General features: G+C 40.0%; 1 long non-coding RNA gene across 1 annotated transcript; it reads right to left on the bottom strand.

Moving 5' to 3' along the window:
- Positions 1 to 39,787: 39,787 nt before the first annotated feature.
- Positions 39,788 to 42,817, bottom strand: LOC120518560. Its single transcript, XR_005631256.1, has 3 exons — positions 42,648 to 42,817; positions 42,083 to 42,217; positions 39,788 to 39,825 (listed from the first exon to the last, which is right to left on the bottom strand). It is a non-coding gene; the product is annotated as an uncharacterized LOC120518560 (long non-coding RNA).
- Positions 42,818 to 72,089: the final 29,272 nt, after the last annotated feature.

The following is a 72,089-nucleotide window of genomic DNA, read 5'->3' as shown; positions in this document are numbered from 1 at the left end:
CTTGGACTTTTACCTGGTGTTTGGAGTCATCCCTGAGGGTTCAAGGGAGCACTAGCGCCCCCTACTGCCACACTCACAAAACATTTTTAAATTTGCTTAATGGGGTTCATTTAATTGTACATTAAACATAAGATATCTGCAGTAGATGGCACTGCTGCTTATGCAGGATGTATTACAAATACTTTTTCATCTGAGTTTTTGAAAAGATGGACTAGAACCAGTAACTTATTAACCAGCGAGTCTTCCCACCACAAGAAAATGAATAATGTTTGATTTTTTCAGTAGTATAGGGAAATTCAAAAAGAATTTAAATTTATTTCAACGGTACAATTTACCCAGAGGCTTAAGCAGACTTAACACACACGTCATTGACTTGATTATGAAGATTTCTGGCTCCCGACTCCTGCTCCTGAATGTGTCATCTGCTGTTTAAAGATTCCTGAGAGAAAAGTGAGTCCAAATGAGCTAAATTATCAAAAGTAGAGCCAGATTTCATGCTTCCCTATGGGCTACCTTATTTATGTTGATGTTTATCCACAGGTTACAACTGCAATTCACAAGTTGGCCTTCACTACAATACATGAAACTATTGGGAACCATCTCATTAATTGACATTAATGGTGTTTTTGATACACTGAGCTGATACTACTGAGATTCCAGAAAGGACTTAAGAATAATGGAAAGATCCCAAACCAATCTCCATCATGATCATTTCCATTAAATAATATCAATGAGGCAAGCAGGAATGTGTGTGTGGGCACACCAGGAACTCTCAGATTATTCTTAATCTGGTCAGTGAAACAAGTCAATGATTCCCTGCAGATTGTTAGGACTGATCTTTACCTAATGGGTTTAAAATTTTTAAGAATAAGAAATATTATTGATGTAAATAAAACACATAACCCTGCAATGTTGTATCTGAATTGTTCAGTTCTGAAAGTGAATATAACAAATTAAATTAATCACATAATATTAATCTGAAAGTCTTTCAGTTCCCATCCTGGATATTTGCAAATGCTTTATTATTAAAGCTTATAGAAAATCAAACACACCAAAACATAACATTGTCAAAACTATGTAATCCAACTCTGGATTGCTTAAAATGTAAGGGCTCAGAGGGGATGTGGGGATGCATAGTAGCAAGGCGGAGAGTCCGATGGGGAGATGATCATGCATTTATGTGCAGACATGTTAGATTCTGTCGATTGCCTCATTAGGCTCCAAGGTCTGTAATCAGCACCTGCACCTCTCCATCCCTAGTAGAATAAAAAGGGAGGGGAATAGAGAAATTGAGAGAGAGATTGGAGGTTAGAGGGCAAAGGAAATGAAGGAGATGGCAGACTTGCAGAAGCAGTCGGTACACTGAAGAGTGGAGACAGGCAGTCAGGATGGTGAGGCCCAGGAAAAGAGATTCAGATAGCAGAGGGCTCCCTCCTGCTCCTTGGAGTGTTCAACAAGTGCTCTGATGCTCTACTTTTTAGCATCACTGCTACTTACTGGGGTTCTCAGAGAAGACCCCAACCATTTTACACAGTAGTATATATTATATTCTTACACTGCAGTACCCATAAAAAAGTATTCAGTTCCATGGAAGTGTTTCCATTTTATTGTTTATTGTGTTTTTTTATTTGTACTTCAAGGAAGTAACATAATTTACAATCAAGCAGAGAAAATTTCCAATATAACAAACATACACATTTACAATTTATCAAATGTACAAATTATACAACAAATTTCTTTGCAACCAATCTAGAAAGAACACCAGAGGAATTAAAAAAACACACAAAAAACAAAACCTAACAAAACAAGAATTCAATCTCCACCTGAGAGAAAGACAAAGAGAGAAAAGCCAAAATCCAAAAAAAAACCAACAATGTTAATGTCTAGGAATAGCTGAGTCTTATCATGTGTATTTATCAGAAGTCTCAGAATTACTGCTAAGAATTGCACTAAAAGTCTGACGAGGATAAGCATTTGTCCTATCTCAGAGTAAGACATGAGAAGTATCTATGAAGCGTCCTGTACCCACTCCCAGCAAGGAATAGAAGTTCACATTTGAGGATGAATGATGTTACGATTTAACGGCATCCTGAGTCGCAAATGGCACTAATGATGACGTTTCATAGTTTTCTGATACTAACACCACAAAGATAATAATAATAATAATAATAATATTCAAAGTAGTAGTAGAAGAAGAAGAAAACATAGTAACATAGGAGATTGCGCTAAGCTGAATATAATTCTTGCCACTTGACAATATCAAGAAAAATATTGTAATGAGCACCAAGATGGGCAGAATGAGACACACACACTAAATGAGAGTTAAGCCCAATAACTGACATATTTATTTAACAATGAATGATCAACAGCAATATTTTCAGAAGTATTTCTACCCTGTTGTTACCGGGCTGTGCTGTTACTGAAGTCATATTCACTCTTCCAGTGTTCCCAATCATCTTTCAGTATCATGTGCTGTGTCGCACTCCATGATCGATTTGCATGAATGTAGCTTGTTTTAATATTACCTCATATGGAGTATTGCAATGTACAGATATACAAATTACCTCATGCTTTGTAAGGTGTTTCAAAGTTTGGTGCGGAATTTGAAAAATGGTTATTTGTGACCAGGGCCAGCTCAAGGGTATATGGCACCCCTAGGCAGTGTTGGTTGCAAGCACCCACAATTCATAAATTACATTGAAGAGTGGGCCCCTCTTGGAGATTGATATGATTGTGATATTGACAGACAGATTCCCCCTCTGCGGTGGAGGGGTGTGGGAGGTAGTTGGATGAGTGTTTGCACTTTGAGTCATGGCAACCCAAGGCTGGTGCTTACTTGGCCTTTACCTAGAGCTGGTACTGACATCACATTGTTTCTCTGCGCAGATGGAGCAATCATGTGAAGTTCAAGATTTGTTATGAATATCATTCCATCCCTGTCAAATCAATATGTTTTAAAAGTTCATTCTTGTCCTATTGAGTTAGGACAGCTTACAAGGTCTCCTAAAACGTGGTGAAATTAGAAGTAGTTTCCTAAATTAGGAAAACTGATAAAATGCTCTTATTCCTGTACCTAAGAGTAGGACCCAATTTGGTTGATTCTGAGATTTTTAAGCCAGTTAGGATCATTTTACTAGTCTGAGATGCTTGATAAATACATACACAGCTCCCAGTCCAACTCAGAATTTGAATCTGGACTTGGAAAACAGATCTTCACTCACAATCCACATGCAACATGACAGAACTTATGCATTTTTGCAAAGAAGAATGAGGAAAAATGGCAGTGTCCAGATGCACAAAGCTGGTAGAATCCTGTACACACAAAGACTCAAGGTTGTAATGGCTGCCAAAGGCTACTAAATACTGACTTGAAGGAAGTGAATACTTAAGGGATCAACTGTTTACTTTTTTATATTTGTATTTAATTTTGATCCTTTTCATAGCCAAAGCTATCTATCTATCTATCTATCTATCTATCTATCTATCTATCTATCTATCTATCTATCTATCTATCTATCTATCTATCTATCTATCTATCTATCTATCTATCTAATATAGTAAATCTGTTCTGAATGAACATTCTGCTTTTCATGTTGGTGGAATTTGATGAATATGATTGTTTGTCTGCTTTATATTGGTGTTGTCAGACACATTTGAGTAAGGAGCAGTCTCAGGTCTTGTGCATCAAATGTAATACCACCCCTGTCATTTACAAATTTTCCATTTTTATTTGCAGACCAGGGTATCCAAGACTTGACAACAACTGAAGACACACCCACTTCTGCATCAAGCACCTCCCTTTCTGGGGCAGAACAGATATAATGGTCACCACTTTCTGAAGAAGCTAGTCTGGTTCATGGACTAGCGTCTGCAAAGATGGTTCTATTTTCTTGCCAATTTTTTTTTTTATTTGTGCATATTATTTCGCAGTATGCCAGGATCACTGGCTGATGCCCCAACTCTTCATCTGAGTGGTACCTTATCTGTAACAAGGTTTTATTTGAATGTGTTTTACCAAATCAAACACCTTACACCTGATTATATAAAAGGTAAGATAAAGTGGCATGTTAGGCTCAGTTCAATCTGTCCTTTTAGTTACTATACCAGCAGCATTTAAGTGTTGCAGATAATGTTCGAGGGCTCATGGAAAGTTAAACAGTTGAATACAGACTTTGAAGTTAGATATAATAATGCCTAATTTAGCTGATGCCCCCATGGACAAAGATAAACAGCTTTACAAGAAATGAGGCTGTCAGCTGTCACCTTGGGACTCCATGAGTCTGCAGAGATGGTGACTGAGGATTCATAGACAAGATGACGGAGGACACACTAGATTAAATAGCATTTGCATGATTGGAGGTTGTCCTTCCTACTGAATCATTTTCATTGCTTAACGGAGTTCAGGGATGCAGATGCACATCACCCATCCCAGGAGCACCAGGAGCAAACCTTAAAATGGCACCAATCTATCACGAAACACACATATACTGCAAGATATGTCTATCTATCTATCTGTCTACGGATACAGCCCCACTAGTTTACTCCGGGCCATTTTATAGTCACAAATCAAAACATTAGAATAATTTTGATGAGAACAGGCTATCCAGCCCAACACATTCAATAATATTCAAGTATATTTGAGTTGAGATTTAAAGGTCACTAAATTACTATGATTCTTTGTGTGATGATAAGCTTGCTAACATTTGCACAAAAGCTGCCCCAAACAAGTTTCCATCTGTGTCCCTGTGTTCTTGTTGAAGAATTCATTTTAAAGTAGCAGTCAGGATCTACTGTACTACAGCCTTTCAGAATTTCAAACACTACAGTCATGTATCCTGTTCAACTCCTTCCAATCTTTCCGCATAGCTCATACCTTTCACTTCTCGAATCAGCCCAGTTTCTTTTCTCTGGATTTGTTACAGTGTTGTTATGTCTATTTTGTAATATGGAGACCGAAATTGTACACTGTATTCCAGACTTCATTAGTAAGTTTTATAACTTAAGTAAAACCTTCCGTGACTTGCACTCTACACATAGTCATATAACCTACAATCTTATTAGCCTTCCTAACTTTTATGTCTTTTGGGAAGTAGGAAAACAACCCATGCAGAACCCTAAGAGAACATACAAACTCCATGCAATCAGTGACCGAGATGGGATTCAAGCCCAGTCCCTAACAGTGATAGCCACTGTGACACTGTGCTTTTTAGTCTCCGGAGAGAGAAGGGAAATTAAGGCTTCTGCTGGCTGTTAAAATGCTAAACTAAATTCACTTTTTTAGGCTTCTCTTAAAGCTTAGATAGATGGAACTGCTTCATGCAAATTATTAGAGTCTCTGTAGGAATACATGGATTTTTTAAACTGTTTTTGGTCATTTAATGTGCTCAACATCCTGTTACCTAAGGAACCTATGCAACATAAAAGGAATTAAATATCCTCACAAGTATCCTGGGTTTCCATTAGAAACTAGCAAGCTTCTCATCTTAGCCAAAGGAAAATTCTGTCACCGTTCGTGGGCAATTATTTTTGAATGAATTGACTCAAAATTTGGGCTGACTATTTAGATGGAGTGTATTCCTAATACAATCAGACTTGTTTTATGCTTTAGGCAAAACAGCTTCAGGCCTGCTTGGTATTTAAAATTTTTTCATATACCTAATAAAAAACACACTAATAAGTGTCACCATTGTGACATTGGCAGCTCTAAATACAGCAATCCTGTTAGCTTCTTTGCAGAATACTTTACACAATAAAATGATTTTCTCAACTAGAACAAAGGGACACAGAAGGAAACTGGATAAGAATAGATTTTGCAACAAAGCAACAAAGTCACAATGACAAGCAGAGTTAAACTGAATAAGTTACTAAGCAGTCTGGTAGATAGATAGTAGAATTTTAAAGGCTCTCAGATCTCAATTTAAGTTAATAGAGTTTAACACGTTGGCATGAACTGCCTCTTCTCATTAACGCTGTTCTAATGTTCTAGTAAAGCTCTCACAAATCAAAGCCAATATTTCATAAAATGTTTGAAAATTGATTGTGCTGACGATTTTTTATACTAGGATTTAATACTGAAGTACTAGATACCCATATTGAGAGGAAAAGGATAATGTTTCATAAAACAGCATTATTCAAAGAGACTTGTATATGATCAGACTAGGCAATTAATGAAGCACAAATGTAGGAAATCTCAAATGATGAAATACATGAAATATGAGATGACAGCACTTGTTATGTAAAACTAAACTGGTGATTGCTCTTTCTTAAGGCTTTACAGGAAATGAATAGCATAAACTCAAAAAAATATTATATGGAGTTCAACACTGGGCATTCTGTTCATAGATTTTTTTACCCCTTTTATAATCCCAGAAGCTGTATTTCAGGTTCGTTGAAAGAAGGATTCAGGTAGTAGTCAATGTTGTATTTTATGACTCAAGGAGAATGTACAGTATTTAAAACCAAGTCTGATCTCCATGTTTAGTTTTAGAATTTTCCCTGTGTTTTCTTTGCATATCCCAAAACTAAGCCTAATTGTTAAATTTTTATTGACATGATATGTAGAAATATCGGTGTGCTCTATGATGTGTACATAATGTTTTCATAGATTCTAGCTTCTTGCAACCAAGAAGTTATAAAATAATAGTTAAGTCAATTAATGGTACAGTAACCCACCACAGTAGCTGTTCATGTGACAAAAATGTTTGAAATTGAATAAATGTTTCAAAGGTGATGTAAAAGATTTGAGCTTACTAAAGGTACTCTCAGTTATCTAGTTATCTAATATAATTGCTTGCTTTTTTAATTTTAACCCAATAATTAAGTGTTTTACTTGCACAAAACACAATAAAAAACTTACTTCAGAAGCACCCAAAAACTGCAGAAGGGTAATAGATCCTCTTTTAAAAAGACTCAAACTTACAGAGGATGACAGATGTGATTTTTGTGGGCAAAGGGAAACTGTTTTTTATCTGTTTGCATCATGTATAAGATTAGGAGCTTTTTTCACGTTTTTAACTAATTTGTGTAGAAAACTAAGATAAGATTTTATTATTGTGATGTTTATTTATGGTACCACTTATAATAAGAACAACAGGCACAGGACACAGTTGATGAACTTTTTGTTGGGTGAAGCAAAACTAGCAATTTTAAAAAGGATGAAAAATAAACAATGTGGGAAAGGACCTGTGGACATCCACTTACTGTTTAGGCTGAATATTCATTACTATAAACTAATGTACAAAATGGACATTTTTGAGGATGTGTGGTGTACGAAAGAGGTACTGTGTGCTTTAGAGGAGGGAGCACTGAAAATCAATTTATAACTCGTTGTAAAAATTTGTATTTGTAGCAAGTGATACTTTGTGAACAACACAGGGAATCGGGCTGACTGGGGCTTAATTTTATTTATTATGAACATAAATGATGAGGACACTGGGGAGGAGATGAGAAAATATAAAATATTTATATGATAACTGTGTGTGTGTGTTACACGGGGTTAATAGGTATTGAATATGTGGTATTTGTTTTCTACTTTTCATTTTTTGGTATTGGTTATTTATAATACTTTTTCTTGTAAGTGTACTTTTAATATATTGATTTTTGTTCTTGTTATTTGTTTTGGTTCAAAAAAGTACTTTAAAAAAAAAAAGATCCTTTGAGTCCATAGACACTGTTAGGTTTTTATATCATCGATCTAACAGTGGAGCTTTACATTATTTCCATAGATAATCACACAGAGGAACATTTGAATCTGATGATGAATCATAGATCTATAAAATGGGCCATATGCTGTCACACACATGAACATGGGGTTCGTCTCGCTGGTTATTCTCAGGGAAATAAGGAGGGATGATTTAAAAGGTGACACCATCACTAGACTCTCTTCTGTTTCCTGTCATAAAATGGAGGAGTTCCACAGGAGAACCCTGATGTCACTTCTGGAGGAATGTCAGTAGCCCCGCCTCCAGCCCTATGCAGTCAGCATTCCTTAGAGAACTAGCTATCATTGAGGTTTGACCTCATCTCAGGAGCTAAAATATTTGGGCTGCAAAGCAATATTCATCGATTGTGTTATTTTCTTTCTTTTTTTTTCTTTACATTCTCGAACATTAAATGGGCCATAACAACCCTTTCTGATATATTGTTCTTATTATTTTAACAATACTCTTGATTGAAGAGCAAACAAAGTTACATTATTGAAGTTCAGTTCCATTTATTCTATGAACTTTCATAGTAGTGAGGGCAGAAAGAGCTGGTTGGTGTTGTTATTTACTCAGAGGACATTGAACCTGATTTTATATATATAGGGAAGCTTTAGCAGGGGCTAACTGTCTGGAAGTGGTTGTGATGAGAAGTCAGTATCGCAGTGCAGTTTTTAAATAAATAATCATGTCCTGGGAAGTACGGGCTCCAATTGGGTGTAGGTGTGCTTCACTCTGGGGGTGATTGGGGTGATTACACGTGCAAAGTCAAGCGGATTAATCAGGTTCCTCATTCACACCTCGGAAGCAGTGGCATATCACTCCTGTGCCCAATCAGACCATATAAAGAGGAGCCTGCACGGGTCAAGGGTTATGAACAGAGAGTGAAATTGGAGGATCTAGAAAAAGGAATAGAAGTTAAAGAAAAGGACTGAGAGAAAAGATTCAGGAACTGATAAGAGCCAGTGCAAGACATAGAGGAAGCAGGTGGACAGGAAAGTGAACCCCGGGGAAGGAGCATGTGGCTGGCACTCAAGAGGGGGCTGTAGGTCACTCCTGTTGAGCATCCTACCGAGGAGGAGCAACCATTTCCTCTGTGAGGGCTCCTGCAGACGTCTAGGGTACGGTGGTGGGAGTAGGAGCAGGCTCAGAGTGATGCCCCGTGGAATGTCAAAGGACTAGTGCTGGGAACACGGACCAGGATTAAGAGTTATCTGAGCGTGTTGGTTGACATCTCCTCATGCTGAGGAGGGTAAGCCAGGGAGATGCTGGATTTTAGAGGGGACACACTGTAGCTTAGATTGTGTTTTAAAAACATGGTTTTACTACCCCGGATTTTTAACCTTGTTTTAAAGAATTATTTATTCTCTTGTTTTTAACCTCCACATTCCCTTGTTTAATGGATTATTTATTTACTGAAGACTTTGATCTGAATCGCTGCACATTAATAAAAAGGCTTGATACCTTTTGCAACAACCTCTTACTTTCCATCCATCCATCCATGCATCATCTTCCGCTTATCTGAGGTCGGGTCGCGGGGGGCAGCAGCTTGAGCAGGGATGTCCAGACTTCCCTCTCCCCAGCCACTTCTTCTAGCTCTTCCGCGGGAATCCCGAGGTGTTCCCAGGCCAGCCGGGAGACATAGTCCCTCCAGCGTGTCTTGGGTCTTCCCCGGGGCCTCCTCCCAGTTGGATGTGCCCGGAACACCTCACCAGGGAGGCGTCCAGGAGGCATCCTGATCAGATGCCCGAGCCACGTTATCTGACTCCTCTCGATGCGGAGGAGCAGCGGCATTACTCTGAGCCCCTCCTGGACGAATGAGCTTCTCACCCTATCTTGAAGGGAAAGCCCAGACACCCTGCGGAGGACACTCATTTCAGCCGGTTGTATTCTCAATCTCGTTCTTTCGTTCACTACCCATAGCTCATGACCATAGGTGAGGGTAGGAACATAGATCGACTGGTAAATTGACAGCTTTGCCTTATGGCTCAGCTCCTTTTTCACCACGACAGACCGATGCAGAGCCCGCATCACTGCGGACGCCGCAGTGATCTGCCTGTCGATCTCACGCTCCATTCTTCCTTCACTCGTGAACAAGACCTGGAGATAATTGAACTCCTCCACTTGGGGCAGGATCTCACTCCCAACCCTGAGAGGGCACACCACCCTTTTCCGGCTGAGGACCATGGTCTTGGATTTGGAGGTGCTGATTCCCATTCTAGCCACTTCACGCTCAGCTGCGAACAGAGAGAGCTGAACATCACAGCCTGATGAAGCAAACAGGACAACATCATCTGCAAAAAGCAGTGACCCAATCCTGGGTCCATCAAACCAGAACCCCTCGACACCCTGACTGCTCCTAGAAATTCTGTCCATAAAAACAGAAAACAGAATCGGTGACAAAGGGCAGCCCTTGCGGTGTCCAACTCTCACTGGAAATGGGTTTGACTTACTGCCGGCAATGCGGACCAAGCTCTGACACTGGTTGTACAAGGACCGAACAGCCCTTATCAGGGGGTCCAGTACCCCATACTCCCGGAGCACCCCACATAAAATTCCCCGAGGGATACGGTCGAACGCCTTTTCCAAGTCCACAAAACACATGTAGACTGGTTGGGCAAACTCCCATGCACCCTCCGGGACCCTGCTAAGGGTGTAGAGCTAGTCCACTGTTCCGCAACCAGGACGAAAACCACACTGTTCCTCATAAATCTGAGGTTTGACTATCTGACGGACCCTCCTCTCCAGAACCCCCGAATAGACTTTTCCAGGGAGGTTGAGGAGTGTGATCCCTTTGTAGTTGGAACACACCCTCCGGTCCCCCTTCTTAAAGAGGGGGACCACCACCCCGGTCTGCCAGTCTAGAGGCACTGTCCCCAATGTCCATGCGATGTTGCAGAGATGTGTCAACCAAGACAGTCCTACAACATGTAGTACTGTGTGCAGTTTTGGTCTCCAGGCTACAAAAAGGACATAGCACCACTAGAAATGGTCCAGAGAAGAGCGACTAGGCTGATTCCAGGTCTACAGGGGTTGAATTATGAGGAAAGATTAAAAGAGTTGAGCCTATACAGTTTAGGCAAAAGAAGATTAAGAGGTGACATGATTGAAGTGTTTAAAATTATGAAGGGAATTAGTACAGTGGATCGAGACTTGTATTTTAAATTGAGCTCATCAAGAACACGGGGACACAGTTGGAAACTTGTTAAGGGTAAATTTCACACAAACATTAGGAAGTTTTTCTTTATACAAGCAACGATAGACACTTGGAATAAGCTACCAAGTAGTGTGGTAGACAGTAAGACGTTAGGGACTTTCAAAACTCGACTTGATGTTTTCTTGGAGGAAACAAGTGGATAGGACTGGCGAGCTTTGTTGGGCTGAATGGCCTGTTCTCTTCTAGATTGTTCTAATGTTCTAACATCCAGAGTCCCCAGGCTCTGCTTCCTCATTGGAAGGCATGTTAGTGGGATTGAAGAGGTCTTCGAAGTACCCCCCCCATTGACCCACAACATCCTGAGTCGAGGTCAGCAGCGCACCATCCCCACCATATACAGTGTTGACACTGTACTGCTTCCCCCTCCTGAGACGGCGGATGGTGGACCAGAATCTCCTCGAAGTTGTCCGAAAGTCATTCTCCATGGCCTCCCAAACTCCTCCCACAGCCGAATTTTTGCCTCAGCAACCACCAAAGCCACATTCCGCTTGGCCTGCAGGTACCTATTAGCTGCCTCTAGAGTCCCACAGCACAAAAGGGTCTGGTAGGACTCCTTCTTCAGCTTGATGGCATCCCTTACCGCTGGTGTCCACCAACTGGATTGGGGATTGCCGCCACGACACGCACCGACCACCTTACGGCCACAGCTCCGGTAAGTCGCCTCAACAGTAGAGGCACGGAACATGGTCCATTTGGACTCGATGTCCCCCACCTTCCTTGGGACATGGTCGAAATTCTGCCGGAGGTGTGAGTTGAAGCTACTTCTGACAGGGGACTCTGCCAGACGTTCCCAGCAGACCATCACAACATGTTTGGGCCTACCAGACCTTACCGCCATCCTCCTCCGCCATCGAAGCCTACTCACCACCAGGTAGTGATCAGTTGACAGCTCTGCCCCTCTCTTCACCTGAGTGTCCAAGACATGTGGCTGCAAGTCCGATGACACAACCACAAAGTTGATCATCGAACTGAGGCCTAGGGTGTTCTGGTGCCAAGTGCACATATGAACACCCCTATACTTGAACATGGTGTTCGTTATGGACAATCTGTGATGAGAACAGAAGTCCAATAACAAAACACAGCTTGGGTTCAGATCGGGGGGGCCATTCCTCCCAATCATGCCCTTCCAGGTTTCACTGTCATTGCCCACGTGAGCTTTGAAGTCTCCCAGCAGTACGAGGGAGTCCCCAGAAGGTATGCCCTCTAGCACCCCCTCCCGGGATTCCAAAAAGGGTGGGTACTCAAAATTGCTGTTCTGCGCATACGCACAAACAACAGTTAGGACCTGTCCCTCTACCTGAAGGCGGAGGGAGGCCACTCTCTCGTCCACCGGGGTAAACCAAAATGAACAGGCTCCAAGTCGGGGGGCAATAAGTATGCCCACACCCGCTCGGTGCCTCACCAGGGGCAACTCCAGAGTGTTAGAGAGTCCAGCCCCTCTCAAGGAGATTGGTTCCAGAGTCCAAGCTGTGCGTCGAGTTGAACCCAAATATATCTAGCCGGAACCTCTCGACCTCACAGACTAGCTCAGGCTCCTTCCCCTTCAGAGAGGTGACATTCCACATCCCAAGAGCCAGCTTCTGTAGCTGAGGATCGGACTGCCAGGTCCTGAACGTCTTGGCTCCTCCTACAGGTGGTGAGGCCATGGGAAGGGGGACCCACGGGCTGTGCCTGGCCACCAGACACTCACCATCGAGCCCCAACTATAGGCCTGGCTCCAGAGGGGGACCCCGGTGACCCGTGTCTGGGCAAGGGAAAACGTCGTCCAAGGTTTTTGTTCTTCATAGGAGGTTTGGTTGAACCACTCTTTGTGTCATCCCTCACCAAGGACCAGTTTGCCTTGGGTGACCCTAGCAGGGGCATATACGTAGCCCTGGACAACAGATCTCCTAGGATCCTTGGGACACTCAAACCCCTCCACCACAATAAGGTGGCGGTTAGAGTAGAAGACCCCTTACTAATGTTGCCTCATTTGCCTGGTTCATCTTGGATCTTGACTGTTGACGATTCCGGGTTGAAGAGGCTCCCAGACATGACATGGGAGAGTAGAGGTAACCCGGACAGTCACAGTGGTCAAACAGGAAGTCCTTGTCCATTACTGATCCATGGTTACTGTCATGTACCTTCAGTCGGCAGTATTACACAACAGCATGAATTAAGTTTAGGTTATTGCCTTGCTGCAGCACCTCACTATTATGTAGTTTGGTACCATATTTCATGGCATCTAAGTCCACTTGCAATGATTTTACTTTCTCTGTGACTTGTAAACTATTAATAACTAGCTACATGAGGTCTTTGGAACAAACAACATCCCAAAGACTCCCTAGCAATTTTACTACAGTATATATCTGTGAACTTGGAGAGGAGTCAGCTAACTCTTAAGAATTAGCCAGTGCAAAGGATGTGGACCCACCTGTGCTTTCTGCCACACTGACTTTTGTAAGAAGACATTGGCGATATCATATCTTAGCCGAGTCGCTGGCATATGAGTCCTATTAATCTTTGTCTCGAGAAAATACCTCCAGATAGACAATGTTTTAGTTCAAACTTCAAGCCTTTCCTTCTGTTTCTGAGGTGATTCACTTACACGATGTTGAATGTAGCATTTGCTTACTTTTGACATTGTGTCTCTTCATTTGTGTCATTAGCACTTCATTGTTGCTGTGTGGTGATGTTTGCTGCACACAGGTCTTTTGTAGTGAGGTGTATACAAGTGGCGAAAAAAATTAAAAGTTCATGCATGTGCCATCTAGTGGTTGTGGCTGAGCATGAGCAGAGCGGACTGCTCCATACACACACACACATGTCTTTCGTTTATATATGTCAAATAAGGAGTGTTAGCTACAATAAAAAGGCAAGCTACCTTTTCCTCAGCCTACTTATTTTAAAGTATCTGGGTGAGAATCCCTCCATAAACTTATTTTCTATATTTATATGGTCTGACTCATCTCAATTTTTTACTGATCTCTTTTAGAGTGGCTGTCAGCTTGCAGCCAGGGGGCGATGTTACTCTAAATGACTCTGTGTTGCCCACCCTTGATGTTTCAAATGCTTTTATTGATGTGCATTACCTGGTCTTCTGAACCAGGAACAATATTCTGGCACACTTTTTAAATTCCATTTCTGTTTGAAAATGGGCCCCAAATAAGGAAAATTCCATAAGTGTGCTTACTTGTTTTATTTGTAATTCTTCAAAATATCACAATCTGGATGTAATAAGCTGCTGCAAAGAAAAACATCTTTCATAAACACCTTTCCCAATCAGATGAGATCCCATCTGGGATGTGTTTCTGTATCTTTCATAAACACCTTTGTCAATCAGATGAGATCCCATCTGGCTGCTAACCTGTAGTCCGTTTTGTGCTAGGCAGATCAAAGAGGCTCTGCTTGGACTTCTTTATGTGTTTTCCCTGCTAGATAGAGTTCATATTGTGATCCATTCCATCAGAGGGCCGAAGGTTCCGATAAAACAACAAAGCGCTCAATGGAAACAATCAGGGTAAAGCAAGGCCAGCATCCCAGGAATAGCTCACCCTATACCTCAAAGCTCCCACAACGACATCTGATCTCCTTTGAAGTGCTTAGTTTGCCAGTGACCTTAGCCACAGACAAGCTGGGCATCAATATTGGTTTTACTCACTCAACGTCAATCACAGGAGATGCCGGGGCGAGGCGACACAAGAATTTAGCTATGTCATAACCTTCCCAGGGAATTGAGCCAAAAAAGTTCTTTCTGCGGGGGCTTTAAAAAACAACTAAAAGAGAAGAAAAGAGTTACTAAAATGTGTAGGAATTAAAAGACTAGAGAAGAATGATACAGAAATGAAAACCTGGGAAGTGGTGACCAGCAGTAATGCTTGGGATATCGTCCCACTGAAAGTCGACTCCATGACAGTGCAAGAGACAGCCATATGATGGATGTGATCTTTTGAAGCTTGCTTCCCAAAGCTGTCCATTCAGTGGTTCCCCCCATTCCATACTTCTTTCATTACCAGTTCACAAGGCGCCCTTGGTCTTTACAATCTTCTATACTGGATTCGAGAGCAAATGTTTTTTACATCCCATTTGTTTCATTCTCTCTCTGTCTTGCACTGATAGGAACGTGTAAACAATCCTGCAAATGTAACAACAATAAAAGAAGGGGCCTGCAGACAGAGTGCCGCCTGCCCTCAGCATCTCAACATGTGAGTTCTCTTCAGTGTTTTTGTCAGGAGTCGAGGGCAGCCTCCTCTCAGCAGCAGCAGCAGGCTCTCCCATGACTGTGTAAAGGAAGACGGCTTCTGAAGTGCCTGCAAGTAGAACCACACATCATTTTTCCACTTACAGGATATCTGGCTGTTTTGTCAAGCTTAGCAGTGTCACATGAGCCAGCTGTCACAAGGAAAAAGGCTAAAATCTCTGAGGCTCAAATATCACAAATAGCTTTTAGATCATGCAGAAAAAAGAAAAAGTCAGTAATTTGCACAAAATATTAAATGTAATTAAACAGTGGAGCAATTGGAGCTAGAAAGTATGACATAAAGAAAGAGTTTGAATATTTAACAATTTTTGTTCATTCCAAAGGGTACCTAAGACACAGACACAGAGGTCCTTCCCTCTATATATTTATTAGGACACTGCCCTATCATCTGAGCCTGTCTGCTGCAAATATCTTATGTGTTGTCATTAGCCTGTTTTAGATAGATAGATAGATAGATAGATAGATAGATAGATAGATAGATAGATAGATAGATAGATAGATAGATGGCAGTATGCATGCATTTGGATAAAAGAATTCAAGGAGAACCTCCTAGCATAATTGAATAATCCGATGACTCTTAATGCTTCAGGACAATGAGTCGTGGAGTGGATGGGTGTCATTAACCCTTTAATTTTGTCATTGTCCTCTTTTCAGCTACTCTATTTTCTAAGTTCAAGGTGAGTCCTCTAATACAGTTAACCTTCCTGATCTGTTTAATCAGGCACTTCCTTGCCCTGATTCGGGGTTTCTCTCTCAGGAGACCACAGCGGTACATTAACTACTATAAACAAGTCGAACGGCCCCAGAAGCTTATCACAAACACTGAAATGAAACTTTTTACTTTAAGAATTCTTGAAGTAATCTGTCTACCACAATGTTCATCTTTGCTAACAAAGATTATGGAAAGTTACGGTTTATCATGAACTGAATTATCTTGTACTTTTATTTGTAACTTGTAATTGCATTTACGTTTACCTGTCATAAGGTAGACTGGTGGCTCTGTAGCTAAGGATCTGCATTGGTAACTGGAAGGTTGGCAGTTCAAATGCTGTCACCACCAGAAGGCAGCCTACTCTGTTGGGCTCTTCAGCAGGGCCCTTAACCTGAAAATTGCACCAGGGTGCTGTACAATAGGTGACCCTGTGCTCTAACCACCAAAGGGCATGAAAAAAGACAATTTCCCCTTGGGGATTAATAAGGTATATCACATCTTGTGATGAATTTTATAAAATAAGGATTGACTGATGGAGGAACCACTAGTACATGCAGTAAATGTTATCAAGTCATGTACCTCTGCCTTCATGTTAACACTGCATGTGGTAGGTATGGATCCCATTTCCGCAGTCCTGTGGCAGCCTACCCCCCAATTTTATTTGCACATTAAACACTTCCACAAACAACATTCCACACAAATGCACACTTAGGGCCTTGGGAGTGGGCACACTCAACGGCATCCGGTGGGGGAAATTTCAGCCTCACTCCAGTGCGGTGCCCACTTCCAATTTTAAACTGCACCTAGTCATGGACAGTTTTGGGGGGGAAGTGGGGCTGTGTGTTGGCATCAGCTGGTGTAGGCCACATGGTGCCGGCACTGCCCGCGCCCCAACCACAAAATGTACCTTATCAACACACATTAACATTACATTAGAGCAGGTGGAGGGAGACTAGAGGTCTTATTACACCTCTGTTCTCAGTTATCTGCCTGGGGCTGGAGGCTAGGAGTGGGAGCTGGCCGTCTGCCTGTGGTCTGGAGTGGTGGGTTGCTTTGCTCTGCATTGGACGGGGGTGCCTGCTCACTATTACCCCTGCGGAACGGGCTAACTCTGGCGTCCAGGAATGGTTGTACCTCAGGTGCGGCAGCACGGGACCAGAGTTAGTAGGGTGTGTATGGGGAGTGTGAATGGGTGTCTGGCGTACATCCTTGTAAGTCTTGGGTTGTATGTGTATGTGAGAGCATGAGGGAGGGAGTGTATGACTGTGTTTGTGTGTGACTGTATATGTCAGGTGGGGTTTTGGACTCCTCCCCTCTCCTGGGACATCTGGCAATACTACAACATCTTTGCCTACCCTCCCCCTGCCTTAAGCATCTGTCTGGTCGCTCCCGGTGGCTGCCTGGTGGGATCTGGTTCCCTGGGCTCTGTTGGGTCCTCGGCGGGTGGGTCGCCCTTGGGTCCCGGCTGCTGGGTTCCGGGCCCGGCCACTCGGGGTGGCGGCTGCGGGTGGGCCTGAGGGCTTGCCGTTGATATCTCCCCGGACTCTGCCGGCTGCTGGTTGTGGCCCCCCGGGGGGATCCTCTGCGCTCTCGGTGGGGTTGGGGCTTCTCTGGTGACGGCCTCCCTGGGGTCTCCGCTCTGGGGTGACCTCTGGATCTCTGGGCTTGGAACTCCCTCCATCTTCCGCACGTTTTTGGGGGCAGGTCTGTGGCCCTTCACACTCACTATTGGATGCTCCTATAGAGAAACCTTACACATACAAGCATGCGTACGCACACAGGTGCTCACATGGTGATTTCATAAGTATGACTTGGACATCTTCAGCACATGATCTAAGGTTGTGGTGGCCCTAAATGCCTTAGTAATAATTACTGTATGATTGTCAGCAAACATTTTTACTTTTATATATCTTCATGTAGCTGATGCAGCAATGTTTTTGTCTTGTGTTTTTTTTTTCCCCCCCTCTCTTTCTGCAGGTCTAGAAGCGGATTCTGGTTCATTTATTGTTTATTCTATACGAAAACCCCCCCTTCCCCCTTTACCTCCATCTCTTCCTTTCTCTCTTCTTTTCTTTCACTTTTGTCTCCATGTCCGGTTCGAATCTTAAAAACATCTGAAAATATTTTTAATAAAGTTTTGGTATCAGGCGTGACTTCAGCAGAAGCTGTAACGCTCCACCTGAGAGAAAAACTGTAAGGCTAGTCACCAGCATTCAGACATCAATTCTGATTGCTTCACAGCCGAAAAGGACACAGTAAAAAAAAAAAACCACTGCATGTGGTATACTGATAATGAAATTATTAAAATTTGATTTGAATGCATAATGAAAAGTCCAAAATGTTACTATAGCTTGTGTTGAAGAAAAGGGAACTTCGTCACAATAGCTAGCCTCTCTTCAAATATCCCTGAGGACAATACTCTCTTCTGACAAGATCAATGTTCCAGTGAATCCTGAGAAATTACGGTAGCAGGAAAGGAATAGTTTGACCTAAGTTCCTTAGATGCTTTTCCCTTTCTTTCTGCCTGCATTTCATTCTTTACTCATTCGTTGGCTAAGTCCCCACGTGTGTGACACAATCAAAAAATAGCGGGCTGTGTTTCAGTAAAAATCATGATCTTTGACCTTTGAGATATGAAACATAATGTTTGCATTTTGTCTTCTTTTTTTAGGTGGGACAGAGCTTGTTTTGATTATTGCTCAGCTTTCAGTTACAGGCCCGGGTCATATCCTCACCTCTAACATGCCTTGGCTGGAAGAACAAAGACTTACCCACATGTAGGTAGTCCAAGTCTGCTGAAGGTTTTAGTCTGAGGGTATTAAATCAAATACACAGTACATACCATACTTGGTGTTCAAGCCCCCTTCTCTTTTTAAGGCAAAAAGTTTCTGTTTTGCCTTTTGGACTTATTGTCTCTTGATAAGAATATGTTTACGAGCATTACCTCTAGAAAATATTCTGGTGTAATTGTTATATGGGGTTTTGGGGAAGAGGCCACCTATGCTATGAACAACATCAGCTCAAGGATGTTCAGCAGAAACTGTTAGCCTTTTATATTAAAACAGCATGAATCAATCAATCAACCCACCATCAGCCAATTCATCAATTTTTTGATCCAACTTACAGGACCTTGGGGAGAAGGAGACTGTCCTGCCAGTCCTGGGCATAATGCATGAACCAGCCCTGAATATATCATGGTGTGAAAAAACGTTTTGTTACTTTCATTAATTAAATTGTTTGTGTTAATTTATCTCTGTAAATATCTGATTATCCTTCATTGATTATCAACTTTTTAAATACCATTTCTTGGTTCTTGAGTGTCTTTTTTTCTTCTCTTCCTGCCTTTCCAACTTTATGTTGAATCCAAGGCGTGTACAGGGCTGGTGCCACCATTAATGTGAATAAGGCATTCACCTTGGTGTAGATTATGACAGCGGGATTGCACCCAGCTACCGAACAGTCAGTTGGCCCACTAATAAGCTTGGCCTAGGGTGCAAAATAACCTAGCATCGACACTAGGTGTGTGTTATATTTCAGTCAGGTTCTTGCCCTGGCTGGCGTTTAACTCCCTGTTCCATGCACTTTTTGTTCATTTATATGGTATTTATGTATGTTAATATTACTTTTGTTAATAATATGCTTTGTTTTCTATGTCTGTCTTATGTGCCCAGTGTCTTGTGGGTGATCTCATCACTGCAAGGGAATGTTGTTAGCCCAGTGAAGGCAAGGCTTTCCAACAGCTCCTGGGGGATCATTCAGATGCATTACAGAGTCAGTGAGTTTACTTGTGTTTCTACTGTGTTTTTGTGAATTTGGAATTTTTGACTTTACCCTCTGTTTTTGACATTTCTGCATTTTGTATTGTTCATTTTGGTTTGTCTTTGTGTTTTTCTTTTGCCTTTTGTGCTCCACAGAGTGTTCTTTTGTGTATCAGAGCATTTGTGACAATAACCCTTTTATTTTATATCGGTCCTGTGTTTGCTCTTAAAGCTAGCCAGGATTTGATGATAATCCCACTCTAGTGGGCATTTTGTAAAATTGCAGGACTCTCTTTGTGCTTTGGAACTCCATGTTCATTACAGTGTGCTGCTGTTATTGCACTGCCATTTGAATACCAATTTAGGGGTTTTTCAGGCTCCATGCAAATCTGTGGCACATCTCATGGTCTTTGTAGTTGGCCTCCCTTTTCTCACTTCACTAAATATTTGGATTTTATTAGTTAAGGTTAGCTTGCAATTCTTTGATTTTGTATGACTTGGCCTTTTCCATTGCCTGGCCTATTTTGTATTTTGGACTTTTGTATTACTTGGTCTTTTTTGTTTATTATATTTTTTTTTCTTAGCTTTTGTGTTGCTTAGTTGTTGTTAAGAACACCTAATGCACCCAAAAATTATTGTGAACAGAATGAATGACCAGGGGATGATACAGGAGGTCAAAAAACAGGCCGGAGATAAAATCCAGGTAGATAATAGATCAAAGCAAAGAAAACCAAAAGGCAATGACAAAGACAAGGGCCACAAGTAGAACTGAAATGAGAGCCAGCAAGAAACCTAATGCTAGAGCCTACCTGGAAAAGAAGTTAACTATCGGTATGAATTTTGGTTGTTAAGAGCATCCACCAAGGGATACTAAACCTGCTGCATGGTGCCATACTTAAAATGGAAATACCAGTGAACTTACTGAACCAGGTCCAGAGATAACATGAACAGGAATATGAAGATGTGTGGACAAAATGCTGGCAAGTAAATTAAAACCAAAAAAGAATACGTAAGGCAGGGACAAACCCATTACTCCTAAAAAAACACTTAAAGTGAAAACTTAGGTCATAAATGAAGTCACCATACCTAAAATACTGAAAGAAGACAAAAACACACCTACAAAATTGGCTAATACACTACAGCCCTTATATTTAGAGTGTTTTCACTTCTTAGCCTATTTCTTTAATTACTTGGTTTGGACTTTAAGTAATTCGTCAGTAAACCAAATAAGCTATTATCTAGTTGTTTTGGGGGTTTCAGCTTTCATTACCAAAATCATAACAAACAGTTCATACTTGCTTAAACCAAGTGTGAATGTTACAAGTGAAAGAAATGCAATTTCTTTTTCAGAAAAAAGGATATGGAAACACAAAATCCATAGCGACAGTTATCAGGACTATGGTGGCATTGCCACTAAATGTATATTAAATACACATTCTGCATATTTTAAAATAGGACAAATGTGCTGTTTATTCAAGCGTTGTAGCTGTCAACATGTACTGCATGATTTCTGACTTATTCCTTCTGGTTAATTTGTATTCATTGTAATGTGTTTATTGTTTATTGTGAAATGAGTTGTTGTTATTTTTGTTTACTTCTTGTTGCCACCATTTTGAGTTGCAGCAGCCATTTCAAGTCTTTGGTTGCCACAGAAAGAAGTGTCAGAAGGTAAGCAAATTATGTAATTGACAAGATGGTATACAAGATCAATGCAACAGGACCTTACAGATTCTGACAAACCCCTTTGACAAAAAAAGTTTGCTTTTGTATTTTAATTATGGGTTTTAGGTTATGATTTGTGTTTGAGGCTCTTTCTATTAGTCTTCTGGTTCAGATCACTTGCTTATTTAAATGACTCTTCTATTGTTCATCGCATTAATTCTGGTTGCATTCCATGCTATTCTTAAAACTTTTTTAATTAACATTGTCATTGTTATATACCTGGAGTTAGAAAACACTTTCAAATATGCAGACTTGGTGGGATTTTTAATCAAACCCCAGTGAGAAGGTCAACAGATCCTGAGAGGTCAGAAAATATAAGGACAGCAAAAACACAAGTAAACTCACCAACTCTGTAGCGGATTTAGATGAACCACCAGGAGCTGTGGGAAACCCTTGCCTTTATAAGGCTGACGGAAATCCCTGGTGATGATGGGCAGGTGGTCACCCACAAAACATAAGGCACATAACACAGGCATAAAAAACAAAGCAGATAATTAAGAAATGTAACAATAACATTAATAAATAACACAAAAAGGACATAAAACAGAGAACTGAACCTCAGGCAATGGGGGAACCCTGTCTAAATGTCAACAAAACCTCAAAATATTTAACAAAAGTTAAAAGTCTAAGCCCATAAGCTAAAGGGTCCTTGACAGTATAGTACTAACAAAAAGGTTCTCTAATTATGTCAAAGGCATCATGAATATTAAAATATGAGGATACCAACTGAACCACAATGCCAGGTTTTACCCTCGCAGAAAGTAAAGCATCACACGGGTAACGTCAGCAGCAACCACCATGACATCAGTAAACAGTAAGGATGTGCCCATGTTCAAAACATCACAAAATGGTGTCCAAACATTAACAACAAAACAATAATGCAGAAAGCACAAAACATCAAGTATACAGAAAACAATATTCTCAAAACAGAAGTCTACTGCAAAACGTTTGTGGCAGAAATAAACAAAAAAGGGAAAATATCATTCATTTGTAGTTTTTGGACCACAAGATTGTAAAAATTGTATAGGCTTTTGGCAGCTTTTTTACCTTGCTTTTGCCAGGAACAAAGATATCTATCTTGGCTCTTTTGTCGTTTCATTTGTTACAGGATGGATTGCAACTGCTATCATAACATTGATATTTCCTCCATAAATGATTATATTTCTGCACGAATCAATTATGCTGGTAACAGTTTTGAGCCAAATTAGAATGTCCTTCCAAAGAGCTCTTTCCCGTTTGGCCAAAAAATGCTGTTAGTAACAGAAACAGATTTATGTAATGGAAGTGGTAGCTGATCACAGAGCATACAGCAGAATTAACACACTCCTTAAAATTAGTGGTGGTTATTCATAAAGTCTTTTAATGTCATATTGGCAGTGGTTTATTATTATTATACCTGCAGTCGATGCCTTTATCTTAGACAACTTCCAAGGTCAGGGTATGGCAAATGTTTACTGATGTTTTTTTAACAAGCAGGATCGATAACTTGATCAGGTTTACAGAGGGTGATATTGATGGACGTCGGACCAGGAACCTATTGATGTAAGGATCAGTGCCTTAGCCATTATATATTGCTCATATTTCTTTGCTAAACAGATATTTATTTTGTTAAACAAACTGAGAGATCTGAAGATATTTTGGAGCAATGTGCAGTAGTGTAATGGCCAGTATTTTCTATCTTACACCTGCAGTGCCCAGTTTCTGGTTGTATACCATGCAGGTATTTTTTATCCTCATTTGGTGTTCAGGTTTTCCTTCCCCATCCCTATTGACATGTATCTTATGTTGACTTGCAGTTCTAAATATGGCCCTATGTGGGTTTGTGCATAAGTTTGGGGACTGTTCCTGCTTTGCATCTGATGCTGTCAGGAGAAGTGCCAGCCACTACAGCACTAAACTGGATGAAGTGAGTGTAAGAATGGTACACAAATATTTTGCATGGAAGGCTGAAAATAATGTCACATCAGGTCCTGACCAATTTCCATCTTCTTGAGACAGCTCAGGAATATACGCTGTTAAAAAATATTCCTTTCTTGGTTCCTTTTTTTCTTTCTTCACTGTCTTTTACCTCATCTGTCAGGAATTATTTTGTTTATTGTGATTCTTGATTGCTCATGCTTCAGTAACTCAATGAATTTGATGTTTCTAAAGTAACAATGTAGAATGTTCATGCTTGGTGTGACTTTCCAAATTTTCTGACTGTTCAGTGACTACATTGAATGTTTCTGTATGTTGTTTTGGTTATTATGGTCTCTTTATTCTGTTGGAATTCTATGTAAATTCCTGGAGTGGTCTGTATGATCTCTAGGTTTAGTGGATAGGATGGTAGGATGACTTACAGTAGTTTCTAGCACCATCAATAAGATCTGGGATATAAGAATAAGCCTAACTCTTAGGTCAGGCATGATCTCAGAAGATACAGTCATGGCCAAAATTATCGGCACCCCTGGAATTTTCCAAGAAAATGTACCATTTCTCCCAGAAAATTGTTGCAATTACAAATGTTTTGGTATACACATGTTTATTTTCTTTATGTGCATTGGACCAACACAAAAAAACAGAAAAAAGCCAAATCTGACATCATGTCACACAGAACTCCAAAAATGGGCTCGACAAAATTATTGGCACCTTTTCAAAATTGTGGGTAAATTGTTTTATTTCAAGCATATGATGCTTGTTTGAACTCACCTGTGGCAAGAAACAGGTGCTGGCAATATAGCAATCACACCTGAAGCCAGTTAAAATGGAAAAAAGTTGACTCAACCTTTCTGTTGTGTGTCTGAGTGTGCCACACTAAGCATGGAGAACAGAAAGAAGAGCAGAGAATTGTCTGAGGACTTGAGAACAAAAATTGTGGAAAAATATCAACAATCTCAAGGCTACAAGTCCATCTCCAGAGATGTCAATGTCAATGTCAATGTAAATTTATTTATATAGCACATTTAAAACAACATAATAATGCTGCGGCCAAAGTGCTTTACAATCATAGAATAAAAGATCTTCATGTTCCTTTGTCCACTGTGCGCAACATAATCAAGAAGTTCACAACACTAGCTAATCTCCCTGGACGTGGACTGAAGAGAAAAACTGATAAAAGACTGCAACGAAGGATAGTCTGAATGGTGGATAAACAGCCCCAATCAACTTCAAAACATATTCAAGCCGTTCTACAGACTCAGGGTGCAACAGTGTCAGCTCGAACTATCCATTGACATCTGAACGAAATGAAACGCTATGGCAGGAGAGCCAGGAGGACCCCACTGCTGACACAGAAACATAAAAAAGCCAGACTGGAGTTTGCCAAAATGTACTTGAGGAAGCCAAAATCCTTCTGGGTGAACGTCTTGTGGACAGATGAGACCAAGGTAAAGCTTTGGTAAAGCTCATCATTCTACTGTTTACAGAAAATGGAATGAGGCCTACAAAGAAAAGAACACAGTACCTACAGTCAAACATGGTGGAGGTTCTAAGATGTTTTGGGGATGTTTTGCTGCCTCTGGTACTGGATGCCTTGACTGTGTGCAAGGTATCATGAAATCTGAAGACTACCAAAAGATATTGGGGTGCAATGTAGGGCCCAGTGTCATAAAGCTGGGTCTGCGTCAGACGTCATGGGTGTTCCAGCAGGACAATGACCCCAAACATAACTCTAAAAGCACCCAGAAATGGTTGAAGACAAAGCGATGGAGAGTTCTGAAGTGGCCAGCAATGAGTCCGGATCTACAGTAAATCCGATTGAACACTTATGGAGAGATCTCAAAACTGCTGTTGGAAGAAGGCGCCCTTCAAATCTGAGAGATCTTGAGCAGTTTGCAAAAGAAGAATGGTCAGAAATTCCAGTTGAGAGGTGTAACAAGCTTGTTGATGGTTATAGGAAGAGCTTGATTTCAGTTATTTTTTCCAAAGGGTGTGCATCCAAATAATAAGTTGAGGGTGCCAATAATTTTGTCCAGCCCGGTTTTTGAGTTTTGTGTGAAATGATTTCAGATTTGGCTTTTTTTCTTTGTTTTTTTGTGTTGTTCCAATGCACACAAAGGAAATATACATGTACTGTATATACCAAAACATTTGTATTTACAACAATTTTTTGGGAGAAATGGTGTATTTTCTGGGAAAATTCCAGGGGTGCCAATAATTTCGGCCATGACTGTATATCTGCATTTTGCAAAATAAAAAGAAACTCACCACTAAAAGATTTCGGAAGTGATAGTTGGTGGCATACATGATGAATTAATAAACTACAATATCAATCTTTCCCAAAGATGAGGTTTCTTACCAGTTTCCTTGCCATAATGAGCTTAACTTAAGAAAGCTCTTCTCCTAGTATTTTTTCTGTCTTCATAACTTGGATTGGTCAAAACATTACCTTGACAATGTTAGAATGTAACCAGTGGTTACTAATGAGTTAAGGATTGAAATGCCTTTCACTGAGGGTGTCAGATCCCACAATATACTAAAGTCACATAATAAAATTTGCAGAAAGAAAAATAGTAATCTGTCAAGATCTATGAACAGCTGCAATTATACCTATCACAGTGCAGAATTCTGAAAAATACAACAATGAAATAATGTGGTTATCCCAAAGAGTAATAAAGAAGGTAATTTTCTCAAAACATTAAAATGCTACCTTTTGTTTGTGAGTTGTATTAAGAGCCAGTTGTGGGCTGCAGTAACTCTGAATTTCACAGCATAGTGAATTATTGATAAGTTGGCTTATGTCTGTGCCTTGTTTGTGTGCGCCTATCACTGAAAATCAGAAATTCTGGCTTGGAATGGAGATGTCACTGATTTGTCATTGTTACAATCTGACAGTACAGACAAGCTCTCTGTGTTTCTGTGTCTGTAATGAATATCCAGCAAAAAGCAATTGGTCATGCTATTCAGAATGTAATCCATAAAATTTCATGCCAATGAAAACAAATTTCACTTGTACTTTCATGCTTGAAGATAGGAGCTAAGTCAGGGAAGAAGAGCTCCTCTACAAGAATATTAAACTTAGAATGAAAATACCACGCATGTCTTAAATTATAATTAACATTCCTTATAGAAAATTTGAGGAAACCAACAGAAGTTTGTAACCTCATACACTTCCATTTAGCTAATATAATCACAAGGGGGAGCCACTGCACCCCAAACCTCAAGCATAGTTGAAGCCAACACTGTGGCAGTTTTGGATGTTAGTCTGGTTTTGTGCTGGGATGCAGTAGTTAATTTGGGGGCTAGCCTTTTACTTTAAGACAGGTTTCTGGGTTTTGGCTAACTGAAAACACTCTAGTCCATCTAGCTCAGCTTGCAAACCTTTAGGCAATCATTTTTAGAGACTTCTTTGCATCATCTTTGCCTCAATCCACTTGTTGCTTTATAGTACAAGAGTCCTGCAGGCATTATTCTATCTGCCAGAGAACTATGAATATTATTTTGGTGTGGGTCTTCATCAGTTAAAAACACTTCTTTGTCTGCACTCCAGTCATATTGTAAATTCCAAGATTTTTTGTGAGCCATGTCTGGCATAGGATATAAGACCAGATAGCCTCTTTTTATTCCTCATTAGTAAGATCAACTGTTCTTCTTATACAACCTGCTGTAAAAATAATCATTGTAAAAGCAAGATTATTATGTTATGGGGTAATACAAATATCCATCTTTTTGTGACTGCCAAGCAGGAAAATAAGTTCCTGGAAAATAAACTAAGGGATGTTTGCCTAAAGAAACAGCATGCTATGTGCACACATTACATTACTAGTGCTGGAGGGGGAAAGCATGTTTGTTCTCACTCTCCCTTCTTCTTCCTCAGTTTTATAATTGGCATCTTTGTGATTTTCTGCACAGCAGAATGTGTATTTCAAAGAACAGGCCTGCTGAGATAAGACTCATATCTTGATTTTCTGTTAGATGACTTTGAATAATTTTTGAATAATTTTTGCTCTAGAAGTTACCAACACTGCTAAAGGAGCAACCATTCAAGACCAAAGCAGGGAAGGCATTGAGATCCAGAGGCTCCCACAGGGTTTAACCTATAATAATAATAAAAAAATAATAAATAATAATAATAATGTATTGTTTTATTCCTCTCCTCAGTTCCATCACCTCAGAATTTAACTTAGACAATAGGTGGATAAGTAAGTGAGCATATGATCTGTTTTTGAATATATTCAAACAGCAATGATGTAAACTTGGCTTAGTTATGTTTTGGTTCTTATTTTGTCCATGTTTTTATTATTATTTTTGTTATTTCTGTTTTTTTTTAAATGTGAACATTATTATGGTGATGGCATGGTATATTGTTTTTCTATGGTCACAACCATATTGTTTACAACCCCAATTCCAATGAAGTTGGGACGTTGTGTAAAACGTAAATAAAAACAGAATACAATGATTTGCAAATCCTTTTCAACCTATATTCAATTGAATACACTATGAAGACAAGATATCTAATGTTCAAACTGATAAACTTTATTGTTGTTTTGTAAATCTTCACTCATTTTGAATTTGATGCCTGCAACACGTTCCAGAAAAACTGGGACGGGGCAGCAAAAGACTGGAAAAGTTGAGGAATGTTCAAAAAACACCTGTTTTGAACATTCCACAGGTGAACAGGTTAATTGGAAACAGGTGTTTGTCATGATTGGGTATAAAAGGAGCATCCCCAAAGGCTCAGTCATTCACAAGCAAGGATGAGGCAAGGTTCACCACTTTGTGAACAAGTGCGTGGGCAAATAGTCCAGCAGTTTAAGAACAACGTTTCTCAACGTACAATTGCAAGGATTCTAGGGATTTCATCATCTACTGTCCATAATATCATCAAAAGATGCAGAGAATCTGGAGAAATCTCTGCACGTAAGCGGCAAAGCTGAATACCAACACTGGATACCCTTGACCTTTGATCCCTCAGGCGGCACTGCATTGAAAACCGACATCATTCTGTAAAGGATATTACTACGTGGGCTCAGGAATACTTCAGAAAACCTTTGTCAGTTAACACAGTTCGTCACTACATCTACAAGTGCAAGTTAAAACTCTACCATGCAAAGCAAAAACCATATATCAACAACACCCAGAATTGCCGCCAGCTTCTCTGGGACGGAGCGCATCTGAGATGGACTGACGCATTGGAAAAGTGTGCTGTGGTCTGACGAGTCCACATTTCAAATTGTTTTTGGAAATCATGGACGTTGCGTCCTCCGAGCCAAAGATGAAAAGGGCCATCCGGATTGTTATCAGCGCAAAGTTCAAAAGCCAGCATCTGTGATGGTATGGGGGTGTGTTAGTGCCCATGGCATGGGAAACTTGCACATCTGTGAAAGCACCATTAATGCTGAAAGGTACATACAGGTTTGGAGCAACATATGCTGTTATGCAAGCGACGTCTTTTTCAGGGACGTCCCTGCTTATTTCAGCAGAACAATACAAAGCCACATTCTGCATATGTTACAACAGCGTGGCTTTGTAGTAAAAGAGTGCGGGTACTAGACTGGCCTGCCTGTAGTCCAGACCTGTCTCCCATTGAAAATGTGTGGCGCATTATGAAGCGCAAAATACGACAACGGAGACCCCGGACTGTTGAGCAACTGAAGTTGTACATCAAGGAAGAATGGGAATTCCACCTACACAGCTTCAACAATTAGTGTCCTCAGTTCCCAAACACTTATTGAGTGTTGTTAAAAGGAAAGGTGATATAAGACAGTGGTAAACATGCTCCTGTCCCAGCTTTTTTGGAACGTGTTGCAGGCATCAAATTCAAAATGAGTGAAGATTTGCAAAACAACAATAAAGTTTATCAGTTTGAACATACAATATCTTGTCTTTGTTGTGCATTCAATTGAATATAGGTTGAAAAGGATTTGCAAATCATTGCATTCTGTTTTTATTTATGTTTTACACAACATCCCAACTTCATTGGAATTGGGGTTGTATTAACATAATGAGTCTTCTTGTCCCTCCTATTAAAAATCGCGGCTCACATACCCAAGATCTTTGCTTTGGATCAATAAAGAAAAAGTAACAAACTTGGGCTTGTAGTAGTCAGAAGTAAGAAACTCAAAATAGAATTAGGATTATATAACTTGCGTTAAATAAAACTTTTGTTGCAAATATAGCCTAACCACAAAGAATGTGTGTCTCAACTAGGCATTTTCTGGGTTTAATCTGGATGGCTCAAGGAAGGTTCTGTGCTGAGCTGCTAATGCACTGGACTTTAGATCCCAAGTTTGCTGGTTCCTCCTCTTACCCTGTGCAGGTAACCACGATTGTGCCCCAACTGTAACAGAATATAAACTGTAAACAATCTTACTGATTTGTTTGAAGTTGCCTTGGTCTAAAATATCAATATTCAACATTGCAACATGAATAAACACATCAGAATACTTCTATTTACAGTCAAGTCCATAAGTATTTGGACAGTGACACAATTTACATAACTGTGGCTCTCTACACCATCACAATGGATTTGAAATTAAGCAATTGTTTTGTGATTGAAATGTAGACTTTCAGCTTTAAGTTTATGGGGTTTACTAAAAATATTGTGTGAGTCATTTAGGAATGATGGACATTTTAATATGGTACCTCTATTTTCAGGGGCTGAAAAGTATTTGGACATTTGGCTAACAAGCTGCTCCATAGCTAGGTAGGAGTAGTTCCCTCATTATTTCATTAATTATTAAGCAGGTAAAAGGTCTGGAATCCATTCTAAGTGTGGAATTTGCATTTGGAAACTGTCACTGTGATCTCTCAATATCAGGTCCAAAGAACTGTCTGTGTAAGTTAAAACAATCCATCATTAGGCTGAGAAAACAGAACAAACCCTTTAGAGAGATAGTAGAAACATGAGGAGTGATCAAATCAACCATTTGATGTATTCTCAAAAAAGAAGGAACACGCTGGTGAACTCAGCAACACAATAAGGTCTGAGATCAATATATACCAGAATGCTGGAAAGAATAGAGTGTGGAAAAGCAAGGAAACGGCTCATGATCCGATGAATACCACATCATCTGTGAAACATGGCAGAGGCAGTTTTGTGGTATGATCATGCACGGCAGTGAATGGAAGTCAGTCACTTGTGTTTATAGATAATATGACTTCTGGCAGAAGAGGCTGGATTATTTCTGAAGTGTACAGGGTTATACTATCTGCTGAGATTCACTCAAATGTTGCAGAACTGATAGGATGATGCCTCACAGTACAGATGGACAATGAGCCAGAACATACTGCAAAAGCATATCAAGTGCATTTCAAAGCAAAGAAGTGGAATATTCTTCAATGGCCAAGTCAATCAATTGCCCTCAACCCAACTGGACATGCATTTCACTTGCTGAAGACAAAACTGATAGCAGAAAGTCCAATTAACAAGCAGCAACTGAAGATAGCTAAAGAAAAAGGTTTGGCAAAGTATCGCTAGGGTGGAAACCCAGCACTTGGAGATGGCCATGGTTTTCAGACCTCAGGCAGTCATTGACTGTATAGGATTTTCAACTAAATAGTGAAAATAATTATTATATTCATGACACGCAGTCCAGTCCTACCCTCCAGAAATGACCCTCCATCTGCTGCAGCCAGCTGTCACGTGGGTGACCCCTTGGCCTGGTCCAGCCTTTTGGGTCCCCAACAATGAGGAACTTATGAGCTGGATCACCCTCGGGGAAACGCGCCTCATGGCCGTATTGCTGTAACTGATGCTCCCTCACAATGCAGGTAATGTGCCTCATCCAGGACTCCATGACTATCCGCACAATTGACACAAAGTCAAACCAATGGTACCCAAGGATTTTCCGGAGAGACACAGTCCCAAAAGGAGTCCAGTGTTTGTCTCAGGTCACTGGATAGCGTTCATGCCTCACAACCATATAGCAACACAGGAAGCACCAGGACTCTAAAGAGTTGGACCTTCGTCATTTTGCATAGATAACGGGAGCGCCACACACCCCTTTTCAGTGACCTCATGACCCTCCCCATGCACTCCCAATCCGTCTACTGACTTCACAAGAAGAGTCACCAGAGACATGAATGTCACTGCCCAGGTAAGTAAACTTCTCAACACTCTCTCCACAAACAGACACACTGCTGATGGTTGTGCCCAAGAGGTCATTAAAGGCCTGGATTTTAGTTTTTATCCAGGACACTCGCAAGCCCAGACACTAGACTCCTCAGTCAGTCTCTCGAGCGCCCATCACCCATGATGGTCATCTATCACTATTAACAATTAACATCAACTTAATTTCCTTAAAAGTAACAATACAGTTTGGTTTATATGATACTGTATATAGGTTACATCAATGGTACCATGTTTTAATTTTAAAATGAAATTTTTAAACAAAACTTATCTGCATCCATACTAGCCTTATTACATCATTACGGAAGTATCTCTGTCCACACTAAAATGACCGAAAACTCATATGACATGGATGTTTACATTGACTAGGCATGCACGCATCACCACATAAAGTCCAAGGGGTGGTAATGCCTCCGGTCCCGGGATTTATCACAAAACTGCAGCAATCAGTAAATGGTTTGCCTTTATGTAGCATTCAGAGCATATAAAATGCAATTTAGATGCATACAGGTAAACAGACAAACAAGCACCACAGAAAGCAACTCGTCTATGCCTGCTATGTTTGTGAAGGGTGAGCACTCATAGAATGAGCCATTATTTTGAGCTGGATTCGATCAGGGAATGCCCACATAATAAACACAAACCAATCAGAATGCGGTTAGAATCTGCATTTTCAAAAATCTGCATTATTGCCTGTACAAATTGCAATGCTAAAGCTGTTTTTTCAGATACTCCAGAGACTATTTTCAAAAGCCTCCATTTTTGGAGGTTAAAAAATGTCAAGGTAGTGTGGATGAAAGGTGAAAACAGAGACTAATGTTTGCATTTTTAAATGACAATGTAATATTGTGAACAGGCCCTTAGTCACTGACTGATAGTTTAGAAAGTGTTCATTTTTTCTTTGAATCATCCTGTATGTTAGCTATGACTTATAACTATGGCAACATCATTATTCTTCAAAAGTACAACAAAGACAGGCTAGAAACAATTCTTTATATTTAGGAGTTGCTCTTGTCTTGACACTTACAGACCATAAAGATGCTCTTTGTCAATTATCTCTCATTCGTTTATTCTTTTTTCATAGCTTGCATTTTTAACAAACACCATACAATGAATGAAAACAGCTAATACTCTGAACCTGAACTCTTTGAATCTTGAAACATAGACACCAGAAGGGTTTAGTTTAGTCCATCCATCCATTTTTTTTATTGCTTATCCAGTGTAACACCATAGGGAGCCTTAGCACTGGCAACAAGGCAGGAACCAACCCTGAATGGAAGACTAGAAAGTTTTTAGTTTATTTTCATACAGTATATAGTAAGTAAAATGGAATGCTTGGTTGCATGTTGTGTCATAAACAAGCAGTCAAAAACAAATGAAAATGGTAATAAAAAATGTAATAGATTAAAAAGACAATTACAGTATTAAAGAACAATTGGTAGACTGACAATTATGAAGATATGGTGTGACCACCAAGGGGCGTTGGAGCACTCCTAACCAAGGACACAACCTCACAGACACCAATTATGGTATAAGTAAAGGGTTTATTCACACCCAATACCTTGTAAAAGATATCAAAAGTGACATAAACCAACAAAGTTCTTCTCCTTCTTTTTTCTTCTCTCCTTTCACTCCTGCTGGCGAGCTTTCTGCTACTTCCACTTGACTTCAACTCATCTGATAAGGTTGAACAGTCTCTTTTATCTTGGACCTGGGAATACTTCCGGCGCTTGGGCATAGCCTGATGGAAGTACATCTGGGTAGGGACTGTGAATCCCATCAGCTCCACCAGTGGACCCCATGGAATCCAACAGGGCTGACACACAACTACAGGTCCCAACATGCCCTGCAGGCTTCCATGTCAGTCTTAATCCAGGGAAGGTACCATCTGTTGAGGGAGAAAGTATTTAGCAGTGCTCATTTTGCTCAGTCTTTCCATTGTATGGGCCTCCTGGCTGGGTAAAGGTCCTTGTTCAATCCCAGCCGAGATGACACTCTCTTTATGCTGTCCATTACAATGGATAATCAAAACAGTGGAACAGCCATCACAATGACAGGTGGGTCTTATGGAATTCAGTGGGAGTTTTTAACATGCTCTTCAAAAGCACTTCAAGACACAGTACAGGAAGACTTTAGTGTTTTGTTTTTGTAGGAACTTATTTCAAACTTTTGTACCAGCATTTAGGAGTATATGGACATTCACACATTTGATCATTACTCTCTGTTCAGTACTTGGAGCATTTTAATAGCAAGCTAAAGATTTAGTAAAGTTTTGTTGGGCCTGAAGATGAGAAAGGACTTAGTCAAGAAAACAATGTTTGGGTCAAAAGTCACAAATGCAAAATACTGATCTTTAGATACCAACATGCTATAGTTTTTTTTTTTTTTTATTTAAGCACTACTATGGTGATTTTTATGTCTAGGAAAGAGAAATGCTGACAGCTGGTAAGTGCAACAACTTCAAAACCTTTTTTATTGTCCTCTCTCCTTTTCCTCACCCAGACCAAAGCAATCAAACTCATCTCACCAAACAGCAGACCTACCGCACATGGCTGCATAATCGAACCCTGCAATTAATATCACAGTGCAAATATATAACATTTCTCCCCCCTCCCACCAACAGCAAAGAAATCCAAGTATATAACAGAACAGTTAAACATGAAATGTAGTAACAAAATCCTGCAAGTGTCCAGGGCGAGAACGCAACCGAGTGGGACGTGGAGATGGCTCCTGGGGCTGAATAACAGGCTCGGTTTCATTTTGTGCTACATCAGGCTGGATAACAGAGTCACCCAGCCATGCGTTTGGAATGGCCGAAGAATTTTCATTGTGTTTGTCAGCAGAATGAAATTCTACAACAGATGATGGTGGTGACACCTTTCGAAGACATGTGGCATGCCACTGAGAACCATCAGCAAGACCAAATGTGGCTGGGCCAAGCTGTCGGGTGACTTGTACTGGTGAGGACCAGAAAGAGGCCATTTTGTTATTGCGATGAGGCTTCCGAACTCTTACCCAGTCCGAGACTGCTATGCTGACCTCCTTGACATGTTTTGATTGATCAAACCTTTGTTTCATTCTGTGTTGCTGTCTGGTGACAGAGTGCTTAACGTGAGGAATTGAAGGAAGGGCACAAGGAATACTCTGACCGAAAAAAGGACAAAGTCTCTCGAGAGGCAGAGTAAGCTCACGACCTAGCATGAGGAAGGCAGGCGAGACTCCAGTTGTGCTATGCTGGGATGATCTGTAGTGCAAGAGGGTATTAAGCAGAGCCTGATCAAAAGAACACCCTTGTGCAAAGGTGCGCCCTAAGGCCATTTTTTAGTGTTTGGTTGAAACGTTCCACCCCTCCATTAGACTGTGATTGGTAATATGCAGTGCGAACATGTTTAATGCCTTTTGATTCCAGAAATGAGGCAAATTGATTACTGGTGAACTGAGGCCCATTATCCGTATTAATGGTCTTAGGGAGACCCCAGCAAGAAAACAGTGATTCCAAAATGTTAATGACGACACAGGATGTGACTGTACCAGTTGCAGTAACCTCTGGCCATTTTGAGTGTAAGTCATACACAACAACCAAATACCGCTGATGGTGAGGGACACCATGGATTTCTTCCGAGATGTCCATCTGTATATGTTCCCAGGGTTGGGTGGGCCAGGCAATAGGCTGCAATAGGGGAGGGGCCTGGAGACCTGTCTTGCCACTTACCAGACAGGCCACACAATCTTTAACCAGAGTCTCAATGTCCCTGTCTATGCCAGGCCACCACACCAAATCACGACATCTCTGTTTTAGTTTCACTATACCTAAGTGGCCCTCATGTGCCATTGACAACACACGTGCACGAAGCGCATTTGGAACCACAGTACGAAACCCTCATGCCACACAAGAACCATTCCAGCAGGAGAGTTCTTCTTTCATTCTAGCAAAGGGTAACAGATCCTCAGGTGCCATGCTAGGCCAACCATTCCTGATAAAGTGGCATACCTGAGATAGTACTGGGTCATGTGCAGAGGCCTGCTTGAGTTCTTGGAGAGATATAGTAGTCTGAAGAGGCATGTGCATCATTTGGACAATCTCATGTTCCATTTGGTCAGAGTCAGGAGGCTGGGCTGAAGCCGTAACTGAGCGAGACAGGAGGTCTGCAATAACATTGTCATGCCCCGGAGTGAACTGGAGAGTAAAGTGGTACTGGTGAAGACGGTCAGACCAACGATGTAACCTCAATGGGCGGTGTCCAGTGCCAGATGCCGACAGCAGGGTAGTGAGAGCTTGATGGTCTGTTCTTAGTGTGAAATGTCGGCCATACAGGTAAAGGTGCCATCTCTCACATGCCCAGACACATGCCAGTGCCTCACGTTCACCCATCGAGTATTTCCATTCTGTTTCAGTGACGGCACGAGAGGCAAAAGCTATGGGCTTCTCCACTTGACCCTGACTTTGTGACAGCACGGCCCCCACTGCTATAGCAGATGCATCACAGGTGACAAACGTGGACTAGAGATGTCAAAGTGGGCTAGAATTGGAGGGGAAGTAAGCTGTAATTTCAGGAGGTGAACAGCCTTGAAACAATCAGGAGACCACACCCATGGCTCATCCTTCCACAGGAGCTGGCGCAATGGTGCTGTAGTAGCAGAATACTGGGGCAAAAACTTCAAATAGTAACTGGCCATGCCCAGAAAGGAAGTCACCTGAGCTGCAGATGTAGGCTCCGGAATGGCGTGGATTGCATCAACATTTGATTGGAGTGGAGATATGCCAGCAGCTGATACTTGAAATCCAACAAATTCTATCTCTGGCACTGCAAAGACACACTTCTCCTCATTCAATGTGAGTTTGTATTTAGACAGAGCTGAAAAGACCATGTGAAGACGTTTGTCATGAACAGCAGCGGTGGGCCCATGTACAACAATGTCATCTAAGTATATGACCACTCCAGGGATGCCAGCAAACACTGAGGACATGACTTTTTGAAAGCTGCTTGGTGCTGAACATAACCCAAATGGTACTCTTGTATAATGAAACATGCCATCATGTGTCACAAAAGCTGTGAGGTCTCTACTGCTGGGGTGGAGGGGCACTTGCAAATAGCCTTGCCTAAGATCCAATTTAGAAAATAAGATATATAAATGTGCTGTGAGTTCTTCTGAAGTGGGAAGTGGATATTTGTCTGGAATTATTGCTTTATTTACTGCATGAAGATCGCATGCCACTAGACTTCTTCTTAGCTACTACTATGTTGATGACCCATGGAAAGGCATTGACTGGTTCAATGATGCCAGCTGCTAGTAGCTGCTGCAGCTCAGTGGACACCCCATCTCGAAAGGCCAGCGGGATACTTCGTAAAGGCTGTATAACTGGTGTGACAGTGGGGTTGAGTAAAGGCTTGTGAATGTAGGCAGTGAGGCAACCCAAACCTGTAAAGAGTCCAGGCCATTTTTGTTGTTGTAGTGAGGTTACCTGTAAGATTTGCATGCCACTTTTATCTATGACAGAAAATCCCAGGGCAAGAAGCAGATCTAGCTCCATCAGATTTGCCCCTTTTTTGTAACATGAAAACAAACATTAGGCAGAACATCTTTGATATACTGAACAGTGAGGTAGACTGAACCCATCAGGGAGATCCGAGAGTCCCCATAACCATTGGCAGTAGTGGTAGGTGAAGACAAGGCCATAGAACTGAAAAACTGTTTATATGTGTGTATATTTAAGAGGGACATTATAGCACCAGTGTCCAACAAGAGGGAAATGTTCACACCATTTAAACTAACTGTGAATGACTTGAAAGCTGCTGGTCCTGAAATCACATTGTGAATTATAGTTGCAGTCTGTCCGTTTTTGGAGATTGGAGAAGAACGACATACATTAGCAAAGTGGTTCTGTTTACCACAGCTGTGACAGGTCTGACCGCATGCTGGGCAGCTTTGAGCTCTGGTCGCGTGTGATCGTGATCCACAGTTTCCACAGTGCTGCTGAAATTGTCTTGAACGCCTGCGCTGCACAAACTGCACTGTCTGTTCTCGGTCTGTTGCGTTGACTTCTTCCGGATGCTGCGGAATCGTCTGTCTGCGAGTGCTGCACGTAACTGTCTGATGGGGAGGCAGAAGCAAAGCGTTTCGAAAGCTCCGCCACACAAACAGCTGCAGATTCAACACTGAATGCTATTACGACTGCATTTGGTAATGTCAAATCCTCCTTTTCAAACAAAAGTCTTTCGCGAACTTTATCATTGCTAGTGCATTCGATTAGCTGGTCGCGGATCATTTCCTCTTGTAATGCCCCAAACTTGCATGAGCTAGCTAGTCCTCTTAAGTTTGCGACATACTGATGCACCGTCTCCCCAGGAAGCTGACGGCACTGTCTGAAAATAAATCTCCGTAGTAGAGCACTTTGTGGGGCAGAGAAGTGGGCATTCAAAAGTGTAACTGCAGTATCGTATGTGTCAGCTAGTCCCAAGCACTTGCTGCCCTTCCGCTCCCAAGCAATGAACGAGGAGCGCCCTTTTGCGAGCGGCCGAAACATCCTCAAGCCCCAAGGCAATGAGATAGACTTCAAAGGATTGTAGCCAACGAGTCCACGGAATCGGAGGCTCACCGAGTAAAAGCAGGAAGGGAGGTGGTGGTGAAAGGGAAAACTCAGCCATTCTCGTCGCCAAATTTTATGTCTAGGAAAGAGAGATGCTGACAGCTGGTAAGTGCAACAACTTCAAAACCTTTTTTATTGTCCTCTCTCCTTTTCCTCTTCCAGACCAAAGCAATCATGCTCATCTCACCAAACAGCAGACCTACCGCACATGGCTGCATAATCGAACCCTGCAATTAATATCACAGTGCAGATATATAACAGTGATGTCAACATGCCACTATTTTGCTAGACATTTAATGTCTGATCCAAGATGTCATAGCTCTACCTCTATAAAAGATGGTGGCACACATTCACTTATGTTCTTGTTTGGGATTCTTTCCTAAATCAAAAAGCAAATCTGATTAATGTTTTTTTTTGTTTTCTTGTTTGTTTTTGTTTGGTTGAGGCTAAAGAATTTAAGTTATTGTTCCTTTGACCTCAACTTCAAAGTTGTGCATTGGACTTTGATGATCATTATCGTTTGACTGACTTAGGTTTCCTGAGCTTTGCCCATCATTTCCTACATATTTACCTTTCTCCTCATTGATTATTCATCTCACAGCCTCACTTTTTGTCCATTGGCATTTTGTGTCCTACAAACATTTGCTAAAAAGGGATCTTGGCAATTCTAACTGCTATAGGCAAAAGCATTGACAAATAAACTTTGCCATTTTTTTTTCTTTTTGTTATTATTATAATACCCACCCTGATTATGCATTTAAGCGTTGCAGGAAGCTGGTGGCTATCTTGTCAGTATTCTCTTCAAGGTGGAAATGAAACATGGGGAATGCAGCAGTCCATTGTGGTCAAACTCACACAAGGATCTGTATGGGGCCAATTCAGACTCAAAACTAAACTGAATATTTGGAATGTAGGAAAAAAATAAAGTACCTGAAAAAAAAAATGTAGAGAGTATGACATTCCACCTGGAAGAGTACACCATCATCACTATTATTATTATTCATTGATTTATTTATGTTTATTTGGAAAATAGCCACCTTTGTTCAAGACACCTTGCAGAAATAAATACTGCATGCATACTGTAGAACCCAAAGAAGAGGATTAGAACAAAGATTTGAGGTACCAGGATGACTATCCCATTTAATGATGGTGGCAACTAGGAATTCAAAAGAAAAAACACACAAGATTGCATGATATGGCAGCATATCTTTAAAAATCTGCTCTGTGGCTTCTTAGTTTTTATAGAGCAAAGCTGAAGGGACAGAGTTTTGTTGGAGGAAGTGGAAATGAGGTCATAAGGACAAAAGGAGAAAGTGTTAAGAACAGCAGCTCAGAGACAATACCTGTGAGTTAATAAGCAATAGACAATTGAGCAATTGCAATTGAGTAGAGCTCAATGAAGCATAGGATAGCAATCTAGAGGAGATAAGCTACAAAAATAACAGTTGTTTGACAACAGATTGGATAAGTGTGACTATACATATCTAATGGAAGACTAGAGGGGTACAAAGTCAAAGTCATCCAAATATAAGATTTGAATAAGCTGTGTAAAAGTAAAGACAACACAGCATGAAGGGTTGGGGTTTCCGGCCCCGTATACTGTAGCAACGAAAATACTTTTTTACAGAAAACAGGTCAGAATACAAACAAAACATTTGCTTATGCGCCGACGTCTGTACACGCGTCGGCGGCCATTTTATACAGGAGGAGCCGGAAGTGGAGGAATGCTGGGAAGGAGGCGTGAGGGATGACGGGATCCGTGACGTCAGGGAAGATGGCGGAGGAAGGGCGAAAGTGGACGCGGTGCGGTCAGGTTATGGTGGCGGAGCGTCTTTTTTCCTGAAAGAGAAAGCAGAAAGGTTTAGTACCCTGCCATTCCCTAGCGACAAACGTCCTTCGAAGTAATTTCGGGTCCGCCCGCGGCCTCCTACTTGCCCATGCGTGACAGCTGGTCTCCACGAAGCATCCAGACAATATTCAACTGGGATCATTTCAAATGCTCATGGGAAACTAATTAATCAGCTAGAAATGAACAAGAAAATGGTACAGACTTGGTAAATTTACTGGATAGAATTATACCTGGGAGGATGTTATCCCGCTTTATTCTCTCCACCTTTGCCATATTCTTTTATATGTCCTATATTTTGATTATGATTTATGGTTGCAGGTGTAGAATTTCTAAAGCCCTTCTCCATTCAAGGGGCCTCATGTTTATATATTTTCTATACAGTACCAACAAATGTACATCAGAACATCCATCAATCCATTATCCAACTACAGGGTAACGGGGGTCTGCTGGAGCAAATCCCAGCCAACACAGGGCGCAAGGCAGGAAACAAACTCCGGGAAGGGCGCCAGCCCACCGCAGACTTCAGAACATTATAAGTAATAACCAAACTCTGAGAGGAACTCATTAATTCCCAACCCCAAGTTGATTTCAGGATAATTTTAAGCCTCATTGCCTACAGCTTTCTCTCCATAAAGTATGATAGAGCCTCTGTTAAGAGAAGCCTAAGCAATGTCCCACAATATCTGCTATTTTACCCTATGATTAAGTTACACCTGCATCCAGAATGCTATTGAGGAGTCTAAGTATAACTATAGACATATTTTCTTTGTATTTCTATTTCTTTTCCCGCCTACAATCTAGATCTTTCTGACTTGCCACCAGTATTTTTCCATACTGTTGGCCTACACTATCCCACGTTCGCTTCCTACTTTAAGTCTGTTAGTCACACCAATACAGAATAATTAAAAGGACATTTTGTGATATACAAAAGCTTTAAGATAGTGGCCTGCTCTGCAAACTTACCCATGAAGAAAATGTTTTTTGACTAGAAAGATTTCAACATTGCAGCTTCCTTCTGAGCACTAATTAGAATCAAATATGCTGAAGGGTGTAGACTTGCTGATTAAGTATCACTTCTCCAGAGAGACAGGAAGCATATTGAGAATCTTAATTAAAGCTAGATGGAGTCTAGCATATTGGTTGTCTATCAGTTTGGCATTATGAATCTGCAGTTTTGAATTCTACATTGACAAGCCCACAACATAATAATGGTGAAGGTGGTAAAGATTTCTATGTTATTGAACATAACACTAAATGAACATGTTACACACTGGCCTGAGGTGTGAGGAATGGCAATAAAGGACTGGTAGTGCAGCAATACTGGTTTTCCCTCAGCTCTGTGAGACAAATTAAGTTGTAATACTTTCCTTTTTCCTCTCTGCTCTTCATAACTCTTTACCTCCCAATTCGACTTACAGACCAGGGGCACAAAAGAATGTCATGATCTTACTGTGTTGAAAGAATTTTTATTCAGTTTTAACAGGTGTCGCTGTTTGACGTGCCTTTACTGATGCTATATCCCAGCTCCATCCATTGTTTTTTTTTTATATTAAAGGTATAGTTATTACATTCCCCCTGTGGTGGCTCCAGTTTTGACCCTGAGGCGCAGCTGCTAATCATAGTGCAGTCACTTGAGTGCAAATAAACGAGAAGACCTCAGCCTTAGTTCTTTGCTGAGACATTGCTTTATGTCCCTTTCCCAGTGTCAAGCTTCTTTGGGGTTGAACTTTGTGTTCAAAGTCTTGGCTTATAATTATTTTAATCTGGATTCGACTTTACAGTTACGGATTACTTGTTCTTGATATTCAATTTCTGAATTTAGGTTTCTTAAAAATTGGTCTTTTTCTTCTCACTTGTTCTTTTGTTTACATCTTTAGAATGTGGTTTTCTACTTTTTCTTTTGTTGTAATTTTCTTATTTGTTAAAGTTTTTGTTCTTAGATTATGTATTTTGAATATAATGCTAATTTCTGAGTTTTTAATTTCTTGCTGTTTTTTTTTTGTTCATTTCTAGTTCTTTTCCTAATTTTCGTAGCGTTTATCTTTTTTGTTTCATATCATCTAATTTGATCCTAAGTTCATTAATTATTTACTAATTCACTTCAGGTGTGATTACTTAGTGAAATGTAAGACTTTTTCTGCTGTGTATTGAAGGTTTTCTTGGTGGTTATAAAATTTTTATACTGCTAAACCTCAAAACTTAAAGGGAAACTCTAGACAAAAGTGAATTATGTAATATGTTACTTACCCCATATAGTTTGTAGTGATGGTCAGAAAATATTTTTAGTCTTGTATTTTCATGGAACCCAAGTATAATACAGCTTCTGATAAAATGGGCATCTATGGAGACCCACACTGGACAACAGCAAACGGTATAAAATGTCTGTGGGGAAAAAAAAAAATCACGTTACTTGTGTCGCATAATCCACATGTCAAGACATCCAGTGATAATCTCACAAAGTGCAAAATATATGCATGTTTTCCTAAAATCTTTTTAAGTAAATACTTTCTGAAAATCAGAGCAGCTCTCAAGGGAATGAGCTTTTGAATTAAAGACAGGTCTCTTCACCAATGGATGATGAGGAGAGGTGAAAATTAAGCAGTCATTGTTGCTGGTTTCCTGTCTAGTGCTCACTAGTAGTCACCATTCATCTATCTGTTTGTACATCACAGAAAAGCTCAAGGGGCAACAGGTTATTTGTCTTTGTTTCATTTTATACAATGTTTAACTGCATGTTTTATTCCTCCTTCAATCACTGAAGGGCAGTAGCCATTTCTCAATTGTCATATTCATGCTTGGCATGACTACTCACCTCACACACATTCCAGCCTTAGTGCAGCATAATTCTGTCATCTGTTTATTCAATTCTTTTCATTCTCGAGTTCTTGACGAATACTGTGAGTACCCCACAATGGCATTCACAATAATTGATAAGCCAAGAAACTTCAAACTTATTCTAGACATTTTTCATGCAGGCTCAATCATTCTTGAATGTTCTGGCATCATATTCAAAGCACTGGCCACTACTAAAAAATATTTTAAAGGCTTGGCTTCATCATCCAGACACGGCAAAAATAAGTATAAAGATTTTATTTTTAACAGTATACTGGTTAAAATCTCCAGCTGGTTGCCATGTGTATACTATCAAGAAGACAGCATGTGAACAGTTGCCATGACAACAGGCAAAAGACTTCTCTTGGCTCTACTAATAGATCAAAGTGGGGCAGTGATTATCATATTAGATTACTTTATCTGATTTGTGTCAGTTTAACACAATGTGGCATATGCCAAATAAATATCACAGACTTCTTTTGTCTTTGTGGACATATTCATCTTATTCCCAAAACAATTTAGAACAAAAGTGTTTATCCAACAGTCCTTGCAAATAATTGATGGAAAGCCTACCGCAGTACAGAATAATCACCATTTTCTCAACGGTGTTAATAAAAAAAAATCTGCCATCAAAGAATCTGTTTGTGCTAGGACTGCTACTGAAAATTGTTAAGTCTTCAACAGCTGTGTTTAGTCTTAGCAAGCATCTATGTATAAAAAGTGCCAGCGTAATTAAAAATTCAGCAGCATGCTCTGGACTTTCGTGAAAATTGAATTAAATCTATTGTATGCAGCCAAGTGACGCTTTTATATTTACTATTTCAGTACTGGCACTCTCCAACCCTGATTTGATTTATACCGCCCCGACATGCAGCAGCCATTAGGGATAAAAGCAGAAGCCCAGTTTCCACTAATGTTACAACCCTTCATGGAAAATTTTACACTTTATCATAAATATCCTGACATGTGCTAAAGAAAAACAAAAAATTCAAGAAAGGAAACCAGCAAGCAATGAATTGATAATTTGGAAGGATCTTGCCTAGGGCTCAAAATCATGAAATTTCTGTAAGTTGTGAAAAAAAAAGACTTTTCTCTTATCGGTCACAATTGACAGGCGCCAAAGGAAGCAGAACACTTCTGGAAAAGCTTCACTTCTGATAAATCGTGTCAAATAGTAATCTGAAGTAACTGACAAATCGTCTTTCTTTGTGGGTCTTTAATCAGGAACCATTAGTCTGCTCTCTGTCTCTGTTTGTCTCGCTGCCTGTCTGCTGTTGATACAGTGCAGTAAACCTCAGCGAGCCCTGCTAACAAGTTCTTCATAGGAGGGTAATTTTTACTTTGAGCAAATGAAACTTTGCCTTTATGATACTACCTTTGAGTTCATAAATGTGATCAATCATATTTTCCCAAGCCTTTACAAGCCTATCACCTTTTTATTAGCATTTGAGAGCTGCTTTTTGTCCAATATTGAGCTTGCTGGTGCTCCAGAGTTGCTTTTAGTTAGGGGATGAGCCAAAACCTGACATCAGATGGCATGACTACAATAAGCAGAACATTTTCAGATGCTTGCGACAAATGTTAATGTTGGATTCATGCCAGAAACCTGTACAATATTTAAAAGAAAAGTCATGGCAATAGCATAGGTTGTGAGTAAAAGGTAAAATTAAATAAATTATATAATTTTGGTGTCTGGGAAAAAAAAAGGAATTCCGTTTTATATCACAGCAGAGTAGTTGAGTAGTGCTCAACTTTAAATATTTGCATGTAGATGCACTAAAATGCACCACTGTACATATTGATGTGTTCTTTAACTGCAGGAAAATTTACAACATTGTAAACTCACCCCATGCTGTTCCCTAACAAGCCCCTATACCTACTAAGGTGGTTCAATATACTGACCCTTTGGTGCAGCTGCTAATCATAGTGCATTCACCTGAGGGCAAATAAAAGAGAAGACCTCAGACGTTCTTTGCTGAGGCATTGCTTTATGTCCCTTGTGTCTTTGTGGCTGATCTTTGCGTTAATGACCTTAGCTTTCAATTACATTACTTTGGCTTAGACGTTTCAATTATGGATTTCTTGTTCTTGAAAGTAAGTTTAAAAACTTACGATAGGTTTCTGAAAATTTATTATTTTTTCTTGAGCTTGTTCTTTTCTGACTTTTTTTGCTCTAATTTTCTTAGACCTTAGATCAGGGGTCCTCAATCACGGTCCTGGAGGGCCACAGTGGCTACATTCCAGCCAGTTTCCCAATTTTACCTCAGTCCTTTCTAATAATGCAACTTGATGTTTAACTATATGGCTTGTCAGCACTTTCATTCATCAAGACAAATTTAATTACCTTGTAGATTAGAGGTCCTCAATTACAGTCCAGAGCCAAAATGGCTGCAGGTTTCCACTTCAACCAATTTTTAAATTAGAGCCCATGTATTTACTACTAAAGCAATACATTTTTGGGCTTCATTTTAGTTATCTTGCCTGTTACAATTCAAAACACTTAATTGCCTATTTTAGTTTTAGCAGCTGTATTTACAATTTTAATCGTTGCCTGTTTTGTTAATCAGACATTAGTTAATAATAAAATGCAGATAAGCAATAAACCAGCAGCTCTCCAGCCATTAAAAGTGTTTGTGTAAAAAAAATGTTTAGAAATAAATTAGAGGGGAATTGGAAGGAGCATTAAGTTTACTTCTGTTCTACTCCACAAAAAACATGGATAATGCTCTCAGGTAAGTAGCGCAATTACAATTTTTCATGGATGATAGATAGATAGATAGATAGATAGATAGATACTTTATTAATCCCAAGGGGAAATTCACATAATCCAGCAGCAGTATACTGATACAAAGAAACAATATTAAATTAAATAGTAATAAAAATGAAAAGAATTAAAATAAAATTAATGTTAGCATTTACTCCCCCGGGTGGAATTGAAGAGTCGCATAGTGTGGGGGAGGAACGATCTCCTCAGTCTGTCAGTGGAGCAGGACAGTGACAAAAGTCTGTCACTGAAGCTACTCCTCTGCCTGGAGATGATACTGTTCAGTGGATGCAATGGATTCTTCATGATTGACAGGATGAATGAAAGCACTAACAAGGCATATAGTTAAATACTAAGTTTCATTATCAGCATGGACTGAGTTCTAATTAGGAAGCCAGTTGGAAGGAAAACCTGAAACCACTGCGGCCCTCCAGAACCGTGATTGAGGACACCTACCTTAGATTGTGTATTTTGAATTTTGTGCTTATCTTTTTTGTTTATTTGTTGTTCTCTTTGTACTTTTCTAAGTAATTTTACTTTTTTGTTTTATATTATCTAATTTGATCCTAAAACCTCATTAATTATTTAGGATATTTAAACTTTTCTGGTTGTGTTTCTGTAACTTTATGTTTCCCTGGAGGATGCCCTTAGTAAAAGGTTTACACTGCTGAACCTTAAAGCTCAAAGGGAAACTCCACCCAAAAAATAATATTTTTTAATATGTTACTCACCCCATGTAGTTTGTAGTGAAGGCCAAAAATACATTTTTAATCTTATGTTTTAAATGAGCAGGATAACAGAGCTAAAGTGCTCTAAATAATTTTGATAAGCACATAAATTGTTTAGAATTAATGTTTATTTAAAACTTGGATGCCAGGAGTATTGTAATGCCATCCTATTTAGCTTTGGAAGTTCATCCATTGGTTAAAAAAAAATGGCCACTAATCCAAAACCATCTTAAAAAGGTGCCATGATGACGATGACATTAAAACAATACAAAATAACAATGTGAATTTTTAATGTAAAATAAAAAATACTCCATAAAATCATGTCTAGGGTGCATAACAGAGATTCATAAGAACCTATAAGATCTCTGGCTAAAGAAGCAATGTTCAAGCTCAGGCATACAGGAATGTTTCTTTATTATGACCTCTTCTATCCCATAGCTACTGCCAAATAAGTATCAGCTAGCAACATAATTGTTGGGTTATTGAACAGCCAGCAGGGGTCCTGGCGGTGAGTCTGGAGGTCAAGAAGTTGCCAGGTGGTTCTCCGGTTTTCTGTGTGGCTTCACACTGCGCCTTGTGTTTCAATAAAGTTATTGTTCCAGCTGATCATTGAGAACACTACAATAAGGTGGTGAGGTCTGAGGAAGACAGTGTAGGAAAGCAGAGGCAAAGGGTAGTGTCCAGCACAATAGCAGACCCCCACGGATAGGATATGGTTTTTCATTTCAGAGATGAAATGAAATGGGGAAATCTCCTTTTTAGCAAGTCTGCTTTGGATGTGTTCACGTAGAGCACATAACTCCATTTCTCCCGTTGCCTGTTTTAGATTTAGCTCTCATTCCTTTATCTTAAGAGACCTTTCTTATCCTTACAGCCATGCTGAACTCGCGTATACCATCATCAATATATTTCTTCCCTCTCCCTTTCATCTCTCCAGATTCAAATTTTCTATATTCAATTAATTCTTCTAGTCAAACAAGCATTAAATTTACTGTATGCTACACAGTTTCTCTAATGGTATAAGATTAGGTTATTTTGCTTTTAACCAATTATCAAATACATTTAGTGCAATATTAATTTTTCCAGATTATCTTCTTAATTGTTTTAACTAATTTATTTTATTTTTTTTCCACATACTTATTTAATCTTTCTGTCATTATTTCTTTCATCTACCTTTTGTACAATAGCCACAACAGTCCTATCTTTGCTTGAAAACTTACACTTTATTTTAAACTCAGCACAGGGAAGGCAATACAGGGAAGAAACATTTTACTTTACTTTGTCGCAAAAACAACAACCACAATGTTAGCCCCACAGAACAGTAAGTGCTCTCACTGAGACAGCCAGTGTTTAATAGAATTTAATAATGTCTTGTTCATTCGAGAGATACTCTGGTATAATATCTTCAGCAGCGGGCTTTTGGCAAAGTCTGCAGCATCCTGAAAGACAGCCACCTGGAGGAGAGCTGACAGTATGAGCCAAGCAGGAACAGCACCAGTTGCTTCTTGTGACAGCCTGGAGGTGACAGGAGCTGTGGGATGACAGGTGCCCCCGCGAACATTAGTTTCTTGGGTCTTTTTTTGTTTGCAGTGGCTTCACTTCTTGTAATTTAAAACTTACAGACTAAATCCTTTGAAAAAATAAGTCAAAGCCAACTCTCTAATCATAAGAGCCAATGCCATGTACAGTGGTGTCTACCAAACTGTCCCTAGAGATGTTCTCATATGAGAAGAAGCACTAAAAAGAGTATACAGAGGAATGTTATTAGCTCAAAAAGTTTAACAAAACAAAACAATAACTAAACTACTACACAAGTAATATGTGAAGACCATGATCTTAAATGAATCATGGTAAACTGTTCTGGTCAAAATTGAAGTTAAAATGTACTAAAAGCAGTAAATATTTCTAATTATTGATATTGCAAGGTCAAATAGTAAGCCAACAGCCTCTTACCTTACCACAAATGTCCTTCCTAGTCTCTTCCTCATTACTGTATCATAATAATACTCATCTGTGTTTCATATGTGTTGTGATGAGATAAAGAGGTAAAAACGAAGAAAAATATTTGGGGAAGCTTTGCCGTATAATGTCAGGCATTCAGAGTAATCAAAAAGGACTGAATTTAGGTAAAAACTTTGAAAAAACATTCGACATAGCAAAATAGATAGGTGGTGTTATTTAAATAATGGCGGCAGGAAGGAAGTTAAGGGCAGACAGGATGTGACATCATCATGGCAGGACGGAAGTGATGTCATCAAAGGTGGACCGGATATGATGTCATCATGGCTGGCCAGAAAGTGGTGTCATTGAAGGTGGACCAGAATTGACATCATCGTGGCTGCCCGAAAATGACATCATCAAAGGTGGGTCAGAAGTGGCGTGTTTATGATGAGCCAGAATAGATGGTGCCAAGTGGGACTGGGGCAGAAAAGAATGGTTAATCTTCTGTTGTTCTGTTAAAGAAGGGAAAAAGGCTTAGCACTCCATTCCAATCCCATATCTTTTATTATTTCATACTCACATGGATCCTTTGGGTGCCCACTAAGCACATATGTGTGACAGTATCTAAAGGTTTTCAAAATTATACTAGGTTGACTCAGGTTTTAGGAATCTTTTGAATATTTAGGGAATATTTCTCACTAGTCCTCTAGAAGGTAATGCAACTTTGAAAGAATAAGACCAATCTGATGCTAAAAAAATAACATGTATCCACTTCAGTTATTAGGAAACGGGAAGAATTCCTGCCTGTAAATATTACCTGCTGCCTACTTTTGTAAATATTTTTAAAGAAAATCAAATGAAATGCTAATTTTTCTGTTATCTAACAAATCTCTGTCCATGCATCCATCTATTTTGGGGCTATATATGGTTAATTTTGATACATCTATATTCTGTAATAATTGTAGTAATAAAAATATAATTACCATTTAGAATTTATATTTTTAAATAATGCACAATTTGTCTTACAACACTAATAGAAATAGTAATATATCATCAAAGTGTGCTGCTGTAAAAGATGAAACTGAAAAGAGTTGGGGCACCACCTTGGTGACCTGTATAACTGAATGAGAAAAAAATAAAATGCAAACAACAAATTGTGGAGAGGTCTTCTCTGATGCAAGTTCTCAAGTGAACTAGGACATGATGGCCAAGGTTAAGAGGTCATGTGGCAGGAAGAGACGAGTCCAGGTGGACAACCAACTGAAGTGAACCATTTGGCAGAGGGAGTAAAAGAGAAGGTGTTTGAATATTATACCAATGCTATCTCCCATGTACAAGCTCTCTAGAATTCTACCATAAATTCTCTAAACTTATGAAGGCTTGGATTAGAACGTGTCATTTCTGAAGACTGTCAAAAATGTAGGAAATAATGACTTCATTTTGCCAATTACAAATAAAATTTCATCACCTCTGCCAAAAGTCTTAATCTTTAAATGAAGTTTTCGTGGATGTTAAAGGGCCAAATTTATACTTGCCCTTAAGTTCTTACTGGACAGCAAAACTTTCCTTGTAGCACACTTCCTATGTAGATCTAGTTTGTGCAGCCTCTTTCTAATGGTAGACTCGTGTATGTTGACACCAACAGTGCCAAGTGCTACCTGTAGATCCCATGATTAAATTCCTGGTGTTCTTAGAAACTTCTTTCAACATCTGGTGTTCTACTCTCAGTCTGGACTTGCTGGGATGATCTGGCCTGGACAAGTTGGCAGTTGTTTGAATTCTTTCTACCTGTAGATGGTCTTCACAACAGTGGATTGGTTGATCTCCAAATTGTTTGGAGATCTTTTTAAATGTCTTCCAAGATTTGTAGGCATCTGTAACCTTCTTTCGGAAGGCCATAGAAAGCTCTTTCAATCTAAGCATAGAGACAACACACACTTTAACAACTAAGAGCAAAGAAAACCAAATGTTTGAGATTTAAATGAAACAGGTTCCTCTACGCCCCTCTCTAATGATGTTCTAATCATCTGCTGCACCTGATTTTATGTTTAGGTATTTGAGGTAGGGATTAATGTAGGGGTAACTTACTACTTCCACATGTGCAATTAGCATTAGGTTTGCAGCATTTAAATGATGCAATGGACTAAAATATGTAAAGGTAGCATGATATTAGTTATATTATATCACCTTTATCTATAGATACTGTTTAAATTAAACTTTGACATGTCCACCTATGGTATAATAGGAAAAACATTTCATGATGTGTACTGCAGTAATTCCAGCTGTGTAAGCCTTATGTGCATACCAAACTTTCCGACAGCAGAAAGCATCCAGTAACCACAGAAGGCAAAACTAATGTTTGCCTAAAACTCCCACTGAGTATTGTAACATACTTTACTGTGTAACAAATATAAGATAACATTCTCTGTCCAGCATAATCCAGTTTAGGGTCATGAAGATCTTGAGTCTCCACCAAACACATTGCAGGGGCAGAGCAAGTAAAAACTCCATGTGGGACTTAAGGTACATTTTCCAAATAACCAAAGATACACAACTTTGGTATGTGCAAGGACCACTGGTGGTCCTAGAGGAAACATCACATAGTAGTGGAGAGAACATGCAAAGTCCACAAAGCCAGCAACCAGACACAAGATTCAAACTCTTGACATGTAATTGTGTCGTCAAAAATAAATCATTTTGACTTCTTATTTTCACAGGAGAGGGGGGAATTTCATTTGTGTTCTCTATTGGAAAACCTCCACTGCTGGCTACACATTTTATGATACCAGCCGTAAGACCTAACAGAGTTATAACTTTCTTCAAATGATAGTACATATGTTAATGATAGCTTATGAGTACTAAAAAGAAATGAATGTCAAGATATGGTTATAGCCTTAGTGTATGTGGGTGGTACAGTTGTAGTGTGTACAAAGGAATTACAATACAACACAATTTATTTTTGTATAGTCCAAAATCACACAAGAAGTGCCACAACAGGCTTTAATAGGCCGTGCCTGTTGACAGCCTCCCAGCCTTCACTCTCTAAGAAGACAAAGAAAAACTCCCAAAAAAACCCTTGTAGGGAAAGAATAGAAGAAACCTTGGGAAAGGCAGTTCAAAAAGAGACCCCTTTCCAGGGAGGTTGGGCATGCAGTGGATGTCAAAAAGAAGGGGGTCAATATAATACAATACACAGAACAGACCAAATCTTCAAAATTTTACAAGTACAGAGCAGAATTTAACAGTAGATGACATCACATAATATGATTTGCATTTGTTTAGAGTCCTGGAGACCTCAGCCATCAAGCTGCCTCCCCCATTTGGCCATTCCAAAGCTGAAACAGCGCTGGGCCAGCCTATCTGATGAAAGGACCCCTCTACCCCACGATTCATGGGATCCTCCATCAAGGATGACTTTACCTTAGGCAGATAAAACAACTTGGCAGGTGGGCCGTGACACCAATTACCACATTTGAGTACCGAGAAGAGAAACAGAATAGGTGAGGGTTAGCATCAAATTATAACTATCGTGTTACTTATGTTTTAGTGTTAATGACTAACAATAGAGATGCAGTATGTACAGCTAATCAGCAGTTCTAGTCAGGATATGCTAAACTGAAGTAGTGAGTCTTCAGCCAGGATTTAAAAGCTGAGACCGAAGGGGCATCTTTTATAGTAGCAGGCAGACCATTCCACAGTTTAGGGGCCCTGTAACTAAAAGCTCAACCTCCCACTGTTATTTTATTAATCCTTGGAATCATAAGCAGATCTTAATGTGCGCTCTGGTTTGTAAGTCATGATAAGTTCAGACAAGTAAGCCGGACCTTGGCCATTTAATGCTTTATAAGTTAAAAGGAGGATTTTGAAATCTGCCCTAAACTTAACCCAGAGCCAGTGTAAGGATTTAAGAACTGGAGTTATGTGTTCATATTTTTTTATTCTTGTAATAATTCTTGCAGAAGCATTTTGGATTAATTGGAGGCTGTATAAAGAACAGTTTGAACATCCAGTGAACACCACATTGCAGTAGTCAGTCCTAGTAGAAATAAATGCATGAATTAATTTCTCAGAATCCTGTTTATTTAAAAAGCGCCTTAATTTCCCAACATTTTTAGATGGAAGAAACATGATTTGGACAACTTTGGGTGCTGCGGAGTGCTGAGAATCTGTTCTGGGTCCGAATTGGTGACCTGGGTCTGAGGGACTAAATTTTGGCTTCTTAGATCCCCGTCTTACTGTTACTCATTCGCCCTGTGGCTGAATTGGTGCTACTGACTTCAGCTGCACACTAACTACAGTGGAACCTGGAGAGACTGAAGCCGAATCACATGTAGCCGAATTGTCTAAACAAACTGAGTCAATCCAATTTTCGGTTTGCCTAATTGCTATCAGGTTCCTAACGCGTTCCTACAATTTGCGTATTTTTCCGACCAACTCTAAATTAACTAAACACTTTTGGCAGGAGCAGCTGTCTACACTGTCAGATAGAACTTACATTTAGCGCTGATATCATCTTGCTCCATTTTTGTAGTAACTTTGGTGTTTCGCCGCTTTCTGCGTTCAGCTGAATCACTAAGAGACCATCTGTTTTAAGTTTCTACCACCCGCTGAGCAATCTACTTTGATTTTTCACTGCTGGTTATTTCACCTGGTCAGCTGTTGGCTTTACTTCAGTTGAACTTACTCGGGTGTTTGCGAAGGGCTATATGCCTGTGGGAGACGCCACTGCTCTGTGCTTCCGCTGTTACTCCGAAGAGGTATTGAGATTAAAAGCAAATACCATCTACTTAGAGAAATGGGGGAATACAGATAGTAATAATAATAATAATAATCTATACTAATAAAAGGCAAAGCCCTCACTCACTCACTGACTGACTGACTGACTGACTCACTGACTCATCACTAATTCTCCAACTTGCCGTGTAGGTAGAAGGCTGAAATTTGGCAGGCTCATTCCTTACAGCTTACTTACAAAAGTTGGGCAGGTTTCATTTCGAAATTCTACACGTAATGGTCATAAATGGAAGCTATTTTTCTCCATATAATGTAATGGAGTGGAGCTCGATGGCCATGGGGGGGCGGAGTTTCGTGTGACATCATCATGCCTCCCACGTAATCACGTGAACTGACTGTCAACGCATTACATAGAAAACCAGGAAGAGCTCGAAAAAGCGCTGAAGAAAACATGCATTATACAATTGAGAAGGCAGCAAAACAATAAGAAGCGAGCGAGTGACACACTGTACAAGTATATTCATGCCTGCAGCTACTTCAGAAACAAAGCACGGTGTAAAGTTTAAATTAAGTTCATAGACAGGTTGCCGCTGACTTTTGTCATGCCCACGGCTAATGCGGGATACAAGTTTAATGAGCGGACGCAGGGTATAAACGACAGTTTTGATCACTTTCTAACTAAGTTGTAATTGCTGGTCAAAGGCTGTGCTTATGCAAATTCCAAGAGACTGTGTTTGTGGGGGATTGACAGTTAAGGTGGGTGGGGGAGTCACGTCATCATCACCCCTCCCATTTACCTCATTTCGCTCTGAGCTGAGCTCATGCTAACGCCGTCTTCGAAGCAACCGTCACACTGCCACCAAATACTCACAGAAAAATCCACAAGTTAATACACACGCTGTCTCTAGAGTTTCTCCACACTGAATCCTCCAGGCACTACTTACAAAAGGTTACATTGACAATCGTGTTACGTTATTTTTAAAATCTTTCCTTTTCTTCTCGATTCATTTTACCCTCGCACCCCCTTGGTTTGAGAAGAAGTATGAAAAAATATAAGGTTAACAAAGAAAAACAGATCACCAATTCAAGCTTTATGAATAATCGATTCGCCATCAATAATTGTTTTGGTAAAGCCATACTCAGTGTAATCCTCCTTCCATTTTATAATTTTTCCGTCACTAGCCATGATTAAATGAACGGTAAAAAAGTAAGAGCGAAGCGAGGGTGACTTATTCAGGCAGGCATATATATAACAGCAACACACATGACAATGTCAATCATGTTACGTTATTATTAAAATGTTTCCTTTTCTTTTTCATTACTTCTTTCACACACTACTTCTCCGCTGCGAGGCGCGGGTATTCTGCTATATATATATATATATATATATATATATATATATATATATATATATATATATATATATGAATGACCTCCAAAGAGTGCTGAGACTTTTGATCACGTGAACGAGTCTGCAAAAAATGGGGTCTCTTGCCCAACGAAAGTCGAGCAGCCGGCGCACGCGCATAGCTGTGCCGGCCTTTGAGACGCTGACTGTGCTTCTGCCTTAAGTCAAAGTGAGCACTTTTAATTTTTTTTCATCCTCCCCCTGAGCTATAGCCCAGACAAGTGCAAACACGGGACCCCTTTTCTACACCGCTGCAAACTAATATTAAAGCGATTCGCACTTTCTTTTGCACGTATACGATTATGAGGTTGTCAGCTCGGATTATGAAGACACGCACAGGAGTGGAGGACTGACAGTGCCATCACAGCCGATTAATGGCAGGGATGTCTCACCAGTCTACACAAGACCCACCGCGACTGTCCCCAAAAGGTACTCATATCGTCAGCGAACACATCTCTCTATACTATATAAAAGAAAACGGCAAGTTTCCTTTCTTTACACCTTTTTTCCTTTTATCCCAAACCAAAGCCTTTCTCTCTTAACACTGCAGAGGACACAAAACTCATTTTCTTTAAATGCCGGTAAGGCACATTACCAGAGGCAGAAATTTGGACGTTCACGTAGAAAATGTAATTTCTATACCACAGCCATCGTGTAGCGACTTTCAAAAGGGATCAACTACCAAGAGATGATCCATATACATTTTAGCTGCTGTTAGTACTACTTACCTGTTGTGTTACACAGTCTTTAAAATGTAGTTTACCATAACCACTCCAGTAGTGCTCAATGTACCTGTACTTCTTAAAACGTTAATGTTTTACTGTTTAATAACTTATAGACTACATTTTATTATTTTTCCCTTGCACTCAGTGACCAAAGCTATACACACACATATATACACATACACACCTATCTACATTGTATATATATACACACACACACACATACATACACACATATACAGTGGTGTGAAAAACTATTTGCCCCCTTCCTGATTTCTTATTCTTTTGCATTTTTGTCACACAAAATGTTTCTGATCATCAAACACATTTAACCATTAGTCAAATATAACACAAGTAAACACAAAATGCAGTTTTTAAATGAATGGTTTTTATTATTTAGGGAGAAAAAATCCAAACCTACATGGCCCTATGTGAAAAAGTAATTGCCCCCTGAACCTAATAACTGGTTGGGCCACCCTTAGCAGCAATAACTGCAATCAAGTGTTTGCGATAACTTGCAATGAGTCTTTTACAGCGCTCTGGAGGAATTTTGGCCCACTCATCTTTGCAGAATTGTTGTAATTCAGCTTTATTTGAGGGTTTTCTAGCATGAACCGCCTTTTTAAGGTCATGCCATAGCATCTCAATTGGATTCAGGTCAGGACTTTGACTAGGCCACTCCAAAGTCTTCATTTTGTTTTTCTTCAGCCATTCAGAGGTGGATTTGCTGGTGTGTTTTGGGTCATTGTCCTGTTGCAGCACCAAGATCGCTTCAGCTTGAGTTCATGAACAGATGGCGGACATTCTCCTTCAGGATTTTTGGTAGACAGTAGAATTCATGGTTCCATCTATCACAGCAAGCCTTCCAGATCCTGAAGCAGCAAAACAACCCCAGACCATCACACTACCACCACCATATTTTACTGTTGGTATGATGTTCTTTTTCTGAAATGCTGTGTTCCTTTTATGCCAGATGTAAGGGACATTTGCCTTCCAAAAGTTCAACTTTTGTCTCATCAGTCCACAAGGTATTTTCCCAAAAGTCTTGGCAATCATTGAGATGTTTCTTAGCAAAATTGAGACGAGCCCTAATGTTCTTTTGCTTAACAGTGGTTTGCGTCTTGGAAATCTGCCATGCAGGCTGTTTTTGCTCAGTCTCTTTCTTATGGTGGAGTCGTGAACACTGACCTTAAATGAGGCAAGTGAGGCCTGCAGTTCTTTAGACGTTGTCCTGGGGTCTTTTGTGACCTCTCGGATGAGTCGTCTCTGCACTCTTGGGGTAATTTTGGTCGGCCGGCCACTCCTGGGAAGGTTCACCACTGTTCCATGTTTTTGCCATTTGTGGATAATGGCTCTCACTGTGGTTCGCTGGAGTCCCAAAGCTTTAGAAATGGCTTTATAACCTTTACCAGACTGATAGATCTCAATTACTTCTGTTCTCATTTGTTCCTGAATTTCTTTGGATCTTGGCATGATGTCTAGCTTTTGAGGTGCTTTTGGTCTACTTCTCTGTGTCAGGCAGCTCCTATTTAAGTGATTTCTTGATTGAAACAGGTGTGGCAGTAATCAGGCCTAGGGGTGGCTACGGAAATTGAACTCAGGTGTGATACACCACAGTTAGGTGATTTTTAACAAGGGGGCAATTACTTTTTCACACAGGGCCATGTAGGTTTGGATTTTTTTTCTCCCTAAATAATAAAAACATTCATTTAAAAACTGCATTTTGTGTTTACTTGTGTTATATTTGACTAATGGTTAAATGTGTTTGATGATCAGAAACATTTTGTGTGACAAACATGCAAAAGAATAAGAAATCAGGAAGGGGGCAAATAGTTTTTCACACCACTGTATATAATTTGTGTGTGTGTATGTATGTATGTATGTGTGTGTATATATGATGTAGATAGGTATGAACGTATATATATATATGTGTATATGTAGATATGTATATAGATATGTATATATATGAAGATATGTATGTGTATATATACGTCGTATGTATGTACAGGTATATATATATATATATATATACAGTATATATATATACATTCATATATATACACATACATATCTTCATATATATATATATATATATGTAGACTCAAACTAATTATGACAGCAGCAATCCAAGCTGTGAGAAAACAGTAAAAAGGAGGCGTGTCAGGCGTCGTGGTACATTTTCTGATGCAGCTAGACGAAAACAACTTTGTGACGCTGCCACCAAATACACAAAACAATTACTTTGACAATCATGTTACGTTATTTTTTAAATGTTTACTTTTCTTTTTCATAACTTCTTTAACACACAAAATCGCTGCGAAGCGCGGGTATTTTGATATATATATATATATATATATATATATATATATATATATATATATGATATGACAACACTCATAACAGTGACAAAACACTTACATTGACAATCATGTTACGTTTTTTTAAATGTTTCCTTTTTTCATAACTTCTTTAACACACTACTTCTCCCTCTTGAGCGGGTATTTTGCTAGTAATAATAATAATTATAATAATAATAATAACTTGTAGGGGGGACGATTGAGAAGGCAGAGAGAGTACCAAAATAGTTAGGGTGCAAACTGGGCAAACCCTGTGTCACACACGTGCGCATAGGAGACGGTTTACAGACTCAAATAGTGCTATTTCTTAGTCGGACCAGGGGTTGGTGCTGTCACCTGATCCTTTCTCCCTTTGTCCCACTGCAGACCAAATGAAGAATCTGCCTCCCAGTGACATCACCACCAGTCCAGCGCCTGTTGATGTCACTTCTGGCACTCTTTGATGACATCATATCCGGTACTCCGAACCACTCTTCCTGCCATATCAGTTTCTGTTCTGGCCTCCCAGACTCCACCTCTTCCTCTGTTCAGCCATATTTATAGAACAGTTTCTCAACCTGTTAGTGAGTTCTGTTTTGGACTCCAGTCTTACAGTTTACAGAGTGGCCATCCCCAAACCTTTTTGTAACTCCATTCATCCTTATTACACCTGTTAAATAAAAACAAAAAAAAAAAACACACATAAAAAAATAATGAACTTAACAAGTGCATGATGGTGCTATTGAGATAATACAGGCAATAGCCTATAATCTCCCTCTTGTGATGTTCTCTGCTATTACAGGTCTGGAGTTGCTTCTAAACAGTTGGGTTCCCTGGTCTAAATGAGACCCTACCTTCCAGGGATGTCTCCCTTTTATATCAACCACACGAGAAGCGGCGAGGCTTCTATGGCTCCATTGCACTCAAGGGGTGGTTTCTCAGTGCAGTGAGGGAAAAAGGAGACAAGACTAATATCTATAGCACCCCCTGTCATCCCGGGGTGGTACCATATACCTTAAGTGTGCCTGGAAGGTGACCATCCAGCGTGCATTCATGACAAACTATATCTATACTAATAAAAGGCAAAGCCCTTACTGACTGACTGACTGGCTCACACATCACTAATTCTCCAACTTCCCGTGTAGGTAGAAGGCTGACACTGTCTTCACGAAATTTGGTAGGTGGCTTCCCTGCACTAACCGAAACCAATGTACATACTTATTTCGGTGGTATGATGCCACTGTCGGCCGCCACATTGAACTTTTCAACGGTCTTTGTTACTTATGGGCCCATCTTCAAGAAATTCGGCACGCAGGTTCCCAACGCTAACTGAATCCTACTTACGTACATATATACATCCATAGCCTGCAGCTCGGTCACCGTGTGAGGCGGCGTTGGGTCACCCATCCCAGTCAATAAATCAAAAACAAAGTGTCCATAAAGTGCAGTGCATCAAAACTGTTCAATAAATAATCCATAAAAGAAAAGTGGAGATAAAAACAATAGAAAAAACAATCCTTTAAAATCAACGGGGTTCAAATGATGCTAGAAGCAGTCTTCTAGAAACAAATGACAAGCCTGGTGCTTTTCTATGCTAGTGTCTTACCTGCTTCTCCCGACTAGGCTTTGCAGCAGGCGAGACGCTCTCTGCAGCTGCCCTTTTCAACTCTCACACACAGGTCTGGAGACCTCCCGATCCTGGCTTCAGTCTGGCACTCATCCCAGGCCTGAGACTTGGACTCCTTAGTCTCCAGGACACTCACACCAAGGACTCAAACACCAAGCCTCACGACTTCCGCTGCCTTTCCGGTCTTCTGCGGCCAGTCGCCTTTCCCAGGACACTCCCACTACCTGATCGCTCAGCAGGAGCAACCTCAACTCCAACTCCTGGGTGTCGGCCTAACACTCAGGCTTCCTCGTCGCTGCCCACGAGCGCTCGTTCGCTCGCCCACACATTCCTTGTCTCTCTCTCTCTCTCACTTCTGCACCGACTTGCTCCCTCGCTTCCTGTAACCTCCTTCTCTTTTTGTTTTTTTCTGTCCTTCTCCCAACCGACTCGCTTCTTTTTTATTACAAGTGGCCATAGCAGCTGCAGCACATTATCCACGGGAACAATCACGGATGTGGGCAGTCCCTCACCTGTGCACTAGGTGAGAAACGCCCACAACGCAGATAACCCTGTGGCTTGCTATGGCCCAATGCCCCCTCACTAAGCCGTGGCGAGTGTGGTGATTATTTATTTAAAAAACGGCCTTTGCTGAGTGAGCTGTGGACCCATAACACCACAGGTTTCCATGCCCGGAGATGGCACCTGCCTTTTCCATTCTCTTTGTTACATATTGCATGGCCATATCAGGCTCACTTTTGATATCCAGAGGAACATTGTGTCTTGTGTATCGAATGACAGTTACAGTTTAAGGTGTGGACTGATGATGGTACAGGAGATAATTATGCTACACAGGAGCACTATAAGAGTGAAATGCTTAAGCCCTTAACCTATGGTTCTGCCTGTGAGTGGATGGCTGCTGCTAAATTGTTCGATTGTCGCTTTCAAGTGTACCGAAATGGCCAAATATTTTACACCTTTCGACAACTGCCAATGCCTCTTAAACATCTTAGATTCACAGGTGACGATTTCAGTAGTGGACACTTTGATGTTTATGAATGTTTAAACTCTCAAAAGCTGGATGTGATTTTATCGATGAAACCAGTTGTATGCTTACAACGCTTGACAGATGCCGAATGTCACTTCAACACAAGTCCTGCAAATACTGTCGTCATTGAAACAAACCATGAAACTCAAATCAATTGTGACAGCAGCAATCCAAGCTGTGAGATTTGAGACAAGATTACTGTTCACATGGCCAACTGTACGTTGCATGCTTAAGAGTAAGCTCAGCGCACAGCTTGGTCGTATTACAACTGGAGGGCCAAACTGACAATGTGGTATACAAAGAGATCCTTAACAAATAATTATTGGTATATTTTCCCTCAGTTTAAAAAGGTTTAATTTTCTTCTTAATAAAAATTTTAAGGCAGTACTTCGGCGCTGCAAAGCGCGGGTATTTTTCTAGTATTTTTTTATGTCCTATGCTCAAAGTACTTATTTTTTATTTCAGAATGACTGCTATGGTGTCTATTGATTGTTTAGTTTGACACTTCAAATACAGAAATGTACCCAATGTCATTTAGAAATTTTATAAATTACACACGGAAGGCATGGTGGCACAGTGGGTAGCGCTGCTGCCTGGCAGTTAGGAGACCCGGGTTCACTTCCTGCATCCTCCCTGTGTGGAGTTGGCATGTTCTCCCCGTGTCTGTGTGGGTTTCCTCCGGATGCTCCGGTTTCCTCCCACAGTTCAAAGACATGCAGGTTAGGTGCATTGATGATTCTAAATTGTCCCTGGTGTGTATGTGTGCCCTGCGGTGAACTGGCGCCCTCCCCGGGGTTTCTTTCCTACCTTGTGCCCTGTGTTGGCTGGGATTGGCTCCATCAGACCCCCGTGACCCTGTAGTTAGGATATAGCGGGTTGGATAATGGATGGATGGACAATTTACACAATCTACAAATATAAAAAAATGAACTTGCCTGTACTTTTACTGCCTGCAAAACAAAGACCTCCAAAAAAGAATTGTGTCTTTTTGAAAGTTAATAAAACATCAAAAGGGTGTGAGAGAATTGTTTAGCTGCCTGGCATATGGAACCTTTATACGATGCAATAAATTTGACTCCCTTATTTATTTTGTCATATTTGTATTCTCAAAAATACAATGTAACTATGGTGCAATGAATATTTATTTCTTCACTGTTAACAAAACTTTCCTTTTGTTATTGTAAATATTTAGGAACAAAAAAAAAAATTCTTGGCTTCTCTTTTTGTTAAGGGGCCCCACCAACAAGGGTTTTGTATGACTGCAGATCATGAGCTTAGAAAATAATGCAGGAAATGGCTGAAACTGTCTGCACTGGGAATTTGTAGGGATTTTGCAAGATTTAAATGGTGCTTATGAAAATGAACGATTCAGCAAAGGTAGTATATCTCTATAAAAATGTACAAAACACATCAGGAGGAAACAACTGATCAAACAACTACAGACAATATTTTTTACAATGTCAATTCTTTGGTTTACACGCACTGTGAACATTCTGTTGACAACTATGATTAATGATATCATCACGACGTGGCAATGCAAAAAATATTGAAGAAGGCTATGGCTGAATAATATCTGTGTCACCGCGGCAATGAATGCACAAGGAACAGTCGACAAAGGATTTTAATTTGTTTTATTCCACTTCACTGGTCAGTTTAATCCTATATAAGTATGACAAAAGTTTGCCTGCTTTCTATAGTTCACCAATCTAATGCTGGGCTTTAAGAATGAATCATGTAGACTTTTAGTGGGATTCCAGTAGCTTTGTGTTATGATTTGTTTGTTTTAAAGAATTCAGTTCTGTGTTTTCTTCCTGTATCTGGATGATAAATTGTGATTAAATTGTTATTCAGTCAGTCATTTCCTAACCCGCTTTATCCTGAAAAGGGTATCAGGGGTCTGCTGGATCATATCACAGCTAGCATAGGGTGCCAGTGACAGGGCGCCAGTCCATCATAGGGCACACACATGCACACACCTAGAACACAATAGGGCCAGTACACCCAACCTGCATGACTTTGTAAATCACTCTGACAGAGGGATAACATCAAAACTCCAAGCAGGGAGAACCCAGGACATAAACCTTGGTCTCCTTACGGGGAGACAACAGTGCTCCCACTGCGCCACCATGCTACCCTAAATTATTAGTTGATTGTTTTAAATGTTATTTTAGTGTTGCCACTACATTTCCATTTTGTTTGGGCTTTTCAGAGATGAACCACCATTTCATGAACTATTTTCCAGGGGCACCACCATGCTGTTGTCAGCAATCAAAACTGGTATAAAAAATGTATACACACGTCAGTCCACATGTTCCAATGACTTTGTGAGGTTTGGTGGTCTATTTTTCCTTTTGTATTCATAATGGAATTATTATGAATATTACTTTATTATTTTTGACACAGTTTTGTGCATTGTGGTCATTGTCATTTTGTCATTCAAAGGCCATATTGCTGATAGCGATGCAGAGCTGTTGGCATCATGTGACATTAGGAAATAACACATTTTGAGTTCATCTACCAGGAAGTATAAAGGGCAATGGCACGCTACTCCTGTCATCCAAGATTCTGGATTCATGTAATCTATGGAAACACACATCCATGGGGGTTTCTTTCCAAGACATGGGGTAATTTCAAAAAGACAGTTTTCTGATCTCTGGGTTACAAAAGTTTGGTAGTGACTACTTATTGTGTGGGCTTGGACAGTGTTTCCACACAAGCATCAAAATGTTTGACCATTTTTAATGGTAACAAATATGGAGCATTGTTTCTGCTAAAATACCACACAAGGTGTAAATGAGACAGGGAAGTAAATTCCATTTATTTTTGTTACAGCACACTGTGCACAGACTTAAAGCACTTATGCATATTCACACCTATAATGCACTACCGGTAAAACATTAAACCATAAAACCTTTTTCCATGCATAAATACGCAAACTATATTACACAGAAAATAATACAGAATGCATTTGAATCATTAACATGTAACAAATCATAACAATATAAAGTCAAATTACCATTATAATTGAGATATGAATGGTCAATGACAAGAGAAGAGTTTAACGAATACAGTGCAACATTCCTTGAAAAATGAAACCTCTGGGGGTCCACAGTGTGTTATAGCAGAGGTTAAATGTCTTCCTTGCAAGTTTCACGTCTCCTCGCTAAAGAGAATGTTGTCCTGCCCTTATAAGAACCACTACCATCCTTACAGAATATATTACCAACCATGACAAGAGTAACCTCTCCTCACTTAGACTGTATTAACACCCTCAGAAGAATCAAAAATGCACTTTATTTTGAGTTGTGAAAATAATTAGCCTCAACACAAAAAGAAGGTTTGAGGCAGTTTATTTTGTCATTAAAGTAGAACATCATAAACTTCATCTTTAAATCATTTAATTTACAAGATTCTCAAATCCCATCATAACTAAAGTAGCATGTTAAATGCTTTGTTTTGTATTTGATCTTCTATGTGCTCTCTGTGTGTGAATCACTATCTGCTTCTTAAACCGGCTTTCATTTCCTCCGACAGGACACAGAATCCATTACATTCGTGATATTACAGCTTTCTGAATAGCTAAAATACTGAGATGTGTATGTGATATCATTTTCATGATGATAGGAGTTAAAGCATGTTATTATACATGGGAACATGGTGGCGCAGTGATTGTGCACGACCTTCGATGAAATAATTTATTGCAGCAGTACGTCTCTTTCAAATGTACTAACCTCCAATTCCTGTCCTTATTTTTCTTTCTCCAAATACCCAATCGCCACACAATCAGCTCTGTAATAGACATTACGCCATCTGTAAGCTTAGAATGCCGATTCTTCAAAACTTTTAAGGAACATTTAAATATCTTCGTAGTACATGTTTAATTATTCTGTCCTTCACGCCAGTCCCAGTGACAATACAGTGCGAGGCAGGAACAATCCGTGAATGGAGCACCAGATCCTTGCTAGCATAGCGACACCGTGTCCTTTAATTATTAACAATATAGATCATTTAAATGAAGTTAAAGTTTTACCTGTATAATATAATAAATATATTTTGCTGCATTTCATCTTAAAAATGATATCGTCATCATATGATGATATGCGCTTTATAAAGTTGCTCAGGTTGTGCAATATTATAACTGTATCGCAAGTTTACAGTGAGGTAATTGTACTTATAAGTAGAAACAGTTCTACAAGGAGCACTTGATGGACTGATAGAGTGCGTTTAGAGCTCTTGGGATGAACCTATTTCTGAACCGCGAGGTTAATACGGGAAAGGTTTTGAAGCGTTTGCCGTGTGAGCAGCAGTTCAAATAGGAAGCAAGGCTGAGGCAGCGTGTGCTTGATGCTGTATACCGATAATTCTTTCCGATCAGCTGCTCCGAGTGGTGCAGTGAGAGTAATATGGAAAAAGATGATCCGCTGTGGCAGCCCCTAACAGAAGCAGCTGAAAGAAGAAGGTGCAGTGAGAGTAACAAAGCTAAAGCAGCTATGGTATTTAGAATAGTTTGACCATTCTGTGGACCATTATATTGTTACAGGTTAATTACAATCAGATGCATTAAACTAATAAACAATATGCGGTTAATTTCAGTGTATTTATAAAGCTGCATCAGGGATGTGCATCTGAAAAAGAAAGATAAACCACACAGGAACAGTAGCATTGCTTTGACGCTGGGTGCTGCCAGTCTGCAAAACCCAATGGAGAACTTGGAAACCATGGAAATGTGTGTAGCTTTACTCCAAGTTTAGGTTTTATACATCGCGATTTGAACGCGGAAACGTTCTTACGCAACATTTCTGTGCGTACGCACCATTTATACATGAGGCCCCAGGACTGGAAGTGACATAATGGAACCAGAAGAGACATGCTTCTGGGTGCCGAACCTGGAAGTGATATCTTCAGAGTTGAATCAGGCAGGTTTTCATGTTTTTGGTCTGCAGAGTCAACAGAAGAAGGTTTAACGCACCCCGCCACCCCATGGCCTGGCATGGAATTACTCTCACTTGGTCCATACAGCTTCCTCCAATTCACACGTGTGTGAAAAATTAGGAACTTTTTAATGAAGGACTGAGTGCATTACTGCTATTCCAAAAATGACTAAGTTTAAAAATGTGTTTTAGTTAGTGATGAAATATAGTATTTGTCATAAAATGTGTCAATAAGTCTGATCTTAATATATACTGCTCAGCAATAAAATTGTTTCTACTTCATCACTTTGAAAACATGCTAAAGAGTCCTTGTTTTACATGCATTTGCATATAATACAAAAAGCACCTACAGTCTTCATCATAGTTGTGTTTGTCTGCCCATCTTTATGCATGAAACAACTCAGGTCCCAGTGGATCAATTTTGCTGAAATTTTGTCACACTTATTTTTCTTCTCAAATTTTATGGGAGAGCTCAGTTTTTATTGAGATATCTCAGAGACAGCATACTGTATACCAGATATTGCTATGTCAGTTCCAAAAAATAAATACCCCCACAAAGAGGAGAAGGATGAAAACCCCAGCCACATGGTCCCAACAATGACAACTCATGCTAAGCATAGAGTAAAGAATGCTTGTATGGCAAAATCTACAAGAACCAACATGGCCTTAAAATATGTCAGCTTAAGATGAAGTGCTTGAGCAAGGAGTAAGGAAAGCAGTACACAGGGGAAATCCATAGTAAGATAGTGGAGAAACCAGGCCCGGAGGCTACCCACAGTACCAAGTACATCCACGCAACCCAGTATCTAAGCCCAAGTATGACGTCAGAGCACTGACACGTGCTAAGTCAATAAGAAAAGGGAGGGCTTTGGTTCGACAAGGATGTGGACAGGATTCTTGAGGCATCAAGTAAAGATGCTGATAAGAAGCTTAAGTTCATGTCGATTGCCGTTATACAACATAATACGTATGTCTAGTGGCTGAGAGAATACACCTGTACCCTATGCAAAGAACCATAGAGCCACTTACTCAGGACCTGAGTAAGTGCAGAACATTGATCCATTCACCACCAATGATCACTGATTTGGTGTCTGAGCACCCACCAGGCAATAGATATCCAACATTATAAGAATGGCAAGATCAATCTCAGCACACAAACCCAGTGGTGCTCCTTACAAGGTGTACAACAGCTGCCCTAGATTGCTGTAAAGACTGTGGAAGATCCTCAAGGCTATATGGAGGAGGGGGAATGTAGCCCAGCAATGGAGATATGCAGAAATTGTCTGGATTCCAAAAGAAAAGAACTCTAAGAACATATAGCAGTCCTGAGTCATCTCACTGCTGAACATAGAGGGAAAGAAACTCTTCAGTGTCCTTGCCCGGCATCTTACTGAGTTTCTCTTCAGGAATGCTTACATCAACACCTCTGCTCAGGTAGGGAACATCCCCCATTTTCCAGGTTGCTTATAACATATAGGTGTAGTCACTCAGCTGATCAGAGAAGGTTATTATTAAAAGTGTGTACTGTCTTGGTTGTTGTCTTCTCCCTAGTAATGAACATAGTGGCAAAATCAGCTGAAATAGAATCCAACAACCACCAATCACAGTTTTCATGACCTGACAGCCACAACTAAGGTGTCTCCAAAATGTAAATGGATTCTGAATGGACTGGTGTTGTTCATGGTGTGGGCAAAGAAGACTTCCAAACCCAAGACATCTAGGTCCATTGTGCTTAGAGGTGATAAAGTGTTGGACTGGTGCCTGTTCACAGTGTAAGGGACCTCCATATGTCTGATGAAGAAGTATGTGATTAAAGATATAGAATCATTAAATATACAGAATCCCCATGGAGGAACTCCAGTGATGGTTGACCACAGTAGACAAATCAGGGCTTCCAGGCAGGTTAATGGCTTGGATGACATTGTGTGGCCATTACTTGTTTATGACTTTTCAATGTCAGCTGTGGAAGGACTGGAAAAGACAATTAGCCAAGTTCTTGTTGAGGTTGGAACTCCCTAGATCACATTGCAGCATAGTTCTGTACTGGAAGTAAAACAGGCTGAATCTCCCTTTTAGCTCCATCACAGACAAACATATGATTACCAGTTCAAGAAAAGTGTTGCAATACAGGGAATGTCCAGTGACCCCAAGGTTTCTCCAGCCATCAATGAGGTGAAGACAGGAAGGATGTGGAAGACTAAGGATGTTGTGGAACAGGCAAAGGCAAGTAGGCGGGGTACCCATCAAAAAAGTGGGACTGGGGTTGTCCTCCAAGCTCTGCTATAAATCCAAGGTGAAAGAGAGGCAGCATATGGTTCAATAGGAATTGAGACTGGGAGTAGAAGAAGTCTGTGCCAGCAAGGCAGGTGGAATATGACAGCAGGGAGCATGGACAAGGTGGGACCAGACAGTTGAGCATAACATCACATGGATGGACCTGTTGCATGCCAAACCCCAGTGCATTAAGTTCCTTGTTCGATATGCCAGTGATGTTTTACCCAGTTCCACATACCTGCAATTCTAGAAAAAGGCCAAGACACCCTCTTGGGTGACTCTTGAGCACAGTCTTAGAAGCTGTCCTAAAATCATGGGGAAAGGACACTATCGCTGGCACTATGACCAGCTGTCTCTGCATGTAAGAACTGATGGTCAGCAAAGTAAGATTTTTGAAGGCAGTGGAGAGGTCTCAGATGTAAAGTCAAGCTCCAGCAGATCTTCCCAGCATGACTACTAACTGCCAGATGAGTGTCAGCCTAGAGAGGCAGCAAGTTCCCAGTTCATGTAGTCAAAGACTAGGACAGACATAGTGTTGTGGTCCAAGTCAGCTAGACTGGTGATTATGTTGAAACTAATTGTCCTCTGGGAAGACAGGATAGAGGAAGCATATAAGAGGAAGATAGCCAAATACCAGGCCTTTATTGATGTCTGCCACAGAGGGTCATGGAAGGAAAACTGTTTGCCAACCAAGGTAGGCAGCAGGGGGTCTCTCTGCCAAGCCTTTAGTCTTTTGGATATCACAGGGTACTATTATTTATTGACAAATTGCTATAAGCTGCTTTCTATTATTGCTCATTGCAGCCAATAATTTTAGCTTGAATTTTAAATATAGGTTTTACCTCTCCAATGAGTACTTTTTTCAAACATTTTTGGTTTAGGAAATATGAATTGGAATTCACCACAACCAATAATTAACAATATAATATCAATCAATGCCATCTTTCCATCCCTTTCAGTTAAAATCTGCTGTCTGTAAAGGCCATTTCAGCCACCACAAGCCAACTTGGGCTACGTTCACATTACCAGGCTGAAGTGATGCAAATTCAATTTTTTTGCCTTAATGTGACACAAATCTGATGTTTCCAGGGCTTTATGGACACAGAAATGTGACCTTTCCAAACCAGATTTGAGCTACTTTCATATGTGGTCCTTGATTGGAAACGATTCCAATTTGCTGCCATGTGAAATGGCTGAGAATGGTCAAGTTGAAATTCATGTTTTCTTGTCTATGTACATGGGCTGAACACTGCCATAATCAGCCAGAGCCAGCAGTGTGCCAAAACAACAATGGAGGAAAGCTATCGGTGTTACAACAGTCACAGTCCCACCATTTCTGGCTCCTTTCTTGTACCCATACATCTCTAGATGCAGCAATGCCAGCAATAACTGCGAAAATAGGAAAAACTAGCTGTGTGGTTTTTTCCTCACCTTCCCGGCCAACCTCCTTCTCCTACTCGGCCTAATCGTGTTCAGCTGATGAACTGTTTGCCATCCTCCAGAGCAAAATACATACACTAGCTACTAGCATGTCCATTTTGTTGGTTTTAATACAATGAGTCATCTAACAAATACATTTTTTTAAACTGGTGATGCAGATGTACAAACGTATCAATGTTCGCATGAAGAAAGATGTGTTCACATTATAGTTAGATACAGGTCATTTGTACTTATGAATATCAACCATCAAGATAAGCAAATCTGATCTAAGCAAAAAATGGGAATTGAGCAATGAGGTTTTTAATGTGAATGCAGACAGACTAGCATTTAACTACAAGATATTGTAAAAGACAAGTTGTATGTACAGTACTAATACTTGTAATTGCATTTTATTCTGGTTGCGACTCATTGTTACAAAAAGATTTAATTACCTAAAATGTAATGACTGTCTCTTTGATTTAGCAATTAAACTAAAACTAAAAATGGTCCAACTTTCAAAAAAGTCAAAAAAGTACATTTTCTTACTTGCCTGTTCTTCAGATGAGCATTTCTAGCAGCAATCTACTGTACTCAGCTGCAAATCTCAAGAGGTAGTAAAGTGTGCTGATAAACATTCCCATATTATTCTCCTCTTGTCTGCTTCCATGATAATCGTAATCGTACAAATTCCACTTTTGGTAGCTTGTTGTAAAGTGTGTGTTTTACAATCAGGCTCGCTTTAAAAGACACTATATACAATGTCGGTGTTTATAGTACCAACTTATTAAGCTATATATAAAATCTTGCACAGAAAATGCTTCTTTTAACTTTAACAGCATTCACAGATTATTACAATTTTTTATTTGTAAAAGTATAACATAAAATTTTAATGTAAAAGCGCAAAGTTTAAAGCACACAAATTTTGAACAATACCTTCGACATCTAGAAAGCAAATAACAAAATATAAAGCTGTCATCATTTTCATTTTATAAATTTATAAATTCTATTCAACATATATAAATGAAAGACCTGTGTGTGTATGTGTGTTTATGTGTGTGTGTGTGGAGCAGTCCGCTCCACTCATGCTCAACCACAGACACTAGACACTAGTGTGCATGCACTTTTACATTTTTTCGGCACTTGCAATGTACTGTTCCAGTGTGGTGCTGAGGAATCACCCGTTGCATGGCTGCACTCGGGTCCCAATCAGGATGGATCATTGCGTGGTGGGTGCAGCAATATATTGTATCAACGCATGCTCCCAACCGCTCTCTGTCTTTTTTCTTGTGTTCACTTCACCACAAAAGACCTGTGTGTAGCAAATGCTGCTGGGCAACAACAATGTTGTGATAATGATACCGATGAAGAGACACAATGTCGAAATGAACCAAAAGCCACGGCTCAACAACAACAACAAGTAAAGCACCTCAGGAACAGAGGGCACGGCTTGAAGTTTTTACTATAAACATTGTCTATCTGGTGGTATGTTTTCCTCTAGAGGGCATTAGCTCCCTGGTTGGAATAAGTTCATTTTCATTTTAAGTAACCTGAACCTAAATAGATATATTATAATGAGGCAATATCCCTCCCATAGTGATATGGTGGTAAGAAATCACATTAAAGGAAATTAGAAGAAGTGGGATCTCGACGTATACAGTCTGCCATTTTCATCGCTGTGCTGGAAGGATTTTCAGGATCAGACGATTTTATCGCTCATTCATCCATTGGCTTCAAAGGTGTGCCGGGCAATGTTCCAAGGCTTTATATTCTTTCATCATGTGCAAGCCCTTACTTAAGAAAATCATGCCATTCCAAACAAGGCAAAAGAGAGGATTCAATTTTTTTGCTGACTCTAACACACAGAAATAGTACAATGCCCATTTTCGTAGTTGTCCCTTTCTTGTCTCCTAATGCTTGTCTAGCAGTTCTAAATGATGAGGCCCTGTGTGCTAAATCTGGCCTTGGCTGTACATGTGAGAAGAATCAGATTTAAAATATTTGCACAGAGCACAGTGCCATTAAACTTATATTCTGATTACAAGGTATTTTCTCGAGACAAAAGTTAATAGGACTCATATGGCAGCGATACGGCTGATATGGTATCGTTACGAAAGCCAGTGGAGCAGCAAGCACAAGGTGGGTCCACATCCTCTGCACTGGGTAATTCTTAAGAGTTAGCTGACGCCTCTCCAAGTTCACAAATATAGTAAAACTGCTAGGGAGTCTTCAGGTTGTTTTTTGTCCTGAAGGCCACACGCAGGTAGTTTATATATAATAGGATATCAAAACTGTGACATATAGAAGGAAGATATTTAAGCAAAATGGTTACATTACTAGACTTGTTGGTCTTTTGAAACAGAAGGTATACAAGAATTAAAACTGATTGGTCTTTGCAAACACAAAGAAGAAATGTGTAACATACAAAAAAGAATGATGGCAGCAACATCCACATTCTATACAAAATGACTAGCGGCTATGTCCATCATCCTGCCATAATGTATATGGCTGCTAGTTAAAAGACAGGTGGGTTAACTGTCTACATGATTAAAATGGTCTCTAGGTGCTGTGCATCCATTCCATTGCTTTTTTACTTTTGTTGAAGGTATCAGTGAGAAGGAGAGCAGAGTTTTTGAAAGAGGTCATATAGAGGATGCAGGAAATTTTTGCTTGGTGCTAAAGAGAGGACCCAGTATTGTCAGAGAGTGGATCAAGTCTTAAGAATGTTCTCATTTTCATTCATAAGAAATGGAGTGACAACTGACCTTACTCTCACAGTTTGCGCCCTGAGATGACTTTATCATCATCCACTTACCTTGAGGATGATTGTCACTTATCAAAGACCCAGTCTGATGCTCACATTGTCCTTGTTATTAATGTTACACTGCAATCCTGTAAGGATTCATCATCCAATTTAACAATTTGAAAATTAATGAGAGAAGTTTAAATAACACAAGTAAAAATAAAAATGAACGATCTAAAACTACTTCAGTGAAAGATATATTGCATTAAACATTTGGTTTATATTACTGTGTATGCAGAAGTTGATGTTTCTCCTCTAACAGCTTATTGCTAACAAACGTAAGCAATGACTTCTGAAGTAGTAGACCACCCAAGGATGTCCTACCACCTTATACAAAAGCTTTATTGTACCTTGGCTGCTTACAGTGGATTTTAGTGTTTATTTCAAACCTTAAGAATAATTTATTGGCTTTTAACCACACTTGCCAACATAATTCTTCTCAGAAGTTATTGTCTGGTGAAGAATGGTACAAGGCCACATAAAAATCACCACACTTATTTTTTACTTGACATTTTGCTGAAACATGAAGCAAGCTTATCTTTGTATCTCTAGAGTAAAGATTAATTTTTGACAAATGGAGCCATACTTGATCCCAGGTGTTGCACCCACAACAAAGCTAAGAGGTTGGGGCTGATGATAGGACTGGGTCACCACCTTTCTATTCACATATGCTGCTGGGTGAAGAGGAAATTGCTGCCTTTCCTGTTGCTC

The sequence above is a fragment of the Polypterus senegalus genome, chromosome 1 (assembly GCF_016835505.1).
Source record: "Polypterus senegalus isolate Bchr_013 chromosome 1, ASM1683550v1, whole genome shotgun sequence".
NCBI classification, from domain to species: Eukaryota; Metazoa; Chordata; class Cladistia; order Polypteriformes; family Polypteridae; genus Polypterus; species Polypterus senegalus.
Note: the sequence above shows the minus strand (reverse complement) of the source record. Positions and strands in the feature narration are given on the sequence as shown.